Below are 72,089 nucleotides of genomic sequence, written 5' to 3' on the forward strand. Positions count from 1 at the left end.
ATCGCGTGCGGAAATCCACCTGCAGAAGTCACCAGCTGATCGGCGATGTCCTGGCCATCGCCTTACTTTCAGTCATAAGAAAAAAAAACTTGCAGACAGGGTATACAGCGTGTGTATAGCCATGGGATTAAAAGTACGAATCAGTTCATTTCCTATTCCTCTCTGTTCTTAGCGGCAGGGTATTATTTATTGTCACCTAACGATTTAGAGGAATGTGAGCTTCCTATTTATGAAAGACATTACTATGTATTGATCACGCTTCTATCTTTCTTCGTGATCAATTTTTTTGCTCGACCTCGCGGGCAGTTAATTTTCTCAGTTGTTCGTGTCTATAAAAAGAGTTTTGGCTGTCCCTACAGCAGAGACCTTACGGCAGTTGCAAACGGATCGACCATGCAGTAGTAATTTCGAGAGATTACTGTAAAAAAAGAAGTTTTAGTGAGATTTTAAAAATTTTGCAAAGAGTTTTGTTGCAATTCCGGGTCAAGTTCATAGTCTTTTAAGCTGGCATCATTACTTGTTGCGGTCTACTTTCAACAGACGAAGGTGCTGCGACAGGCAGCGAATACTTTAGGAATAACCGCCGGTTAGGGCTCTTCCTAAGGACGCTATTAGGCCGCCAGCGTGTCTCGAGGATTGCCACCAAGACAGAATCTCTCGCCAGGTGTCTGCAGGGTGCATTTACCGCGCTCGCCCGGTCGTTGCCGCGTGGGACAAGCGGGGAGCAGGGTTCTGCGAAAATCCCTTTAAGGAGTCGCTGTCACCGGCCGCGAAGTGGTTCCGGCTGTCTTCCGATTTTCCCCGACGTCTCCCCCGACCCGACTACTCCTGGCTTCACGGGCACAGCACCAGCGTGGGAACGGATCACCACAGTGGCTCACCTGCGGGCTTCGCCGGCCATCGCTAATGGCAGAACCACGGGGGAATTTCTCCCGACGGGACGCTCCGGCTTTGCCCTTCGGCTTCTTCGAAGTTCACCGACCGGCGGAGAGCGGACCGAACACATGACGTCTCCTGCCAGCCCGCTGGGGTCCTGTCCGCATACCCTTTCCCCTCGGACTCAACTTATGACAGGGACGTGTCCATGTGTGCGGAGGTGTCTGTTTGTGTGTGATAGTGAAAGTTTTGTCCCCACACACCACGGCAAGGGCGTCCCCTACCTGGGGAATCTAGGGAAGACGCAGTGTATAAAACTGGACTGCAAATGCAGTTGCAGCAGCTCCTTTCTGAACTCAAAAGCTTGTAAATATATGTAAAATAAACCAAGTCTTCTTTCTCCACTAACGAACCCTTCACTCAGCGGCACTCCTGTCCGGGACGGAGCGGGCGTCGTCTTGACCGAGGTTGTGTCGAGAAGCGACATTGCCGACAATTAAGCAGCTGCCGCAGTGGCTCAGTGGTTAGGGCGCTCGTCTACTCAGCCGGAGTACCCGGGTTCGAACCGGACAGAGGCGGCCGCGTTTCGATGGAGGCGAAACGCAAAAAGGCACCCGTGTGCTGTGCGATGTTAAGAGATCTACAGGTGGTCGAAACTATCCTAAGCCCTCCACTTCGGCACCTCTCTTTTTCCTTTCTTCTTTCACTCCCTCCTTTATTCCTTCCCTTACGGCGCGGTTCGGGTGTCCACCGAGATACGTGAGAAGATTACTGCGCCATTTCCCTTCCTGAGGTCGGCTGGGAACACGTGAGCTAGAGTGAATTTATGTTGTAAACATAGGCCACAGAGACCAAAGTTTATCAAATATCATATATGCTGAAGCGTGTTGTTCACAGGGCTGGGAATAACTTTTCCGCCCCGTATTATCTTTAGCCTTTCGCAAGAAAGGTGAACCTTCCTGGTTGCGCCACAGAGATATGAAATACGTTTTGTTCCCTGCCGTTTGAAATTTTTTTTACTTGCGAGATCATGTTTTTCAGACGGAGCGACACTTTAATGACTGCATCGGAGAAAACGCTCCGAGTCTATGATCCGGCTCTCCAGGCAGCTGCCTCCAAGAGCAACCCGGCCCTTCGCTTCAAAACCTCTTAGAAGCATTACCGATTTTTTAGACCGAAAGCTCTTCTACTCGAGGCGCAACTCAGTTTCGCCTCACTTTAGGCGTTTGACCTACCTTAAAGCCCCACCAAAGTCAAACCAAGCACCCCCCCCCCCCCCCCAAGACTAACAATGTATGACTACGTATCTTGTTGCGCATAGCCAAAATATGCCTGTATGTTATGATCATAGCTAATGACCAGCAGCCACGTGAGCGATTACTAATGGTCCTTTGACATTGACCTTTAGAGCTGCGATTCGCATCGGCTGATGTATATACATGTAACCATGCATAACCATGTGTAGCTATGTAAAACCATGCAAAACCAAGCTTTCGCTCGTCTACTACGTTCAGCCGGCTTGAGCCTCAGCCAATTTTTTTATCGATGCGCTATCCTTAAGTGTAACCCCGATTTGTAGACTAGGAAAACCATTGACGCTTTCTTATATCGCGCCGAGAGGCACCATGATTTAGCCAACCGTCTCCTTCCCTGTTGCACCGCAAGATGGCTTATTTTACTTTATGAATGACGTGCCTTAGTATATTTACTTTGGCGTATCCTTTCTTTTTGTTTGTTCAGTTGCCTTTTCACGTGCATTTACTGCGCTCGCGCCACTAATGTAAGCAACTGTTAGAGCTGGCGTGCGTCTTTTCTACTTTTTTTGCGCTGTTTCCTTCACATTGGTCAGTCACGTACCAGCTCTCCCAGACTCGGGCGAGCTGATCCATTCGAAGCCTGAACACAACAATGTACTATCAGCAACGAATGAAACACGAGCAATGGATGTAAATGCTAACGCATAAATGCAAACATATCAGTCCTTTGAGAGGAAATACAACTATAGTTAACAGTTCTGAAGAGCAGTCTTCGGGCTTTCGAATGGAATTTTACCTGCGCTTGTATTGAGCCTCCTCAGTAAAAAATGTTCACATATTTCTGTTCGTGTCAGATTTGTTTTGTTCGCGTTTCAACCTTTGCTGATAGCAGTACGGCCACGCTACTCGGAGCGCTACTGCTTGCCTCCCGGTGCCGCATCAAATGACCGCTCTAGGCGACAGGTCACGGACCTCAAAAGCGAGCACCACCAATTCTTTTGAACAAACAATGGGACAATGGCGAATGCATGAACAGAAGTTTCAATGAACTGTTTCTCTCGAAAAAAAATGACAGTGGTTCAACTCAGTTACATCGAATGATTGAGGAATAGCTATACTTGCTTCTACTATGATTTTGTTGTGTGCCATGGAAAGTGAGAGTAGCGCAAAACGGGACTAAGGGACAGAGAAAGACAGACACAACACAGGCGCTCTTAGCTCCTTAGCTCCTGGCTTGAATTGTTAAATCCGAGAAGGTCAAATTTCGAGGGTAGGGTGGGCCAAATTTCGGAAGCGGCCTGGTTCAAATTTGGAGGTCACCACCACATTGGATGTATTCAAATTAGGTTCGACATCGATTTTGGTCTAAATCCGAGGTCAGATTTCGGGGTGGGAGTGAGCCAGATTTGGGGACATCATCGCACTTAGTCGAAGTATTTCGGCATCTGACTTAAGGCTGTTGCTATGAAATCGCTAAGTACAAAAGTCACCTCAATTTCAGCATTACATACAGACTGAAGCATTGAATGGAGCTATCACTCTAAATTTTTTTCCTCGTGTGAGCTCTCTTCGATGTTCAACATAATTTGGATGAGGTTTTTTTTAATATCAAATGGGAAGCAGAGTAAAATGCTAATTTAGAATATTTCACTTGCGTTGTTCTTTCATGAGACTTCATTATTGAAACCATGCAAGAATTTCCTGCGTTTTCTTGACTGAATAAGCAAGAAATCTGGCGTCTCAGGAATTTTTTTACATAAACGTTTTTAACATTTCAGCCACAATAACTTTTTTGCTTTCACTTGTTGGGGTTGTATTTGCTAAAGATGTTTTAATGCTGTTATACACCGTATACTAAAACATCTTCCTAGCCGAAAGTAAAATGAAGAAATAGACATGGGTGGTGCCTTAATACAGAGAGGAGACGACCGTTTCTTCTCTGTGGCAAAAGAGAGGATGTGAAACTGCGGCGAATGAGCGCATGCCTGGGAAACAAGATTAGATAGGCTGCTCCGATAGGACGGGCTGCGACAGGCTCAAAACAAGTCAGAGTGGAAGTCTGTGGAATAAACCATTATATCAGCACTCTAATATGGGATAGTTGGTTTCTTGCTACAACAGCGTCTGTATAGCCTATGAACCCACGGATCAAAAGACGTTTTCTTGTTTTTTTGTTGATTGCTTTATAAAGGGGGTCCAGTCATTGAAGCCGGTCTTTCGGGCTTCTATTGGCCAACCGTATCACGTGGTCCACTACCTGTGGTACGCATCATGCCTGTTTATGAAACAATAACGAATTGGCAGTCAGCGCCCGTCCCGTGTTGTGTATTTTCATCGTGTCCCCGTTTCTTCGTACAAAATTAATCCCTTTAGCAACCGCTTATGTTAATGCGGACCAACCGGGTTCGTGCTCATTACTGAGGCCCGGGCTCAGCTCATAGGTCTGAACGTAGCTAAACGGCCGAGTACACAGAGCCCTCGCAGGCAACTTTTTGCGGCCTCTTCATCATAGCTCACAGACCTCCAAGCAACCACATACGGTTTCTGTCGTCCTATTAAGGTTGACTATTTTCATTTGCAATCGGAGTGGAGAAAACGGGGGGGGGGGGGGGGGCGCAGTCACAAGGCAAGAAGGCCGCCGCATTTCTTTACGCTATCTACGCAACTAATATTTAGACGCTGGTCTAAAGATTTCTACGAGCAAAAATTAAAATTTCCTAGTGATTAACTGGCTCCGTGATGTTTCTGGAAGTCGTATACTGACTGTGGGGTAGTAGGCATTAATGAGAACAGAGAAAATTTTGGCGTCGTACCTTTCATAGAAGTCTCTGTAGGTGTCGAAGTACCTGCGATATAACGTACCTGAAGTGACCCTCATTCTCTGCTCTTGCGTTTGAAATAAGCTATTACATACGCTGTATTTAGTGTTCACTGTTCTTATTCCTCTTAAATGTGCGATAACAGGTTTCGAAGCATAAGTGAAGAAAGAAGAAATTTCTGAGTCTCACCTTCCAGCGTAGTCTCTGTAGGTGTCGAATTACCTGAAATAAATCGGTACCTCAGGTGAAGCTGATTCGGTGCACTCGCCTGGGCAAATGCACATCGGAATTGGGAAAACAGAAGGACAAGCGGATCGGAAAACTTCCGGTCAACCTCTTACCTTTCATCAAAACAAGTTTTTCTATTTAGTACTTATAAGACATGTCATCGTCATTTAAGTGACGTTTCCAACAATTTGGTATAGAACCTACAAAAGATACATTTCATCACTAGTGTGCCCTCGCGGCAGTAACTTAACCCTTCGGCTGCACGTTCATATCATCTGTTGGAGAATAAAAACTTGTATGTTAAGGATCGTAGTAGTTAGTACACCGCGCAAGACTTAGTGAAGTTAAAGTACAACGTTACTCTAACTTTCCTGGTACACTTGAAAAGATTAAATGCTCGTCAGAAGAATATCGATGAAATTCACATTTCTTTCATGCTCATTGCTATTCGTACTTAATTCCGCTTCTATGCTGAAAATTATAGGTTGAAGTCGTCGCATTATTTGAGGAAGGCCACCGGGCACTTGCTTGAATGACGGTTCGAGACAGGACGTAGTCCACAAAAGAAAAAAGCAGGCCAACAAAGATGGATCCGCAGAGCGCAGAAGGTAGCACTAATAAATCAAATCAAATCTTTATTCAGCATTCTTTCGCGTAATACGAAAGGAATTCTGGGACATGAGCAAAAAAGCTGCTACAAACGAACTGCTTTACGAGGCCCTTGCCCCTGTTTGATTGGCAGCGCGAAGGTTTTATACTCACGGTAAATACATATTACATGGCAAATACATGGCATGGTACATGATAAATACATGGCAGACTGCAAGAATTCACTTTTAGAATTCACCGTATTCGGAAGTCCCTGCAGGCTTTTACGAGGTTTCGCAGCCAACCGCACAGCCAGTCTCCCTCTGGGGTGTTTGCAAATACACACACCAAACAAGCGGTTAACCTTCTTGATTACGAGATGCAGCTGCAGGCGTCGACGATTGTGCGAACTCGCTGGGGATTTCTTTTCCTGGTCACTTCACAGCATGTACGCTTTCACCGCCACTATGTCGCACCATGCAAATTTTGACCAATATGGAACTCTCTAGGCATCTTAATTGCTCACGAAAACTAAAATTCCTTCCCACTGTCTCCATTGAAGTGTGCCTACCACCGGCCTCACCATGGACGTGCAACAATCCGCGTTTCCTACTATACCACCCGGTACCGACAGTCAGAAGCGAAAGAATTCTTTCTTTAAGGAGCTGTATCTTTGTGGTATTTCTCAATCCTATTGCCTCTGACTGTATAAGAGAACGACGCAATTGCACTGCACTCACACGGCACCCCACCTGTGCGTGATACCAAGCCTACCTTGAAGCCAAGCCTCCGGGTCACTGTCATGCTTCAGCGGCGCCGAGAACGCTGCAAAGGAAGGAGCTGCTGGTTTATGGGCAACCTCTGTGGCGTTAGGTTCCAGAGGGCTGGGAAGATGAAGCAGATGGGACACTCAAGCACCGTATGTGCAAAGCTATGCTTTAAAAGCCCTCTACATCTATGCGTCTCTGCCACCAACGCAATTAGTCGGCAATAGCTTACGCAAGGCACGCGATAGTTGCCACAGTGCTGTTGAATTGAAGCCGTTGCTATGATATATTGGGAGCACTCGCGCAGCACGCCTGGTTACAAGACAGCAGATTCCACAATGGAGCCACATTTGTTTTCAGTGCTTGGAACGTACGGCAAACTATTGTTGTCGCTCACGTAAACCATTTTTCTCATAACTGCTACGTGCAAACAGGAGCGTTCTCACTCATAAAACTCATTTTCCTCAACAATATTTCACGACATTTGTAAGGAAAACGGTATCGATATAACTATAGGTTTCCGTTCCGCTAAAAAGTAGACTCCTTAAAAACCAGACAACCACGTTGAGACAATCGGCATACACAGGGGTATGGATTTTCTTGAGGCGTAGTTGACGCCAAAGGTAATCGTGGAGGCTAATTGCCTTGGAATCCACACCCGGAAAGTTTGGTTTGTAAGAGACGAAATAAGTTTCGATTCAGTTCTGCAGGGTGACGGAGCCTTGGGAAGCTACGGCGAAGAGTTTAATTTCGTCATTTTTTTGTACTTAGGAACACAAAAACGGCACAATTCATGACCCACAGCCCTGGTGGCCCGTCCTCTCTTTGGCCAAGTGCCATGAGGAAATAGTGTAAGTATACGTACTGGTGCTGCCCCAAATATAGAGGAAGAAGAATAATCCCAGCATCGAGACGCAGCATATGGCAACTATAAGGTTTGCGGTGGCCGATTCCGACCTGCGGAACAAAAAGAGAAAAACTCGCAGTCTTGTTGCGCGGTACTTTTCTTTAAGAATGAAGTACTGGCTTAGTTGTTGAAACTTTTGAAGTAACTTGAGCAATGTGTTATGACAATTAATGAGAGGCGGGTTTTCTTAACGAAGATATATAAAGACATAACGGTCGAATCAATGATAACATAATGTATCGGGAGACAAAACCCCTGTAGCGCAGTAGCTGAAAACGAACAGATTGACTGAAATGTATAGCATAAGCGCTTCTGCGTTACAGGTTGGAAATGCTTGTCCTCTGCACGTCTCTTACTCTGTCTTGTGTTGTTCATTCCGCTAGCGTGTTTTATGAGTCCCGCATCAACATGTCTATCAATGACGCTACTGAATCGGGAAACACTAATTCCAGCGGTCTCATCACCGTAGGCACGTATGATCTTGTGCAGTTGTGTAGCAAATCGAGATACGAGCGATGCTCCTCGGGTGTTACCCGACCTTACCCGAGTTACTAACCAAGCTTACCGTAACTCGTGTCAAGTCAGATCAGGTTAGAGCAACATGGGTCCGACAATTACTACCGGTGGCTGCGATAGAAACAGCTACCAGAAAGTGCAGTGGCGCATCGCCTCCTCAGTCACTACCAGCACTGAGCTGGTAATGGCATGAGGATTCGCCGTCATCTATGAATACTGAGTACAGAATGACCAATTCGGCACATGTGGACTTTAAATCCCCAAAAGATATCGCGTCATACCCTTAAGTCGGACATCAAGTGTCACCCACAATTGACGAATAGATACCTGCTTTCGCACGTCTATTCGGTTTAAATACGTTAAACCCTAATTTTGAATCTCCGCCTACCTATCCAAACAGTTGCTTGAGAGGTGCATTATAGTTTAATGCTAATTCCCCTTCTCCGAAATGGAAGAATGTGACAAACTTCTTCCCTACCGTGACCCACCGCGGTCGACGATGACCCGAACCTTAAAACTTGAAGGGGCATAATATGAGGGCGCGGACTGAGTGTGATGCAACCATTAGTTCTTATTCAGGTCTATACGGCTCCTATCATGCACCGCGTTGAGTAGCCATTCTCCACAACGGCTGATATGTGGCGCTGTTCGGCCGAATAAGCTGAAACAGTAAAAATTGGAGTGCGATAGAAATCATTCTCAAGTTCTGGCAAAGAATACTTACATGTGTGCAGTAGGTGCTATCATAAAGAAATGAATTCGAAAGTGAGCTTATTTTCTCATGCAAAGCTGGCCATTATGCAAGCGAGTCTCTGTTTAACAAACAAGAGGTATCTTTAAACAATGTGCTATCTACCTTACTCTGATTAGAGGATACGCAGTATTTGAGGATGGCCGCAAACCTAAACGCTTTTGAATGCAACGATTTTAAGCTTGCTGAAACATACGTTGGCCAAAGGGCTTTCCTGAATAAAAATAAACTATTAGCCGCCCCTGCCATAAAAACAAACGATAATTGTGGGCCGGGTTGCATTATCCGGCTGCATTTGTTCACGCAAATAACATGCGTGGGTGCCATTCTCGTTCACTTTAATTTCTAGAAGGAGGAATGACAAAGTAGCAGGACTCAATATTCACCTTTGTCCGTAGGGTCGTATTCACCTTTTTCTTCCTCTGAAAAGTATATTAGCAAAGAAACTTACCAAAATAATTATTTCACGCACACTGAGCAAGAACTCTGTGTTAAACTGAACGAAAGAAACTTACCAAAAGAACCATTTCACGCACACTGAGCAAGGACTCTGTGTTAAATTGAACGAAGGGGTTCAATGCGACGCCCTCACTCGGAGCCGCACTCGGCTACGATTACTGAAGATGAACATGTCTATTTTCTTTATTAAACGAGAAAACTCAAGTAATTTTGTTTGAATCTAAGGCGATTTAACGTACTGACGTTTCGCGTTATCGCGCGGCACTCACAGTAACTAAATAAAACTGCTATTTCAACCAACACGAGGTTCCTATTTCATCTCTGTTGCGCTGGCGGCAGCAATTACAAGCATCGTTCGAGCCAAGAATGTGTTACTTGTCTCTAACTTTGCAGCAGTGACCAAGGCTTCGAGCAAAAACACACAGCCGAAATGAGTTAAGTGGTGAAAGATGGTATCATGAACATGGTCGTTCGGTCTGCTTTGCGTTAGAAAGTCAAGAGCCACAGTGGTGACTTCGCCGGGCAGTTATCGTAGAAGCAATGTTCATACGTTGCTAGGGCACTGCTGAACTTGTCCAATTGATGTACAGCAGGGTATGGACAAGCTGTCGCCCCTCCTGCGCCTCACTGTGCGAAGCATGACGCGATTGTCGCGGCTAAGAAATTAAACTACGTGGCCCAATGCATCATGACCGCACATCCTGATGAGCGACTCCGACAGCTGGTGGCCGCGCACACCGATAAGCAGATCACTACGCCCGGCATTAAGTACCACGCAGGAAGTGCTTCTGAGCGCTTTGTAGCAGTAAAGCTGACCTCGAAGACAGCTGTGTCTAGCGTGTTCGAGAAGGATTTCGCGAGACGCCTGAAAGAACATCAGTGCGATGCACGAAAGGAAAAAGTGACAACGAACGCAATCGCGGAGCATGCGCAAGAGACTGGACATGAAATTAACTGGGATGAAGCAGATATATTGACAACGAAAAAGAATGTATTAGCCCGCCGAAATCTCGAATCACTATCATCCAGACTACGCCCAACACAATAAATAAGAATGATGGCACATTGCACCCTATCTACGCGAAATGTCTAAGAACGATACTAACCGCTACAAAAGCCCGGGACGTCCATCTGGTTGCTCATTTTGAACAAGGGGGCTGTAGCGATCCCGAAACGTCATTATTTGTGTTTGACCTTGGTCAGTGACCAGTGAATCTCATCGAGAAGGATTCCAGTCACGATTAGCAACGTTCGCAAAAGCGTACGCAGCTTATCCTTCAAACACCATTGTTGAGGCTTAAACCAATGATAGTCGTGTGGCACCGTTATTCTGGATACCAGGACCGCCATTTCAATGTATCGCAAAAGCTACCGCCGAGTTTGTAAAAAGCCGACAGCGGCTGCAAACAGTTCGCGCTCGAAGCCTCCGTTTTCCTCTGTGCTGTCTGCTCATCCTCACGGCTATTACAGTAATCCCTACCAAACTATTACATTCCAAATGTCTGCTTCAGGCTCTAAGGGTTGTCGGGGAGCTGGAAGGCTGAACACGGCGGCTGTGAAGATAGTGCCGAAACGTACCAGTCAACGCTAAAGGCACACTTCTCAAATGCATTTGGTTGGGGACCAGGTAGCGTTCAGCTAACTCTCAGGATACTACACGTGCGCGCCTTCCAAGCTGCCCTTCTTTATTATGGAAGCATATCTGCGTGGTAGCTGGAAGCTAAAGGATCAAAAGAAAATCGACTCTCAGTTATCAACGTGCTATAGCGCGCCAACGAATCTGCATTGCCTGAAACGCTACTGTTCCCAAATAGGTCCGCAGTGGTGGACCCTCACAAACATCGTGGTAACAACGCTTCCTCGGGAGCTTTTCCCTTATAGAAGAGCGCCAAATAAGTGCCCCACCTTTGTTGTTCCATATTTTCAATGGCACGCCCAGTTTCCAATTCTATTAGAAATTTGGAGCTAGTATCGGCTTCAGTGGCAAAAGAACTGCAGCGTACAGCAGTCACGCCATAAGCTTTCGAATGCTGCATGTTTTATGCTAAGTTATGCTAAGTTAAGGGTGCTAAGTTTTATAATGTCACTCAGCAGAGAGATAATACAGTCCGGTAGATTCATAAGAGCATGCCACGCCTCCAAAAATATCGGTGTCGACGCTTGAGCTCTATGCTCAATTTCACCACGGCAAATAAACAAATATGCGCGTGGTGCTCTTGTCAAAGCAAGAAATCAGACACTCTTCGGACGCTGCCAAGAGTGCTACTTCACCACTGCATTCATTCTAACTTCTTAGGCTGTTTTGAAATGAGTGTCATGTTTCTTTATAAAGCACAGAAAGACATCCGTGTACGCGTGGCTCCAAAATTCCATCGAGAATTCTTTCCAATTCTCAGCCGGGCCCAAGCCATTACTCGGCTTAAGAAGCGCGTACTCATGCATCAAATGCAATCCAGAGCAGCTCGAACCATGTTCTGGCATTGCTGTTTTCTCACAGGTGGTGCTAACTATGAAGGCGTGCTGTGTTCTCTTGTCAGGTTCAGGACAAATTTATGGAGCGCAAGTACTAAACTTGTAGACTTGAAACACCCTGGACGCCAGCTTTTTAACATAAAAAGGACTGTTTCTGGACGCTAGAAAACAGACAAGCTGTTCAGCCCCTATGGAACATCCAAATAGCTAGATGTACAGGTGCGTGATATGAAAATCAACAGTTCTGTATAGCCGAAAGAACTGATACTACTCACCCATGGTTCTGTGCTACGTGTCGTCCCCAGAGGACCCCGATGCCTGTTGCTGTCTGGCCTTTCGACTGCGAGCGGTGCGCTTCTACTTCCTCGGCTTCTATAGCTAGGCTGCAGCGTCCTTGTTGTTCTCGTTGACCTGTGTAGTCATGACAAATGCCTACGCGGGGGGGGGAAGGCTGACCAGCATTTGGTGGTGAGTAGCAAGGAAAATCACATAGGCGATTAAGAGTAAAAGAGAGACGTTAGGCGCAAACGTAAAGTAGTGAAATGATAAAATGCCAGAAAAGAATAATTAAAGAAAAAAGACAACAAACTTGAAGAACAAAGAGAACAAAAAATACAGAATTCTGAGACGCCTGGAAGAGTTCTAAATGCAACTAATAAAGGAAACTTACTCTGGCAATTAAGTAGTGAAGATATCCATAAACCCTACATAACACGAACCCCTTGCCGCTCTCACCGAACGAAAGAATTGCAATTGACACAGGGAGCCCTAAGCTCGAGAGAGGGACCTCCACATAAGTTTTTCTCTGAATTGCGTACCACCGGCAGGAGAGCATAATTTGTGCTAATTATTAAACTTCCCCGCACGAGTCACAACGCATTATCGCTGTGAAATCGCATGTCAACAAATACATTTTTTTTGGGGGGGGGTGGGGGGGGTGGAAGGATTAGAACCACAAAATCATCATTGACATCTAGCACAGCCTTGATTTACATGACCGGACATTTGAATACTACTTTAAACGCTGGAAGTCTGAAATTTTGAGCAAGGAATCACGGAATCTGGCTAAGATCAGTTGGAGCCGCTGAATACAGCTAATCTCCCAAAGGATGAAATGAGAGAGGGGATATATAACAGAGGCCCTACGAGGCGACCTTGACATGAGATCACCCACAATAAGTAGACATCAGAAGGGGGATGTGCGCCGACAAAACGGGCTTCTTTCACAGTGCGTTGAGAAAAAAGCCTAACCGAACGACTGAGAACACCTGTCGCAGAAGTTCCGAAAGAGACTAAAACAGAGAGACAATCAGCAAGGATAATAACCTGTGGTGCATACCTGGGAATTCCTTGAAAGTGAAATTGGCGTCCAGGCAGTGCAGACGCTGTTACTGAAAAGACATAACCCAACTGTCATTCCACAAAAGCTGCGTTTCACTGACGCAGTCTCTCCACAATGTTACTTTCGCGGGTCTTCGTAAGGATAAACAGGAATCTTAAAATTTTAAATGCTTTTCACTCTCGTTTTACCTCTGTACCGTATAATATTATAAATAAACATGTTCTGTTTTCGAGAAAAGATATGTCTAAAACAAAACGCATGATTTTACTCTTCCTTATCTTTTGTGCACTTCGTACTCTCGAGTTAATTGAAAACATTGATTACATTGGGAATTTGGTACAAGTGGGTGATGTTAATGAAGTGTCTGAAAAAATTACTTAAGCTTGTACAGTCTTGAAGCGTTCTTGAAGCTTTGTGTATAAATAGAAATAAGGTACTCACCAAACATTCGCGAAAATTCGGTTAAAGTTATGGACAATTCATGATCGTTAAGTTGAAAAGTAGCCCATGCCCTGAGTGTACAGGCCTGCCAGCTTGTCTGTCGGTTAGCGATTAAACATCGCCTTTAACAGGAACAAGCGTGCTGGACCCAGTACAGGAATTAATTGAAGGGAGAATGGAGATGAATTTGCCCTGAAGTGGATGTAGTTAGACTGCTGATGAAAAAAAACCCACTTGCTGAACTGTAACGAACCAAAATTAGCACCGAAATGCGACTGAGGCGCGCTAGCACGTTTGCCCTGATTTGCTTTGTGTATCTTTCTTTAGCTTTTCATAAGCTTTAAAATTCAAACTCGAGTTGCACCCAAGTGTTCTCCCAGTCGTTCCTCGACTTTCTTCTTGCGATAAGCTCCTGAGCTGCTCGTTGCGATTCGAGTCGCTGTTCCCCCTGTTCGACCATCTCTGAAGCCACTAGTACACGCCTCTCGACTGCACGCTGTGCCGACGACTTGATCATTTCCCTCTTCTTTCTCACTCTTCATGAGTTTCCGCATCCAGTTTAGCAATGCTATACTCTCCTCGCCGTTCTTCTTCGACTTGCCGCCTCGTTACATCCACTCAATCGCTTGTTGTTGTTGTTGTTGTTGTTGTTGTTGTTGTTGTTGTTGTTGTTGTTGTTGTTGTTGTTGTTGTTGTTGTTGTTGTTGTTGTTGTTGTTGTTGTTGTTGTTGTTGTTGTTGTTGTTGTTGTTGTTGTTGTTGTTGTTGTTGTTGTTGTTGTTGTTGTTGTTGTTGTTGTTGTTAGTCTATCAAAAGATGGCACATACCTACATTGGGGATCGGCCAAGAATCAATGGTTGATTCATGCTTGCGCTTTCTTCTTTTTCGTTGCTGTTCAGCCCGGCGTGCACCTCGCTTCGGAATCTTACGACGGACCGGCTTCATCCATGATTTTCGATTTTCTGCACTGCACGTTACACCGGCGACTTCATCCTTCGCCTCTTTTTTCAGGCATCAGCACGAGCAAGCAACCGCGTTTCTCGATCTCCTCCTCAACCTTTCCCCGCTCACCTCCAGCTGGCGTGGTGGCCTCTTCACGTTTTCTGCAGCTGACGTGACGCTCCTCCGAGGTCATCCGAGCTTACTGTTATTGGCTGCAGCTGCCGTGATGCTCCTTCGAACTTAACCGAGTTACTCCGAGCTCTACCTGGACGTAAGGGCCTTTCCGCCTTAGCGCTAGCGCACTAAGAATTGACAGACGATTACGGTAGTTGGTAATGCTAAATTCGAGCGCAGCTCTTCCTACGCCACCTTCCACAGCTGCCAGGTGGCGTGTTACGCTGTCAACCACCCTCCGGCATCTTCCCGTGGCAGGCACCTTCCAAGTTGTCCACACAAGAAACTTTGCCCGGAGGACTCCTACCACCTTAAACGCACCCAAACACTTGCTTTCCCCACTCTTCACCACCTACACCGCATTTACCCAACATTATACGCAGATACATGTCCTTGGTGTGGCGAAATTTCCACATTCACGCACATTACATGGTCATATGCTCCGCTAAACCGAACCACTTATGGCCGCACAACGCGGCGCTGGAGCAGTGAGAGGTGACGCTGGCCAGCGGCACTGCAAGACCGGGAGGCGCTAGCCGCCATCGTCAAAGCGTCGGCGGAAGCCACTGGAGTCCTGGACTGAGGACCGCACCCATAATCCGCTTCGGTCTTCTTTTTACACTAAATGTTTATTCTCTCTCTCTCTGCTCTCTCCATGGCAGATGGCGTGTTATGGTTGTCAGGTGACAACCTGTCACGGTTTCCAGGTGGCGTGTTACGCCCACTACGCCCACGCCGACGACCATGACGCGGAATACAGGAACGGGCTCCTAAGAGCTGCGCTCAAAAAAAGGCGCTCTTTCCGGAGCTGGCCAAGTGCGCCAAAAGGAGCCCACTGGCATCATGCCACGCAAAATGTTTTTGCATTTTTTTTCAACATTAAGGATGACATCACGCCGAAAAGGAAAAGAGAATTAACGATGAGCAAGAACACACAACTTCAAGTTTGTTTTTCTTTTGTGTGTGTGTATGTGGGGGGGGGGGGGTGTTGCGACCATCCTTAGAGCCTATTTTAATTGGTCATATCTGAAGCAGCATGACACTTCGGCGCCGATTCCGAACTAACTCGAAATTCATCCCATTTGGAATGCTGCCACGGCATCATAACCCGTTTTAATGCGAGAAGTTCGTCTCTTCAAGGAAACACTCAATGCGCTCTTGTGTCTGCCCTGTTCTGTACGCCTGTAGAACTTTAGCTCCCTTCTTCGTTTCAAGCTGTGGGCAAAGCCATGCAAGCGTTAAAAATGTGGAATGTATACGGTTTCTTGATATGTTTTCGGCACCTGATTTATGTAGCTACAATTAGGGTGTATGAGCCAGTGTGTACAGTTACCCGGCTTTGGCTTGTCCCAATGCTAAAGGTAACTCAACTCGCGTTGTCAAGCGAAAGAAGTTAGTCATTCTTTCTGGTAGTGGAGGATTAAAATGCCATTTTTTCAACGCGAAATTCTTGAGCTTTAGCTGTTTCGAATTCGCTGTTTGCACCCTGGCTTTATGTGCACCAATTTTTGATCTCCGGCTTTTTTTTCTTCGTACAGTAATCGCGGCCGATTATTCGTATAAATTCAAAACTATTGGTAAAGTAGAAAAATATTAACCATAAAAGAAGAAGTGCCTGTTTTTGGTTTGCCAGTTGGAGCATTTGTGCATATGCCTTCTTCCGGTGCTTTTATCTGCGATAAAGAAGAAGTGGTCACATTCTCTTCCAGCTTTCCGACGTTCACCGACTCTTGCAATGTGTAAGCTTTTGTTCCACTCCTCTATTTGCGCACGAAATAGCAGAGTGTTATCTTTTCATGCGATTAAAATCACTCTGAAGTTCCGCCTTATACAGAAAGTCGCCAGTATGTTTACAGCCATGCTTAAAGTCTTGTGCCCATTACGTCTTCTCTCTTCTTTCCTGGAAACCGAAGCTGAAGAGAGCGCTGTGTCGTCGCTTGATCGATCAAGCAGCGGTAAGTGCGACTAAAATGCTGTAAGGACAAATTACCACGCCTGCAAGGCACTGGTACATTCAATATTTTAATCGGTTAATGTCAAACCCACACACGCGGCACTTGCCTAAACAGCGTAATGATTAGGCAGGACACCTCCTTAACGTTGCTCATAACTTGGCCATCTGCACACATTTGCTACTATTTCTTATGAAGCCACTCAATATCATCTGCGTGAAAACCCATGACCAATAGAAAAGAATCCCCCTTCCAATATTTAACTCTGGATGAAAAAACTGTGTTGTACATTGCACCCTGAGGCTCAAATTTAATGCCAAATTTACCATTTAGGGAGCTTCTGTGCAGCGATACGAAAAGAGGTGGGAGGCGACCTTTTATTGCTGCTCATGCGTTCAGAGCTATAAAAAGGATTCCAAAATGCAGCATGTAGATGCATTCACAAACATTCGCACACCTTTAGTACCCTATAAGCCGCAGTGAAACCCTAGATTTGCTCTTCGTTACGTTGGTACACGTTCCTCACGCGTCCGCCATTTTGTCCTTAACATCATTTTGTCGTAATTATTTCCACACCTTTTAATGTGCCATGGAGGAAGAAGAAAGCCACAGACGATAGCTCTAGTTCTTACCACATACCTTTTATTTCAGGCTAAGAAGCCAGGTAACTGTATAGTGCATAAGCATTACATCAGCACGTAACGGGGCCCTCAAAACCTAACAGCCGTATCCAGCAGCAAAATTAACACGCGTACTAACAAATTAACATGCGTACTAGCTGGTTCTGAAATACAAGCAGAAAGTAGATAGCGCATCGACAAGTCACGGATGATTTCGCTAAATCCACACCGAGCAAAGCCAGGGTTATGTTTTGTTGATGGTGTTAGCACCGCGCGGCATGTTTTACAGCTGTAGCTGCCACGGGGACATTGCGTGACATGCTTCAACGGTTAGGTCCCGTACAGTTCACCGAGAGCACGCCTCTAAGTCTATGTCCGCTCTCTGCTGGACACAGGGCAGCTGAGACTGAACTCCAGCAAAAATAGTTTTCTGATAGAGAGAGTTTCCCCACGTGTTTACTACGTTAGTGACACGAAAGGCAAAAACGAAGTGCCAAAAACGGAGTGGTCTGTCTGCGCATTGTCACAAGCAATTTTCAACTGCACTGACATCGCTTGTCTCCACACTGTGCAGAAACGAGCCTAGCGTACTCACCGCAAGGCAAGTACGCCCGAAACTGCGCTGATTTTTTGGCAGTATGCCATGAAATTGTTCACCAGGCATCGTTAAGGATAAGTGTCTTAAAAGGCTCTGTGCACCTACAATCATCGTTTACAGAGACTTTGATTCTTCGGCAACCCAGTTGCGCCAGAAACCACAAGTACAGTAACTAACCCTAACTGATTCTACATAGGCTTTTTTATTCATGTTGCGTTATTAATAAGAATACAAGTAGAAATATTTCCATGAAGTACCTGCTGTGTGAAAGAACTATCTACCCCTGACGAACAGTATCAGCTTTTTCAGCGAATCATCCAAATTTATCGAAACAGATTCAAAGCTTAGTATTTATAGCACGAGCAAAAGTATGTCCACAAGATGCGAATCACCATTGAAAGCCGTGGATATCCTGGAAGGAGCAAGAGCTGAGAACTTCACTTAATGTTTTGAATTTTTTTTTCCATTTACTGTAAATGTCGTCATTAGCACGTTTCTCTTGTACAAAAGAAGCGTTTTTATCTATACACATAAATTATTCAGGAAATAGATGCCTTCTCTTGCATATCGTGCTCGTCATAGCCACCATCATAGCAAGAATCATTATGATAATCAGTGCATTTTTATTGTTACTGATTAGCTACCGCCACGCCACATGCTGTGGCCTGTACATTCAAACCTTTCCATAATTTTCTAACACTCGTCGTTACCTCATAAAGAACTGAAGCTCATACACCCGCACTAACTCGTAAATTGTTTGTACGAACACCCCAATATTTTAAACTTTCTTGGCTACCTGCTTAGAGTAAATTACTCCCCTAACCAGAAAAGCATTTGGCCACTCTAATGTAGCGCTTGACCATCCCGTCCTATACGCATGCACCAATTACCTTTAGTCCTCAACGGCTTTCAAGGAATTGAACAAGGCAGCATTCAAACCTGTGACACATTGTAGGGTTCTATGAACCTCTCCATCCGAACAGGCCGCAGTTGGAAACTTGACCTGGCAGCATTTAACGCTAAAACCTCATCTAGGAATGCCAGTCTAGCGATGCTCCTCGAGGACCTAGCGGGTATTCAATCGGATGGCATACGACTCAATGCGGTTAAGTGGTCAGATGAAGCATATACAGCGCTAAAGGGCGGACAAGTACTGTGCTATCGTAATTAAGCGTACAGACTGGAATTAGGTACGGGATTCCTAATGAATAATGATGTAGTTGTGCACGTAGAGGAATTCTGTAGTGTTAGCGAGAGGGTGGTAGCTACCGCAATTAAGCTTTGCGATGGGCAAAAATTGAAGGTGCTACAGGCCAGTGCGCCTGCATCCAGCCTTGACGACCAGATAGGTGAATGACTCTGCGAATACACGAAATTGGCAGTTACCAAAGTAAAAAACAGTATACTGTAGTGATGGGCGTCTCCGAAGACAAGGTAGGCAAGAAACATTCTGGAGACCAGGCAGTTGGTGACCAGGGCATAGGTTCTAGGATAACAGTGTGGCAGGGTCAGAGTTGTTAGTACATTCTGCAGAATGAAGCAATTTTCAGATCATGAATATCGTCCGCAAAAGAGAGAACAGGAAATGGACGTAGAAGAGCCCTATGAGGAGACAAAAAGTGAGAGCCTTGATACGCTTTGCTGTCACCAATGCTTAATTGTTGCGAGTGCTCCCAGAAACATTGTGCGGTAGCGGTTTCGGGCTCTCAGGAGATGCCCTCGACTCAGCGTGGCAAGGTCAGCAAGAAACCAGCAGCCGAGTAACTAACGGGGCCAAAGTAGAAGACTGGGCGAGTTGGTATGTACTCATACTGAAAAACAGCGCACACACTACAGGGACGAAGAAGAGAAACGACAACACAAGCGCTTGTGTTGTCGTCTCTTTTCTTCGTCCCTGTATTGTGTGCGCTGTTTTTCAGTATGTGAACAAATGGGAGTGGCCGTTTCGAGCCCAGCTTTCGCCGGTCTCATGCCAGAGAATGGGCCGGAGTCAAAGGTTCACAAAGACAAACTTTATAAACTTAAGTAATCATAAAGCGGAATTTCTATAATCACTAATTTCTTATCACCGGCTGGATAAACGATGGTCGCAAAGGGTTACGGACTGGATTCCAAGAAAAGGCAAGCTTTGCATGGGGCGGCAGAAAGTTAGGTGGACGGAGCAAATTACGAAGTTTGCGGGAATAAGGGGGTTACCACTGGCATGACCGAGTTAACTGGAAAGATATCGAGAGGTCTTTTCCCTGCAGTAGGTCTAATCAGGCCGATGATGATTATTATGTTTATATTGATACTTTGCAACCATGAAAAATGTATTCGTTATCAAGGCGCATGCAATATCAAAGTCGCCTCTTCTGCGTTGGTATTTTTGTCTGCGCCGACATGTCTTCAATTTTTACGAATGCTTTTGCTGAATGTGCACGCAAACACTCATGGACATTGAGAACATAATTGCAGGGAAGTTTTCACGCACTTCATGCTTCGTCTTGTACTCACAAAAATGGCCTAATTTCACAGTGATTCACGCTACAGAGGTCTGTCAATGACGCGCATTTTTTTCCCAGCAACATTAAGGAGGGCAGTTCTGTATATGTGCCACCAAAGTGTTGGCGACCGTCTTCGGACAAGAAGCATGCATTGTATCTTTCAGACTCATCATCATTCAATCTTATTCCGGTTTGCTGACCTCAATGCGATTTGCCAATTTAATTCCCCTCTTCGTTCGAATTGGCTGAACGAAAACCGACGAGATTTTCTAGCTTTTCTATGCAACGCTCCTGGCCTGGTCTAACGTCCATGAGAGGTTTTTTTTTCAGAATGGACAAACTGTGAGGACATATGGCTGCTTTACATGTCTTTGTTTAGGGTGCAAGTTAAAAAAATGTGAACTTTTTTTTCAGTTTTCTCCCGATTTACCTGCAGTCTGAATGACATCTTTTAACAAGAAGTGCTAATTATTAGGTGAATGGTTTTAGTGCACAGAGGTCAACCTGATTCCACGATAAGTTGCTTGAAAGCTTTTGACAGCATTGCGCTATAAGATATATTTTTTTTCATATTTAGACTAGAATCAGTTGTTCGCGGAATAATCATGCGCTTTCTCTTATAGCGCCTGATACTGAAGGGTAAGTCTTCCGCCGCCTTCCAAAAATTGTTTTTCAACACTGCTTTCACACTGCGTGGCAATGTCTTAACTACAGTCTCCTTGTCACCTCTACGCTACTTGATCCTCAGCTAACAGCATATTTTTTCTACCTTTAGCTATATATATTTACCGTGTTGAAAAATGCGCAGAAGGACCGGAACCACATTGCGCAACAAGCACAGAAATGCATTCCCAAGGACTGCTCATTATTGTCACTTTACTTCATTCAGGCTACTGGTTCTTGGTCTACCACCTCCTCCTCTCATGCAAGCGAATTCGCTTGCATGAAATTGAATTCAGTTTCAAATATTTCGTCCAATTCTTAATTGGGCCAATAACAGGAAATATATAATGAACTTATCGATGGTAGTTGGGATGCAGTAGAATACCACAGTCAAATAGAATGCATTTCAGTTATACCAAGCTGTTTCCTGAGAGGGAGTGTGGTCGTTTCCTGGAATGGCAGTTCTTCCCAGAATTCCGAGTGATTGTTGGAGGATGTAGACGAGGGAGCCAGCTCCGGTCGATGACGGCGCGTTGCAACTCATATTGAGCGCGATAGTACATTTTTGACAAAGGCTGCAGGTTCAGTGCGCGCAATAATGGTTTACTGAGTTGAGGAGGAAGTAAAAGTTCCTCCTCTGTCTCTATCCGCAGGCAGAAGTCCTCCAATAGACCCGTTGTGCTGCTCGCACTGAGCTGCGCGGCACTCCTGGCTCTTCTGTTACTCCTTCTGCTGCTTACCAACGCTACCGGAGGTAAGTACATGTTGAATGGTGCCCGACTGTAGATTCTTTGCAGCGTTCACAAAAAAAAACGCTGTCGGTTTTTCAGTGCAAGTCTTCGCCGCTGAAAGCGAGAAAGGTCGCATATTGTACTTGACTGTTTACACAAACTTCTTCAATACTTTGCGTAAACTTTCTGAGTATCACGAAGATGCACTGTTTTGGTTAAGCATTCATACAAACAGAATTTACGAAGTAAGCAAAGCCACCTTTGCCAACATCTGAAAAAAATCTTACGAGAGCTGTCTTAGGAGAGCTGTCAGCATCGGGGTAGCATATAGAGTGCTAGAATGATGGGAAGTATGTCGCGCGCGGTCCGCAGAAATTAGAGGGAGGTGGTTGCACGTATGATAAAAAGTGTTGAAAGCGTTGGCATCAAGAAGTGTGCGCCTGTGGTCTCTCCTTGCGGATAGAGCACGGGCGTCGTGCACCTCTGTATCACCATCATCATCAGCCTGACTACGCCCACTGCAAGGCAAATGCCTTTCCCAAGTCTCATCCAACTAATACCTGTGCTACACGGGTACGTTGAAATGACATTTGTGTCGAACGGCATTCGAAACTTCGAATGGCATTCGGACTGGACGGACCCGCACGGTGCTACACGACTATTCCAAAAGCATTCGAAAGCTTCAGTATTCTGCCGCAAAGCTACAGGGGCGCTGCTGCCGTCAAGTTTTGTTTTAAACAAATATAGCAGCAACAATTAATTTCTATAGTTACAGTCCGCTATAAAATTGCTACTTTCAAAAGTAATATGTTATTTCTAATAAATTTTACTATGTATTCATTACTAAACGCTTCTGTTCTAACAGAGACCCAAGCCCATAGCCCTGCTATTTTTTGTGTGCGGTCTGTTGGCTACATTGGGCTCTATCTCCTGCGTGTGTCGAAAAAAACGAAAAAGTGCATAAACTTCAATGAATAAAAAAAAGCTCACTTAAAATGTACACACAGACGCACACAAAATAAAAAGACAAAACACAGCAAAAGCAACAGCACAAAGCGAAAAAACTGGCACCGGGTCAAAATGGCTGCCTTTCTTTCCTACGATTGGTTCCAGAGTATGCGGTAAATATTTGCTTGCTAACAACACTCCTGGAAAAGATCCGTGTAGTGCATATAAACAGTATTTAGAGTTTCATCGTTTAGCGAACGTATTTGCTCTTCAAAACTTATGCTGTCACCTATGGCGCGAAGACGCTGCGGTAGAGAGTAGTCGCGCTTGCGCCTCGAAGGCATTCCGAAATCTCGAATGTCTCCGCGGAGATCCGTCGACTCGAATGTCATGTGAACCGAATGCCGTTCAAAAACGTCGTGTAGCAGCGCAGGTTTGGCGGTCGAGTCGAATGACATTCGTTTGGAAGGCATTCCAAACGCCCGTGTAGCACAGGTATAACCCTGTCCTTTGCCAGCTCCGCCCAACCTATGCCTGCAAACTTCTTAATCTCATTCGCCCACCTGACTTTCGCGCTGGTTGAAGCTTACCGCGGCTATTCGGGCGGGACGGGAACAATGAACTTCTCCTGGTGGGATGTGCACTTTCTTCGCGATATAAATGACGGTGCATGAAGGATAAATCTAGTGGTCATCTATTACAGTGTATTACGTTGGGCGTTTTTCAACATGCAAACAGTGCTAGGTGACTTTAACCCGTGTAGGTTAAGCGTAAAGGGATCAGCTTCAAATCGCATTAGACTGCACTACCTCGTTTTCTGCGGCTGCTTCTGCCGAGTCGCCCTGTCTTACTACCGTGCCATGGCGCAGTGGGAACTCAACGTAATGGCGGACAGGCGAAAGAGACAAGCGAGATTAGATGTTTGTTGTAGTGACTACTATTCGAAAGAAGCGCGAACTTTGTTCTTCGCTGCGGTGGAAACCAGTCGACGTAAATCGTGGTCGTTGTGCTTCAAAGAGAAAGCTTACTTTTTTTCCGTTATTGTGAGACATTTTATTGGCGATAAATATCGATCTATACCACCCCAAGCTTTAGTAACTGCTAATGCTTAGACAGCATTTTAGAACAAAGCACAGCCTGCGAGAGAGAGGGGGGGGACTATAGCCCTCATGTTTTCACTTCACTGCTTACCCATGTCAGACACCCAACCCAGCCAGCATCACCCAGATGAATTCATTTAGAGAAAACCTAGCTCAAAAGCATGCAACCACAAAGACAGAACAGACGAGACACTTGTGTCTCGTCTGTTCTGTCTTTGTGGTTGCATGCTTTTGAGCTAGGTTTTCTCTAAATCACGTATGCACCAACTAGCCCAAAAAGAGGTGTTAATCCAGATGAATTCAATCGTGACGAGAGAAAGGTTGATGATGCTGTACCTATTTTCACTATTCCTTCTCTTGGAAGAGCTCACGGCTAGTAAAACGGTCCGCACAGCTTCATGCATCTACACTCATATATGGGATAAGGTATTTGGCTCAGAAAATCAAAAATAGAGAGGGGCGTTAGATTGGCCCTGCCACATTGGACCAACACTCGAACAACGAAGTCATGAGCTGCCACGGCAGGGGTTCAATATTGACTATATCTGATTTCTTTACTCATCGTATCAAATTTTTAAGGACGTTGGAGCAATCAGTCACGACAATTTTACACGGAACCTCCTGACCGACCCGCTGCGATCATTGCCGTAGCCCACGTTACAAAAAAATCTTATGTCTCAGACTACGGTTGGTCTTAGTCATTCGCAAAAGACAGAAGCGCAGTGACGGCGTACGCTCAGTTTTTTCGTTAGGCACTAGAGCCCAAACACTTCGGTCTTTCAACTGAAAAAAAAAATTCACGCGACTTGCTTGCAGACCTGGGTGGGGCTTTTGCGAGGTGTCGTTCAGAGACCAGCATAGGGCAGCGCCCTCGAACATGAAGTTTCATGCCATTTAACTGCATTCACGCTATACTGTTGAATTTTTTAATCAAGTAAAGAGTCAAGACAGAAAGGATCACTGCCCCAAAGATATGGAGGCGTAATCAATAATTGTGGTCATACAAGGCAGTATATTTGCTTTCATGTTCGCTTCCATTTAGAATCAAGATGTCAACTGGGTACGTCAATGATTTTTCTCTGGTGTTACCCTTGTCTATTTTATCAGGTTTTGCGCGTGTTTCATTATGTAACCAGTGTTTCTTTCTGTACTTCATTCCTTATGCATTTATTCACTTGATGTGTTTGTAATAATTCACTTATGACATCAACGTTCCGCGCACATTCGTTCGAATTAAAAGCAGTAGAAATGCACGCGTACCCTACGTGAAACATCACACTACTGATGCGCTATACTGTGACGGTGACCACAGCTACGTTTACAGTCCTTGTTGGCTATACTTTTCTAACATACGAGAAATGCAGCGCCAAAAATGCGTTCCGAACAATGCTGGACATTAGGCGCCAGCTCATTCGCATTCGATATCGTGACTGGGCGGGCTGGAGCACAGCCCTTGTGCGCACGACATTCTTTGGCCACTTCGGCCACTATCGTCTTTCATGGCATCTTCACTGTGCTAACCATTTCGCGAACCAACTCGCGCGTGGCAATCATCATTGCATCTTGACAATCAATGGAAACTTCAGTTTCAAGCGCCTAATGCGGGCACAACGTGGAAATGGAAGTTCGAACTTGATAAAGAATGTCCTCTTGAAAAACTTGAAACGGAAAGTACAAAGTGCCCAACCCTGAGCTAAAACAGATGGTGTACAAAACTTGCAGAAAACGATTTGAAAAAACGTCGGTTTTCTAGAAGGAAAACCATGCCTGTCAAATACTTAGGTGCATGTTTAGTCACCTGTCCATCGAAGTTTATTGCCTGCAATACGCGGCCACTGCGCAAGTATTTGTTCCCTCAGCTGCAGTGAAGAATAAATGCTATAGCCGGAAGCTATCCGTGAAGAGGGTCTTCTAATTATGAATATTGTTGGCAGCAAAGACTGTAACCTGTCTCAACAAGCAATGACTAAAAGCATTCGCGGAAGTCAAAGGCATCTATGCTGTATTGTAATTACTAGGATAAAAGCCCTGCATATTGTTACCGAACAAATAGTAAATGTTAATAAAACCTTCGCGATATTTGGCGCCAGTGCTGCTGCCTAAACCTTTATTTTTTACGCGCATTTTGAATGTCACACTCCGTGTTTCCCGACAGACTCAGAGTCGGGACGCGTGTCCGGCGGATCGGAGCCACCCACCGACCGGTCGCAATATATCTCTCGCAGTCCCCCGTCATCGAGTGGTGGCGGAACCCGGAGACCCGGCAGCCGCAGGACAGCATCACATCGGCCCACGAGTGAGCGTACAGTACGCGCCTTCGGCAACCCCACGCTTTTAGTGGGAAAGTACTGGTGTCAGGGGGAAGTGAATCCTCATGCAGAGAGTAACGCACAAAGCCTGGAGCGAAATAGCGAGTGGTGAGGTCAGTAAACATGTGACTGTACTGAGCACCTAACAGACCACGCGGCCGCCTAATTCCTTTATGTGTTGGCAATGCGATAGGATTCGAAAACTGTTGATTCCGTTGCCAGAAGTGACTGGTGACACCATCTGCCACATTTGGCAAGTGGAGCCTTCGCGCAGATGGACCAGGTCTAGTGACGCCACTTCCTTCCAGTCAATGGGCACTCTACGGTCTGCTGACATCACTGCCGGGTGGTGACGTCACCAGCACGGTTTAGCGGGAAGCAGCTCTCAAGATGGACCGTCACCTGCAGCCTATTGGCACTCTGCCCTATTCAGAACATTTGAAGATGGGACGAGATGAAGGGAAGATGGAAGCAAGGAACAAAGAAATACGCCAAAGTATCGAGTTATTAGTGGCAGCTAGTATGTATTGGGATAACGGCGGATAGTTGTGCCTAGAGTCACTAAATAAAGACTTAGAGTACCGTCACTGCAGCACGGCGGTAAGCAGGGGCGGCCATTTTGTTGTTTATCATTGTTGCCAGATTGCCGCTTCGGCGACCTCGCCGCTAACTTTGGCCCGGCCATTTTGTAAACAACGCTGTTAGCCACCCTGCGCGGCGGCGGGGATCGTAGCCGTACGGCATGGAGCCGCTCAGATGCAAACGGTACAGCTGTTGCCTTCAGTTTATGCTTTCGTCGTGCGGAGCTGAAATGCTGCGAGGCGCGGAATCCCTGGTCACTGAGTCGGTCACCGGCAGCACTCGCAGCACTAGGACTACCACAGTTGCCCGACTGAAAACGCATAAGCCACAAAATGGCAGCCCCCATGAACCGTCGCAGTGTAAACAATTATCACGTGATGCAAACTGACCAATGATCGTGGCGGCGGCACAGAACAATAGGAGAAAAGAGTGCCGGTATTCTAAGTCTTTATTTAGTGACTCTAGTTGTGCCTACAGGCGACTCAACTATCGCTTTATGGCTTGGTGCCATTGGCCCCACCAACCGTCTCGCATGTTAAAACATATGAAAACACAAATTGCGATGTTATCTTTCTCCGCATGTACAAAAACTTTAAATCAGTAATACATGATCCTCCTTGTACCTAACATGACCTTTCAGCCCTGGTCACAGCAGTGATATAAGCATCAAATGTAAGAAGTACCAACCGCAATCGCATCATTCGTGTACCCGTCGGTCGCATTTGATTTCGTGTATATTACTGCACGAGATTTAACGTCTCTGAGAGGTTTGAACGTACCAGATACATTTCATAGAACACTAATCCCTCATTTCAACATTTTCTTTCAGCGACTACAATAAGTGATGAACGTAAGTTCTATGCCTACGAAGGTTCTAGTCGATTGTTTCGAGCAGCGTCAATAAAACCTCCTCATCGGGTTGGTAAGATGTCCTGTCATAGTAATATATTCATTTCAACGCTGTTATTTCAGCACCAGTTACAACAGATGAAGAAAGCGGTCATCGTCATGATACTACAAAAGAAATGTCTTCGAGTAAGATCGGTCATCACACCTTCAGCGCGCATTCGCATGTGATGTGTCTCTTTTTCTTCTTCTTTTAAAGACACATCAAAATCAACTTTACACACGTATTCATTCTATGGGCTTTTGTTTTACGGAACAATTCTGCAGGAGTGAAACTAGGCCCGTTGAAAATTGTTCACTTTTTGGTGGCAATTTCCGCCTGGCGTAATACTACTTTCAGCACGCAAAAAGTGATTTCTCCAGTTAAGCGGAAAGTTGAGTTAGTTTGGGAAAGACAAGCGCTAATAACAACTGAAAGTTTATCAGAAAAGGCATGGATAATATAAAATCGAAGTCTACAACCAGCAGCGCATGCGCTTTACCGAAATTATACAGAACGTGTTACTGATAGGAATGCAGATGCACAATTTCAGTCATATATAAGAACAGAAGGAATTCTCACGAACGGGTAGTAGTTCTTGTCAATGTGATGTGTTTCACATCTCTTCACAACCGATGGTTGTACCTATATAGAACCTCAGTTATATTAAAAAGAGGAATGCATGCATTTTTATTCGAAGAAGGGAATTGTTAAGATCACAATAGCTGCAATCCAAAGCCAGGCTGGAAGAAGCAGCATTTTTGCTCGATTTCCTTTATATAGTTCTTGCCGCAAGTAAACGGGACTGTCGTAGACCACACCCTCTACGCATGGCTAAAACTGCAACTGCTTGTTTTGATATGACACATTTATTTAATTTATCTTGTTTTTGTGTTTCTTTTCTGGCTCTTCTGTCAACGATAGTGCAAATTTCTCGTAGTTTATTACGAACCGAAAACCAAACTTCCCTTCCATATGTACTGCCCACTCGCCTACCCGGTGGGACTTTTGATGAATGTACAATATTACCGCATACTTTTTTTCCCTCTATATAATTTGGAATCGCGGCTTTTAGAACATATCAACTCACTTAAGCTTTTTCAGGATTTTATTGCAAGCATGTGTTATTACAACATTCGTGAAACCCGCTGATCATATCCTCTGGTCATGCTGTTTTAAACCGTTATCTATAGCACGCATTACTTAGAAATTGCTGATCCCAAACCCAATCCAGCTATTCCACATTCTCTGAATGCTTTGAATGCTAACTATGCAAGAGTTTTTCCGACCGCTGTAGAAAAGACCAAGAAACATGATCCTGTTTCATGTCCATTTTTATATCCAAGAATTGAAGCTGATTTCTGCTCTGGTTTTCAGGCAAAATTTTCAGTTCACAACCACTAACATCAGGAATCTTTAAATATCATCTTGCCTCTTGAAGTCTTGAAGGGGTTCGAACCCGACCGCGGCAGCCGCGTTTCGATGAAGGCAAAACGCTAAGTCACCCGTGTGTTGTGGGGTGTCAGGGCTGCTGTGCGGTGTCAGTGCACGTTAAAGATCTGCAGGTGGTCGAAATTATTCCGGAGCCCTTCACTACGGCACCCCCTCTCTTCCTTTCTTCTTCCACTCCCTCCTTTATTCCTTTCCTTACGGCACGGTTCAGGTGTCCAACGATATATGAGACCGACACTGCGCCATTTCCTTTCCTCAAAAACCAATTATTAGTATTATTATTATAAAAAGAAATATTCTCCTCTTTTTTATGTATTTAATTGAATTGGTTTTTAGGGAAAAAAATGGCGCCGTATCTGTCTCATATATCATTGGACACCTGAACCGCGCCGTAAGGGCAGGAATAAGGGAGGGAGTGAAAGAAGAAAGGAAGACGAAGGTGCCGTAGTGGAGGGCTCCGGAATAATTTCGACCACCTGGGGATCTTTAATGTGCACTGACATCGCACAGCACACTCCTCTTTTTCGCAAAACTAAGGTTCTGTATAGGCATAATGATCGGTTGCCAAGAGAAATATGTGAGGCATATCATATTCGCCGGAACTGCGGCAGATGCATAAACACAACTTCCGTTCTCGTCCATGACTGTGAAATTATGTATCTCGATTCCCGTCAGTAGCGTGTTCAGTATCTTTTTGAGGAAGCGCATGCGCACCTGATTCTAGATTCAGAGTGTATATTATCGATGTATTTCCGAATAAGCTTTCAGTTCTTAGTGGCACTTACGCTTCTTTTTTCATCCCGTCACAACGCTGTTTTGGTAATGAAATCTATTTCTAGAAACCATTCCCCACCGCTATTGGTTAGCCACTTCAATATGAGCAACTATGTTCTTTTTAGCTCATTGTTTTTCATAATCGACAATATTCCTGTTCTTCAGTGCATTACAAATAACATGCATTTAAGTATCATTCACCCAGCGAAGCGAATAAAAGGCAAGTAATTTGTGCTACTTATTGCGATGTCGCTGTTCGGGCAGAGCCGGTTGCATTTAAGTCGACGCGCAACATAGAGACAACCAGTAGTGATCTATCTTGTACGTCTCATGCAGAAAGCTCCATTCAGACTTCTCCACAACAGCCATGCACGACCACTTCTACGACCTTGGCACGAACAACGCCAACAGGTGATGTTTGTAATATGATCGTCTGCCTTGTCCTTTCTGTCCAGGGCTCACTGCTTAGTGCCTAGAGTGTGCGCATTATGTAGCGTGCTTTAGCGCTGCTTCAAATGTTTTTCTTTGCAACTCCCAGCAAACACAAAGCTCAGGAGCTTAACACACTCTTTCATACATCATAATTAGTGAGGTAGCACTGAACGTGTATATATATATATATATATATATATATATATATATATATATATATATATATATATATATATATATATATATATATATATATATATATATATATATATATATATATATATATTAATATATATATTCGAAGCAGCACACTCACACAGATAGAGAGTTGGCGCAACGAGAAAAATGTAATGGAAGAAAGAGAGTTGGTCTCGAAATAACCGCGTCCCGACGGCAAAGAGGATACTGTCCCTCAAAATCGGGCTTACATAGGCTATATGATGTAAAACATTAAAACAATTAAATACAGGTGTCGTTACCTTTGGTCGTTTCCTCAAACAATTTCCAAGGACCTCAAAACAGTTTTTGCGCGTATGCCTGAGGCTAGGCTGCAACTTTATAATCTTCAAACAGAGAACACAGAGCCCTTGACGGTCCTGATACCATGAGTTCGAATATCCGGTGCCTGGAAAAGAATGCTGCTTTACTAAATCTCCTTTTCTCGACAAGCCATCGGAATTTCGCGGTGCACACAAACGAATCGGAAGAGGCTCTTGTTACCTTTGCGACTGTCCTAACCCCCCCCCCCCCCCCTATGGACCTCTATTCAGCATTTTCGCACCAAGAAGGACTGTACTTTCAAAGGAACAAATTTAGAACTGATCGACTGCTTCGAGAAGCTTCATCACATGAAAAAAACAAGAAAAACGTGGAACTGTAGCCCTTACACTACGCGCTATTCAAGAAGAACGTGATTTCAACTATATCGTAGCAATGCCGATCAATTCTACCTTTCTTTTCTTCATGCAGTCGAAGTTGCGTAACTCACGTTATAGTGTGTCCTGGTTTTCTTTATCAGTAGTCAGAGATAAAGCTGGAAAAAATAAATCTGGAATAATTTTCTGCATTTCACTATCCGTAAAGCGAACAGAAAAGGATTAAATGGGCTCGGGCAGGGAAAGTAATGTGAAAGCATAATAACCGCTGGTCCTTAAGGGTAACGGAGTGGAATCCAAGAGAAGGAAAGCGCAGCAGGGTGTGGCAGGAGGTTAGGTGGGAGGATGAAATTAAGAAGTTTGCGGGGATATGGTGAGTGCAGCTGGCAAAGGACAGGGCTAATAGGAGAAACATGGGAGAGCCCTTTGTCCTGCATTGCGCGTAGTAAGACTGATGATGATGATGATGATGGTGAAAGCAAACAGGCGTGGAACTCAGTTACAAAAAGGCATGCAATTAGGACAGAATCCCCAAGTTCTACAGAACGCGTAGAGTCACCTGTTAATTACGCTATATTTGTCGATGTGAACATGTTATAATTTTTCTCTTTCCAGAGGCTAAGATTACGCCGACGACAACAGGTATGTTCGCACATCTAGAAATGCTTACCTTTCGCTTGCCTAAATTTCTTTTTCTGGGTTCTGGTTCCTGAGTACTTGGTTCTTAAAGAAGCAAATGGAATGGGGATGGCAGACAACCTTGAGCATCGTTCATTGAAAGCGCCGAGAACATGTTATTTCAAGTGTCTTAATGAAAATTTTTTCACGGCGCTTATAGATTTTTCACGAGCAATATGTGTGAATTATAACCAGTACTTGGGCCAGAAACTGATTTAGAAATGTTTAGAGGGCCTTAGTAAACCTGTCAGTTCTGGCCTACGATTTATTTTTCGATTATTTTCTCCGACTTCCTAGAAAAGCAAGACAAGTATGAAAAATACAACCCAACTACGCGCTTGCCGTCACCCGACGACCGTCGGCAGACGAGTAGCGGGCGTTGTGTCGCGTCAACAGAAACCACGCGCCGACAACGCGCAACTGGAAGAACTCTGTGCGCATGCGCGTACTCTCGGTCCTGCATGGGACACCCAAGGGCCGTCTTGACAACGCTGTCGTTGTCAGAGCGCTTACATCTCCGCAGTTGAGAAGGAAGGAATAAACATTTATTGAGACGGAAAAAGAGGGTGCTTGAAGGAAAGCGGGTGGAGTCCAAGACCCCAGTGGCTCTGGCCGATGCCATGAAGGTGGCGATCAGCGCCTCCTGGTCTTCCAGGGTGTCGCTGGTGAGGCGCACCTCCCACTGCTGCAAGGCCGTATTGGGCGGCTTTGCGTGGTGCGGTTCGTGGATGCATGCCCGTGTGCTATGAAAAACAAAGGGGCACCGCCGCACTATGGCATGCATTCATATGCTGTGGTTGGTGGACGCTGTGTAGATGGTGGAGGCTGGGGAAGTAGTAGTAGTAAGTGGTTTAATAAAATAATAGTAAATAGGAAGTAAAAGATTTTTGCTAGCCCCGGCATCTGCCATCGATACTGAAGCGCCTGAGCTGAGCAGCGGGAATAAAGGATAGCAGGCAGAACGGAGACATGAAATGAAAGAGGTGAGGGGACAGGAAGAGAGGATAGAGAAAGAGGTAATATGCAAGAGTCTAGATTCGGCGGAGCATGTAGGCATCTTGGAAAGAAAGGTGTTTGTGAGGAGAGAGATAGATGCGTCCATTGAGTCGTAAGGTTCCAACATGCTAAAGTAGTGGGTCCAAAGGAGGTACATGTCTAAGCTGTGTGCCTCTGCTCGGTTGACGTAATCACGATATAGCGTGTCATCCTTAAAATCACCTTCTAGGCCTTCGTGCCGGGTGGCCTAGGTGATAACAAGATCTTGATAGAGGGTGGCGCCCAAAATGCGGAGGGCAAATTTAGAACTCAGCTGCTGGTTTGGAACTCGGCTACGCAGCCTGCGAGTCGGTGATAATGTAGGAGCTCTGCATTTCTTTGTCCTGGAATTTTCTGGTGAGTTCGATGGCAATAGACTCCGCCGCTTCTGGGTAAGAAGTCTCAAAGGATGCTGCAAGCTAGGGGCAGAGGTATGGTCGACCACCGCGAAAGCATATTTTGAGAGCTGTGGGTAGGAGACAAATAAAATAAACATTTTTATGCAAAAGGATACCGGAGCGGATTGCGGGTGGGGTCCTCAGTCCAGGACCCCAGTAGATGCCTACGATGCTTTGGCGATCGCGAATAGCGCCCCTTGGTCTTTCATGGTGCCGCTGGACAGCGTCGTCTCCTGCTGTTCCAGCGCCGCGTTGTGCATGTCTATGCAATGTTTCTGAATTTAGGAATATGACCACACCAGGAACATGTATCTACGTATATTGTTGGGCGAATGCCGTGTAGGTGGTGGAGATTGGGTAAAGTGAGTGTTTCGATGCGTCTTACGCGGTAAGAGTCCGCCGCGGAAAATTACTTACGTGGCAGTGGGTAGAGACGCCGGTTTAGGCGGAGGTTCTCTACGCGCGTGGAAAAAATTGAAAGAGACATTTAAACTCCGCTTTAAAAATATGTCGCGGTGGCGTAAAGGGGTAACTCCCATATGTGGGTGGGCTTTGTGCGGGCCAGGTTGCTATTCTCGAGCGTCGAACCATTCATTTAACTGCCACCCACCAAGCGCCGCAATTTGCTCACTATCCTGCGGGCAGGTTGTGATGACGCTGCAAGGTCACATGGCCCAGGTCGCTGACCTGAATCCTAGGCTGTTCTCTTTGGACCGCCTGCGAGAGCCATGCCCGTGATTTTTCTCTCACAAAGCAGACGCCAGCAACGCCGACGCAGGATTTTCGGCGTAGCGATGCTTTTAACTCTATCGCCTTAAAATCTGTTTAGATGGGTAGAGGATATAGTCAGTGTACGCCGCTCGGTAGGTATAATCTCGAACTGGGGCATCGGCCCTAACATTGCCATCTAGAGCTGCATTTCCTGCGACGCAGATGACGTCATCATGTTGGAGATGTTCGTCCAGAGCGCAGAGAGTCGTGAGAGGGGCACGAGCACTTGTATAGGCACTGCAGGTGGCTTGGGAGTCTGTAAAACTGTGGGTGCCGTGGTGTTGGGTGTCGCTCATTTCGATGATGATGGCTGTAGCGATGGCTTCTGCGGCCACCGGGTCCGGGGCTGTGAAGGACGCTCCAAGATATGGGGTGTTGGCGTGATTGACAGCAGCGCAGGCATATCTATGGCCATGTGCGTACGAAGCCACATCCACATACATTGCCGTGGTGTCTTGGCCGTATTTCCTACGGAGGCTTCAAAGACGGGCCTGACGGCGGTGACTTTTGACTCGTGCTTCATATCGCGAGGGACAAGGTCCATGTGGAAGCAGGAGTCAGATGGATATAAAACTCCACTTCAAAAAGAGACTAGTCCCAGTAGCCACTTTCCTGATGCTCGCGAATGGCTGCGCCATACTGAAGCAGTCAATAACGGTGGGTGCCACATGGCAGATTTGTCTTATAATATGCGTTTCTTTTGTCGTACTTATTTACCTCTATTTACCTCTAAATCTATTTCTCGGATCGTTGTATATATATTTTTATAATGCATGCGTTTAACCGATTTTGCTTCCAGGCAGTTTTCCGTTTATCAGCAATCTCAAAATTTGCAATTTTAACATAGTTTAAAAGCTAGGGACCGCGAGTGGCGCGACAATTACCGAACACCTCACTTATTGGCCACCTCTGCACCTTCAGTGTCGCAACTGGGTGTGATAATAAAAAATTTGGGGCTGTATTTGTGACATCTCTGTTGATGTTTCCTCATTAGGCTGTTGATTCGCGACCCTCTGAGAGTCGTGGTTTGCAGAGCTGTGACAGGAGCAGCGTTCTCCCCAAAGCTTTGTAGGATGTTCTTCATACTTTTCTAGTCAAGGCTTTAAAAGCCTGCAAATATTCCTTGGGAACAAGCAGCCGTCTGTTTTTCGGTGGCCTTCATAGAATGTGATTAGACGGAAATAAAAATGGCATCCAGAGCAATATGAAACGCCAAATATGAATAGACACCACACATTTTTTTTGTGCGAAACAAGCAGGAAATACGTATAGATTCGCCTAGTTAGACTAAAACATCTAGTGTCAGCTGTATTAGCCCTTTTCATTTTTCAACATTGCACTGCTGTAAGTCTCTCCTGCCCAAGCCCAAGATTACAATTACGGCAGGTACAGCACCCGTTAAAAGTTTACACCCGAAAGGGGTTCGCTTCTAAGGTGTTCAGCAGGGATCCCTAGAACATCTACCAATCCAAAGCTTGGAGAAGATTGAGCACTCGAAGCCATTTATAGTTCGAGAGGTTACGGCCGCTGAATATGCATAAGTAGGCATGCTGAAGGCCTCGCAAGCAAACGCCTTGGGCTGTATACATTTGACGAGGGGTGAAGCTCCACACGCCTAGAGATGCTAGAAACGGAACTTTCACTTGGCAATATTTTTTTTCATGAATTTTCTGCTTACTCAGCTACTATTTAAAAAGGCGAAAGGAGGAGGTGCAGGAGTGTTGCCATGAGAATCGCACTTTGATGCCGGCGACATTCCGCTGCTCGCATTGTTATAAAACGATTAAAGCTGGGTTTTTTTATATTGCTGGTACAATATTTGTTCGCAATATGCGCGAATTACAAACTATTCATTTAGGGAAAGGCTGTGATTAAATATCTTCTACACCAAAAAACTGAATCCTGTCAGTTTTGTGGACAAATTGCCTTTTAATGACATCTTTTTCGGCTGTCAGAGAAACGAGACAAATATAAAATACCACCTGGCTACGCGCTTACCAGCTTGGATCGTTTCTCGACTAAAGAAACCTCGAGTTCTGATCGAAATCAAGACATCGTCTTCTGCTTCCAGTGCCATTCTAATGGCTCCCTTCATGAACGACGTTCGGAAGAAAGAGGGCTTGCGCCAGTTCACCGTTAAGTCCATTCAACGCAAGACTAGAATTAAGCGAGAAATTTTTCACACGAAATTCGCTCTGAAACCCGTTTTCTTGATGAAAATAGTGCATAGTCATACTGGCGCAGTCCCCCCCTCCCCTCTACCCCTAACCACCATTCCAAGAGTGACCGATAACTAACACCGTTAGTTTCGTCATTTTGTCATCTGTATTTAATCGCAGAACGAGGCTACAGCGAATTCCGTACCGAAGTTAGTAGAACAAAGTATAGCGCTTGCTCCAGGAGTGGTCACATTGGCGTTTCGGCTATGATTTACTATCTTTAACTTTTGGGTGCTAATATTTCGTAATTTCTCTTACATTTATTAACAGAAATACATGTTTATGCTCTCTGCACTGCAAATACGTGATTACTGAAGGAGAAAGGTGCTTGCTGCTTTCATAAATGCCGAAATAGCACCCGTGGTCACTATAGCTGCGTATTTATCTGTGCACTGTTTAACGCCGTTTCCTTTCCTTCCTGATCACTGCGTTACTCCGAGGAGGCACAAGCTGTTTTCCGGTCTATAGCCCCTACATTACGTATTTTGTCAGCAGTACATATCACACCATCTTCACCTTGTGCGTCATGGTTTGCATTTCTTCTGCACTCCCGGCCTAGAAATTATTTCAGTGCGAAAAACACTCACCGCTTAAAATCTGACTCGCAGCTCCGCCTCCCTGCCCCCCTTCCTCCACTCCACTGCCCGAGCGACTGAAGCCGCCGCATACGCTAACCTGCATGCTGGGCCCCGACATGAAGGAAGACACAGTGCTTCCCTGCGACGGCATCTGCAGCCACATCCTCCTGGACTGGCTGCCCGTCGACAAAACCGCCGACCTGGCCGGCCCTTACCCGGCCAACGTGACGAGATTCCTGCAGGGAGCGCGTTCCTACCGCGGCACAGAGTTCGGCGTTTCCTTCAACAGCCAGTGAGTGTGAATTACTGCCTACAGTGCATTTTTCGACCTCACACTGTTCGTAAAGATGAGCCTTAGGGTATAGTAAATAAATTTCTATTCATCGATTCTTGCAGCTGTTGAAAGCCACTTAGCCATCGTTTTCTTTTTTGTTTTTCATTCTGCAATGAATTTCTGCGTGCGCGGGAAACTTCTGACGACCTGCAATCGGCCGCTGTATTCTGGAATCTGAATTGACATCATGAGATTCGATATCTTTGTTCAAACACTTTTTTTTAGTCTCAACGCAATTTATCGCGGATATTTTAGATTATAGCCTATAAAGGGCAATGTCCCTCGTACAGACACTGTTTTTCTAAAATAGCAAATGTGTCCAGGAAATATGTTTCATTACAGTTCGATTGTCTGTCATGTTAAGAACATGGCTTCACAAATCTGCTCCTGAGAGTTTTTTGTCTGCATTCGAATACTGTTTTAATGTGCATACATGTTGAGCATATATGTTCTTGGTAATGAATATGTTTGCATGCAGAGCCTTGTTCTTTATGGACAGGGGCATGAAAATCGCAGAGGCTTGCAAACACACATTTCGAAAACCTCACTTAAACAACCACACCCGCTGCGTGGCAGCCGTTAAGATGGATGTTTATTATTTAAAAGCAGATAAAAGAAGCACTGGCACTCAATATGCATCCACTCCTAAAAAAAATATGCTCATCTCCAAATGGGTGGTTTTCACTGAAAAATAAATGCTACGCTTCATGCCAGAATAGCGAATAGCATATGATTGTCATTGCTGCATTACTCTGAAAACGTTGTTGACTCAACTTTCAAGCTAAGCTCATACCGTGAGACCCTGTTCGTAGTTTGGAGGGTCTGACCATATGGTTTGACTGCAGTCAGCTGCCTTATCAAACATCATGCTCATGCGCGCTTCTCTGCATGCTCAGAAATTAGTCCAGTAGTTTTCTCGGAACAGCAAGAGTGTTTCATGAGCTATATCAATAGATGCGAAGTTAGAACATGCCGACGCATCGTTGGCAGTTGAGGAAGCCCTCGTCTCAGCAAATCGAAGAAGCAAATATGAGAATGGCAGTTTCAGGGCCCGCGCTAAATATGAGTTGCAGGAAAGTCCGAATCAAAGTCATGTAAATAATAGAATATCGTAGAATAATTGCCTTGATTACAAGAGAAGGCAAGCATAGCAGGGGGCGGCTAAAGATTAGGTGAGCGGATGAGATCAAGAAGGGAGGGATAAGGTACCACAGCTGGCACAGGACAGGGTTAATTGGAAAAGCATGGGAGAGGCATTTATCCTCCAGTAGTCGTAGTTAGGTTGAAGGTTATATACTAAAACACGTGCCCTATTCGTCAAGTCTTCGGACTCATAACTTAGGAGGGTAGATGTGTAGGCCAGTTGGTGAGACATGAAGGAGCTAGACACCGCAGCGGACACGGGACAGAGAAAGAAGACGACACAGGGCGGTACTTGCAACTAAAATTTTATTTGAAACTTCATGCCTTTATAAAGACAGAGGCACGTGTGATCCTACAATCAAGTAAAAAAAAGGGGGGGGGGGAATGAAAAGCAACAGATAACTAGACCTAACTGACAACAATGCACATGAAAGATATGCGAGTCACAATCTACAGAAATCAGACTTTAAAACGTTATGCAATGCTCATCATGCGAGTCACAATCTACAGATATCAGAAGTGTTAAAAAACCGTCGACCGCATGTGGAAGCATGAAAACCACAAGACAAAGGAAGAAAAGAACGTCAAAAGGAAGCAGCCCAACCTGTTACCTGACAAGGAAACCCAGTTTTTTTTTGGAGGATGGAAACCGAAGGCGAACTAACGCATTCATCCGGTTGTGAGCGCAAGATGGCTATGGCCTCCATAATATCTCTTTCAAGCTGCCCCTTCCTTCTTCCAACAATCTGGGTCTGGCGTAACTGAGGCCAACAACAATCTGTCTGTTCATTGCCGCAAGTGTCGGGGTTGTTGGCCTCAGTTTTTAAGAGGCTGTTTTAAGAGGCTGCTTAATCTTTATTGTTTTATGCTGAGGTTTTGAAACCATCTCTTTCTTTTCTGAGAGCCCAGCGACAACCTCTCGCGTTCCCCAGAAATGCAGATTAGGTTAAGCAGCTCTCTTTTCGGTAAGCTTGAGCTGGCTCGATAAGTGCACTTTTGACTGCGTCTACCTTATTCTGCAAAGGCGGTGCAGGCAGACCTCTCTTATTTTCATTGCTTTTTTCTCGCACTCTGTAACAAATACCAACTGCGCCCGTGAACGTCATGCAGTTTATGCATCCGAGGAACTCTGTGAACATTGAAACAGTCTCACACGGTGCAAAAAAAAAGTTCAGTTTCTATTTTCTTTGAACTATACTCATTTCGATTCGAAAGGGGCAGGGGCATGTGTGTCCCGTATTATGTAAATAGAAAGGAGTAAAACAGTAAGTATGCTGTCCACTAGCGCACACCCTTTCTATAAAAGGGAGTGCTCTAGAAGGCAGCGCACTCCCCTTTTACTCCCATATAGGTGTATTTGTGTTTAGAGTGTAATAAGCGGCGTCCTCGGGCCCTAGCTTCAGTAATACGTATGAGCTTTCTGTCTGGACTGCTAATGTGTCGTGTTGTCAATAGCACAAAATATTATAACTGTCTAGGAGAGAGTGATTTGCGATGTTCTTTTCATGTTTAACCTTAATCAGGCATGTAATATTGCAAGTGTATCTGCCCGCAAGTTGCGCTAATCTGGCTTAAATTTATTGCTGTTAATATTCTGCCGCCTATAGTAGTAGCAAAAGCGAGTTAGACACCCATGTCACATGGGCGTGGCGTTGCCGCCTTACGGCGCGTTAGTAAAGGTGGCCACAAAAGTTTGTTGAGACATGAAATCTATGGGAAATCTGATTATAGTGGTAGTGTATACATGCATTCACGAAATGATGGAGGTGATCCGCACTTCCTTGCACCACCTGCGCAATGCATCAGCCTATAAGGCCGCACCTCCAGGCGGCGAGGAAATTGATCATTTATAGGCTCTGCGTTCCAAAAACCATGGGGAGCGCCTATGGCAACTAGCAATTGGATGTTGCTGTAGCATACTGCAGTGTTTAACTGCGAGTGGTGAATATTATTCGCCATAAAAGCTCCTGCTTCGGTGATCCCTATGGTCCCATTCTTGAAGGATGCCCGGTTGGGAGTCGCTCCTGTGTCCAGAAAATCCTTTCAACGAGTATCTTGCGTTTTGAACCAGAACTGTTGAGAGCTTTCCTATTATTTGAATTCATGCTCGTCATCTTATTGCGTTAGCACGGTTGCTCCGTCAGTTCCGCTGAACGGAAGCCTGATTTCACTGTGACATGATTCCGAGGCGATCACTTTTGGCTGTCTCAAGTTCTTACAGTTTTCTACTTCAGTTTATCTTTCCAAGAAGGGTAAAAGAGAAACGGGATTAGCTAAGTGCTTGGATTCCTCTTTACGGCACTGTCATATTTTTATGAATGTAAGTGTGTATCACACCAGGACAAACTTTACTGCTCATGTTCGAACTAAAAACCAACAAATGGCATTAGACTTAACCCCAGACTATTTCCGTGCCGAAATCGAGAGTGAACCTTTTCATTCGAGCCTCAAGATGCACCTGCAGCGCAGCAAGTTCAACGATGATACAGGCGAAGCGTGGCGGCTCAATAAGCATATTCCAGCGGCTTTCAACTGATCATCGTGGCTTAAAACGATCCTGACACGCTAATCGTATTCACCCTAGGCCTTTTTAAAAGGGCACAGTTTCTTTAATGAACTATCCAAAACTATCGGTGACCAAATATGTATTCAGTGCGAAAATGTCAGGCTTTCTTGACTCTTGTGCTGCCTACAATCCTGGACAGCTTTCACGAAGCATAGATAACTGCAATGTTATGTGGGCTGAGGTACAGTCTAACATTGCTCACTCTGACTGAGATAAACATGTCAGTATTGTAATGACGGTTTCAATAACGCAAACAAAATACTGTAGCTTGCTAGCCTTGAGTTGAGAGCACTCGTATCGTCTGCCTTCCTTGCCATCTCCATGGCGCCGTTTCTCAAGATGTACTAACCTTTGTTGCTATAGTAATGGCTTGCCTTGTGTGGATTTCTTGTGTGTCTCGTTTTTCTGCGCTGCAGTATCCGTCATGAACCATGATCAACATGCCCAACATTGCGCCCTTGTTTAGCAGTATTAGCAAAGCCATAACAAGGCCAGCAGAAAAATGTCCTGCGATGTTAATGTGAAGCACAATTTCTTCGGTAAGTGTCAATGGCATTGCCACAGCCCTAGATATCGACGTTCTAGTATGCCTTCTTGAAAACATCTGCATTCACTTACTGTCTAAAGGCAACGACGCCTAATCGGGCTATCGCCCAATGGGCTGGAGCATCGGTAGGATCGGTGCTATCAAGTTTCTATCTTGTGTTCACATTTCGCGGTTGTTCAAAGGTCACGTGTTCGTATGCTCAAATAGGTACAGGGTCATGTAGAGAGTGGTGTAAGTAAAACGATACCTCTTGCATTCTGGCTGAGCCGGCAAAACTGGGGTTTTCCTGCTTAATTTGTTGCATTTTATTTCGTCTGAGTGTTAAATGACACGTCGGGAAACGTTGCGTGCTGGATGCGGTAAAGAAAGCCGCACTAGACGTCTAGCGTGTTCTATTCATTCTCTACTATCGGCTTATCGACTGTGTACCGCTGCAAGAAGATTCTGTTGTTTCAATTGGTCCTTGAAGGAGTAAAATTGTAACCCCGCCATCTGAATGTTTTAAATTATCGATACACGGCATTCGATAGCGGGTTTGATTATAAATGTACAGTTTTTACGGTGTACATAGTATTGCGTACAGATTATTCGTGTACAGTTTTTCATTCGCTAATTATCGGCAATGAAAATGTCAGTTTCTCATAATTGGATACAGCACTTTATTATTCTATTAATGTTTCTTACCTTGTACCTCTCCAATGTCCGCACTTTCTTCCAGCGCCAGGATCAAGATGAAGGAGGCCTTGGCGGATCCTTCTTCAAGGAAGCACCTGAACAGCCTGATTGAGAAAAGGGTTACTTACTTTGGCTACATCAACACCGACACCTATATGTTCAATGCCTCTGAGATGACGGAGTTATTGAGGGTACTCAAGGTAAGCAAAATCACTGTAAAAATATCAGGATTATTTTCGGTCTTCTTTAAACCTCTTTACCAGACCGCTGGCAATGAAGATGATTTAACTAGTCGGATATGACTCTCACATCATTATTATTGCGAATAAAACTGAATAAAATTGTCTTTCACGTGTAGCAAGGCGGAACGTTCTTCCTACATTTTCACGAGCTCTGACTGAATTCACAAGCCAGTCATGATATCCTTGTTTCATATGCGGCCTGTTTTTTTTTTAATCATGCTTTCATTTACCTATATGAAGAAATAAACCTGCGTTACAGTTATTTCGCACATCTGCTCTAATATAGTGCTATAAAAAGTATAGACTGAACGCGCTTGAGAGAGAAAGAAACACTTTTCATTAGTTCAAACAAGACATATGTTCCTTCTATCAAAATAACGATAATCAAAAGCCTTCATGCGACCTCCTGTGACAATGTGCTATCATAATTTGTTCTTATGCTGTCATCATAAATTTGCCTTTATAGAGTAGTTTGGTTTTCGTGCCTTATCCAACCTCCACTTGAGACGACGTAAGCTTGTGTCTGAGACTAGAGACCACTTAAACAAAATTTATTAATCTTCCTACCACACGTCTGTGTTTGAATCGCAATTGTTTCCTTAAACCATAAATCTCTACAACCGGCTTTTTAAGTGTTTCTTGATCCCTTGACGAACCGTACACAGTAGCTCTGATTTAGCACCCTGGCCACGTAACGTAATCAATGTGCTTCATTTTAATTCTCCGCCGCTTCATTGCCGATAGAGACTATTTCACCCTTCAGCATTCTTCCACGATTCCTATTCCTAAGCCCTGTGTGCTTTCACCATATAGATCAATCCACATTTTTCACGTTGTCGTTAAATTTATGCCCAGCTTGAACTGAGATCTTTAAGGGACAATGACAACAGCTGCAAGTAAATTTTTATTCCGAGCAAAAATTGATTGCATCGTCCTTTTTGCCTATGCAGATTTTTGACAGCAAAGGCCGATTGTTTCATTTCTTAGAAGATTTGGTCTAAAGATAGCCTTTTTTTCTCCGCCATCCGATTCAAGCCTACCGCTTCAAGGCTTCGAAAGGCTCACCGTGGTCTCCGTTTCGATTTCAATAATGGTGTTGCCAAACGTCAGGGATCCGCAATCTAAAAACTTGTTTTAACCCGCCGCGGTGGCTCAGTGGTTAGGGCACTCGACTACCGATCAGGAGTTCCCGGGTGCGAACCCGACCGCGGCGGCTGCGTTTTTATGGAGGAAAAACGCTAAGGCGCCCGTGTGCTGTGCGATGTCAGTGCACGTTAAAGATCCCCAGGTGGTCGAAATTATTCCGGAGCCCTCCCCTACGTCACCTCTTTCTCTCCCCCTTTCTTTTACTCCCACCTTTACCCTTGCCTTACTGTGCGGTTCAGGTGTCCAACGATTAATGAGACAGATACTGCGCCATTTCCTTTCCCTAAAAAAACAATCTTCTGTTTTCCAATTTTCGCTCGCACTTGAAGTATACGTACGAAGTTTCTTCGCTGAGAAGAGATTTTCATCGCAATGGGCAGTTTGCAGAAAACAAGATGTTAGGAATTATTAGCTTCTTTCACAGCCTCCTTTACCCCTCCCTTTACGGCGCGGTTCAGGTGTCCACCCATATATCGGAGACAGTCACTGCGTCATTTCCTTTTCTGAAAACCATTTTTTTTTTCATTATTAGCGAAAGAAAAAGAAAAAAGACCGTGCTCCACTTCTTTTCTAAAAGACGCGATATACAGGTGGCGGGCCCCATGAACGAGGAGGAGGGGGGTGGCTTCCTGGCCTTTCGGGGCTGGGATCTAGGGGCTCTTGCACATGTGGCGAGGGCTCCTTGTCACCGAGGGTGTCTGCTGCTAAACTGTCGTCGTCGCTTCAATCTTCTCATATCTTTCAACTCTCCTACTGTCCGCACGTGGCTGCGATTGTGGCTCTGCTTCAGCCAGTGGGCAGGCCCGTGCACTTTCCTTTTCATTCCTCCTGCAGTCACAACAACAACAACGCGTGCTCTTATCACTTTCGACTGGCCGCGCAGAACACGACGGGCGCATGGCTCAGAGACAGCGCGAGCAGCTAAAAGGGACCACTCGCTCCCAAACGCGGAATAAGCAGCGTTTCACGCAAAACGAGCGACCGGCGAGACGAGCAGACGAATATGGCGCACGCATACACATAGTCATCGCCCAGCGCTGCCTTTGGGATATATATCCTTGGGGATAATCAGCATTCAAATAGGTGTATAACATGTGTGCTCTTTTATTCCGCTTCTTTTCAGACGCTTAAGCTGATCGTAAGGGAGAACAAGCCAGCTGAAAAAAGTGCACACACCTTCCTGGCCTCCGCTTGGCGATCCGTAACTGACAGAGTGTCGGCTGAGGACGTGGTGTCGGCATTTAAGTAACTGTCTTCTCAGTTAGTCATTGCGGTCACTCGCACTGATAGCTTGTTCACCACTGCATGCTGTTTCAGAGTACGATACAGTGGATTCGACATCGGTATCGGCAGCCAAATTTCTCCAGAGACCAAGAAAAACAAAAATAAGCGCACATGTGTCAGGCTTCCGTTGTCGTTACTGAACACTTGGGGACCAAGGATTAAACCAGAGCTCTCCCTCGCGGCGTCCTTAGGAAGCTGCAATTGAGATTTTAAACTTAAAAGATGCGGAGCTCAAATTTTGTGCTCAGCTTCTCATCTGAAGTGAAGTTCGTAGACAGAAATAAACTCCGCGTTTTAAACCCCCTTTTAAAGCCACTCAAGCGTAGTTAGATCGTTATGAAGTTTAAATGTGTGCTGTTCTAGCCTCTAGCGCCGTCAACATTACTATTATTGAAAGAAAAGGGCGCCCTGAGCAGGCGTCCTCGGAATAATGCTAAAAAAAATTACGTCGCCTTTATTCTCTCCTCGCCGCTAGAAATAGCAATTGCCTGCATCACGAGAATGCGACCTGTAAATTGTAAGTAGAGGTGGTGAAGTTGGTTTACTAACTGTGACATACATTTGAGATAGTAGCGTGCAGCGTGTGCGTTTTATCGTGCAAATCTATGGCGCCACCAGACAAGCGCTCAGGCCTTGTTATTTTGCCGACGTTCAGTTCACAATAGCTTCACAGGACTGCAGATCTGCAAGAAGGGTCAGTGTGGTCTTGCGGAGCGCGTTTCCACATTAAGCACTCGCTGCTTGCTTTTCTTCTGCCTCTGTCTTTATGCGGCTGCCTTGTTGCTTAAAAGACGGTGAATAGTTGTTTTCCTGTGCTTCTCTTTGTAAACCAGATCCGTCCTTATGCCGGACTTGTTCATCTCCAAAGGCCATCTCACAGAGCCCGACATCGCCCTTTATAACTGCAGAATTCTGCCGTCGACTTTCTTGAAAGGGCCGAAGATGCCCGAAGGCTTGGAATACGTGTACCAAGTCACCCTGGTGAGGACGGACCCTTAAGTGGGGCAACTTCATTTTTTTTTTTGCTTCGGTTCTGCGATTGATTCGTGCCGCTTAGGCGATGATATTATTAGCTATTAGACGCGGTTACGTAACACTTTCCGCTGCCCGATATCAACCGGACAAAACCTAAACCTAATGTTTTCGCGTTCCTAGTTCATTTTGCACACCCTCGTCGAGCGTCACTCCTTATGCAATCCAACGCTTGTAGGATGGAGTTGAGATAACGAAAAAACGTTCACTAGTTCACGCAGCACGTTGGTCTGTGCAGGATGTGTAGAACGATAACCACCTTTCTTTAAGTCTTTATTGATTAGTTACGATATTGTATTGACAACACGCTGATTTCACTGCGGCGGAGGTTTTTCTAAGCTAGAATCTGCGAAAAAAAAAATGAAATGCAGCGCCACCTGAACATTTCGCAAGAAAACTGCGGCGACGTCACGACAATTTTTTTCCAGGGTCCTTTATGCTAAGCAACATTGCCATTCACTTCCAAACGGGGATCACAGGGTCATTTTTGGTACTCACGCAAGTTTGAGTCAAGAGGCGAGAAAATTTTTAGATGCCATTTTCGCAGCAATAAATGTTTCTCTTGGCGCCCAACATATATCTACAAATTATGAAAGATCCGTAGAGTGTGTTTATATAAACAAAGCTTCAGGCTGCCCTTAGCGTCCCCTTAATAACGAAGTCTAATTCCGACAGACAGCAGGAGCACGGATGCTCGAGCATTTGTAACTCTAAGTAACACAATATATTTCGATCAGATATTTTAGAAAATATGTAAAATATTGATAAAGATGACGCACTTCCTCCGGGTGCCTGTTTTAAATCTCTTGAGTCCGAAATTTTTTTTAAATGACCCAGAGCTGCGTTCGAGTTAACTGCAAAAGTGTTTGTCGCCTGAACTATAATATAGTCATCCTTCAGGTTGTGTTCGAGCTCACATAAGCCCAATGGTGTCTCTAAAACAAGTACATGTTTCAAAAAAAATACCCGAAAAGCGTTAGTGGTTGCCTACACCAGGCAAGCTTATTTTTTTCTAATTTTTGTAAAAAAAAAAGATAAAGCAGCCTTTCTTTCGTATTTCCCAAAAAATAAATGTTCAATTACTGTAAGCTACAGACTTACAATATTAATTCTCATTTCTTATGCAAAATTTCTGGGTTATCCAGGGAAGCAATAAATGACACAATAACAGCCTCATTAGCTTTACTGTGCAGGCACTACTTCTAGTCCGAAAAAATACACGAAACATGCGGTACATGTTTCCGACATGTTAGGTTCCTCACATTTGTCAGAGCTTCCACATAAACTGCTCCCATGGTTACACCTGAGTATATGTAGCCGTAATAGCTCTACGCATACGCGCAAGTGCGAAATCTTTAGGTTGGCTTCCTTCAGAGATATCGTTTCAGAAAACACGCATCTGAGGTTCCAATTCACACCTTTCCGCCATCTAGGTTGAACTTTGCGTGAAGGTGCAACTGCCCAGCACCGATTTCTTTTCTGCAATAATGCGACGAGCTGAGCGTGTTTGGCTGGCGAATGACTGGCATCGTTTTAGATCGGAAAAAACGGAAACGATGTCTTGATTTGGCGCCGCAGCAGGCGAATCGATGGCATCTATCTGTAGAGGGGCAGGATCTTCAGTGACGGAGTATGTAAGGGCGCGATCGACTGATTCGGCATATGCGAGGCATTCGCCATGGAGAAGCGTTGATGGCCAAGAAAATGGGTTCTTGGCGTAAATTGCGCTGAGGTCATTGCAGATAGACACAAGAGCGAACGGAAGGAGGAAACAGTGCCGACGGGCAGCAGCGTCAGTCGGAGTGAAGCGAACAGTCGAACCAGAAAGGCAGGAGCAAGTGAGGGGACCAGGGCTGTAGAGAAGGCAGCGATATCAGTAACTTCAGTGACCAGCATTTTACCGGCGCGGGGAGAGGTGTCGCACTGCAGAGCGGGACAGAGCGGAGACATTTAAATGCTGACACTGGCGCAGTCGATGATCGCATGATGAAGGGTGTGAAAGTCACAGTTCAGAGCGACATCGAGAGAACGGCGGATAGCACGAAAAACTCGGCGATGTACACAACGTTCTGGATAATAATGCTAGCTGTGCACGCCGTCAGAGGTGGAGTGCGGTGCGAGCTTGTATTGTGGAAGCAAAAATTCGAAACAGGCGTCGTCGCTTTACGTAGTCTTCGGCAAAGGGCGGCAAAAATAAATGATACAGTAGCGCCCGAGTTCGCAAGGGTGAGAACGGCGATGCTGTCGACAAACAATTCGACAACATTAGCAGAGGAAGACGGGGGACTTGGACGGTTCGATAGAAACGCAGTTCTTGCCTCCGGAACTGTGTCTGTTAGTTTTTGTCCGGGCGGGAAGGAGAGCGGTGGCGCATGGGAGAGAGAGACAAGCGACTAGGATAAAGCGACCGGCGTGAAGAGTACGAAGAGCGGTGAAGATGGAAGGAGTAGGCAGAGGCGCCAGAGGAAGTGGGTAGCGAAGGCGGCGGAGGGTCATAGCGGAATGGGCGTGCCCCATCCCGGAAACTATGCCCATGTTGACGGAAACGCCTTGTGACATGGCCCGGCAAGCCACAGGCATAACACATGGGGTGGTTGTCCTGGGTGTGACATGGGTTCATGGCAGCGCAGCGAGGAGGCGGGTTACGACGAATAGGTGTCGGCGGAGGTGGCAGCGGCGTGACAGATGTGTGGGAGACGTAGACGTCGTGGCGTCGGGTTCTGGCGGCAACCTCAGCGTATGTGAAAGGGGCAGTCACAGGCGGAAGCTGAGTGAGATGGCAAAACGTCGGCGACCTGCTCCTGGATGATGCGTCGATGCATGGGATCAAGGGATGGCGCAAGATCGCCAGACACAGGCAGGAAACGACGGTTGGTGGGCCACCTCTTCCCATATAAAGGCTTTGATCTCGTGGAGCAGTGAGACCGGGCCAGGAAACAGACTGCAAACTGCCGGCGCAGGAAATACTCATCGAGCATGCCGGAGCGGCGAATAGAAGCCCTCAGCTTGTTGAGGACGTCATAGCCTTGGAAACGCTGGATAACATATGTTTGTGGATTCTTGGCTAGCAACATGTGGAACGCTTCGTTGGAGATACCCTTCAAGGTGTTATTACTTTTATCGGCCTCAGGCATTGATGGGTTGATGCGCTTGCACAGGTCGAAACATCTTCTATATAACTCGTGAAAGCTTTGTTGGGCGCTGAGCATGAGCGTGGAGACGTTGTTCGGCGTGCTGTTTGCGCACAGCTGGGCGGACGAATACCTCTGAGAAGCTGCTCTTGAAGCAAAACCAGGTAGACAAGTCTGCCTCACGATTTCGGAACCACAAGTTGGCTACGTCGGTAAGATATAGCAGGACGTTACTGAGCTTGGCGGAGTCGTCGCACTTGTAGGCGCTGACGCGCTCGTACGACGACAACCACTCGTTGGCATCGTGGTCGCCGGCGCCGCTGAAGCCGCTGAGAACGCACAGCTGGAGCCCGCCGGAACAGACAGTGGATAGTAGGTGAAGGGATAAGAGCTGTCTGGCTGGTGACTTCGGGCATATACAGTAGAACGTCGGAGCTAAGGTGCGGCTACAGAGCTCCAGGATGAGAGGGGGAACGACCAGCAGCTTCCAGAAAATCCAAGAAGGGGTTCTGGCCGACTAGAGCCTAAGTCACTTTGCAACGCCCAACAAAGGTTCAGGCCAAGTGATTGGGCTGCAAGCGAGCTTCACACTTCCGGATCGTCGTGTTCTTTCACGCACGAAGTTCACCACACTGAGCGAGCGTGGCTGTTACACTACAGCGCGAACATATCAATAGACTCCGCATTACTTCTTAAAGTAGAAACACGGAATATATGGCCTCGGTAAGTGGAATGCATTTTTCATCGCAAAAATACACAGGACCTAGGGAGGAGACACGCGTCGGGCATTGGTTAAATTCAAGTGATGGTGGACTGACATGAACCGGAATTATACCTATACGAACAAGAAAGAAAGCCAATACCACCAGTGCAGAAGCACTTGCTCCATGCTGCAAGTTACGTAAAGAGAAAACTATGGATAGGACGCTGAAACGCTGCCTTAAGGGTATGACACGATAGAGGTAATGAATTACTGCACATATATACAGAACTTACTGTTATCTACTTTACGTTCATAGATCCCTGCGAGTCCTCATGCCACACCTAGCTGCAGCAGTGGATCAGCGGTTAAGCGCTGCGCCAACGCCCTGCGAAGATCTCTTTTTGGTTACCGGCGCGAAAACAGACACAACACAAGGTAGAAAGACGGGACGGAGCGCCTTGTGTTGTGTCTGTTTTCGCGCCTGTAACCAAAAAGATATACAGTTACCAACTTGCCCAGCAAGACGTTCTTTTAAGCCCTGCGATGACCGATGCTGCCACTGGTTGGACTTGTGCGACCAAGGTTATTCTTTGCAAGCAGCCTCTCGCCACCACTCATTAAATTAACGGCCACCTGCCAAGATGGGCAGTTCTCTCGCATTCCCGTGGGCAGGTTGATATCATGGCGCGAGGTCGTGTTACCTAGGCTGCTTCTCTCGGAATTTTTCGCAGATTTTTCGACTCCTGTGAATGACGCCGACGACGAAGCTGCATTTTCTGCGGCAGGGTGTCCAGAGGCTATCGAGTCAAAATGTTGAGGAAACCAGCCTACCAGTGCCTACTTGTGCAGGGCCTGTTGGCTCCGGTCGAATATTGCTGAGTTCTTTCTCCACTGCGCGGCCATGTCACCGTATCTGCACCGGCACGCTTTGTTCCATCCCTGATCAGTAGGAGCGATAACGTTAGCGATAGATTTCATTGAACAACCACGCCTTCTTTATTTCGAGAAATCTGTAGTATTATCCATTTACGGCGTCATGGAGTTAATATAACTTTATCTTTCATTCACATTGTAAATTTTAACGGCAAACTTTTCATTCAGAACACGGGTGTGTCTATGGTTCCTACATAGCATACGTTTTAAAAAGACTCCTCTTATCTCAATATGGCAAAAGTGTTAATGCGTACATTTGCACAGCTAAATGACTTAAGAAATCTGGATACCAGAATAGCTAAGCAGTTGTCAAGTGAGTTCAAGTACTGCTCGAAAGGGCTTCGATTCACCTCTGAGCTACCAGAGGACCACATCCTGCAGTTTCTAGATGTCTGTTTACATTTCCAGGAGACATGTGTTAGAACTTCAGGCCGTGACCAAAAAAAACGTTTTCACGCGACAGTATTGAGTGTCCCATTCAGCGGAAAGCCGGGTGTCGGCGTTGACGAGCCGACAAAAGCAGTTTACCTACCTGCCACTTAGATCACGTCACCTTGTGACGTCATCCCAACCTGCTCACAGTGGCTTGTGGCAACCTGCCCACGAGATTGCCAGAAATTTGCCAACCACGCCAGGCGGCAGTTAGATTAATGATTGGTCGCGAGAGGCTTCTCGGGAAAGCGCCGTGGTTCTCACAAGCTCCACTGGGGCTGCGTTTGAAAGAGCCACCTTCAGGTGCAGTGGCGCATCGCTTAGCCATGGCATCACTGCGCCAGTAGCGGCATAAGAAGTTTCCGCGATTTATCCGTATAAAACAACCGATTCCGCATATACGGGCAGGTAGGCACAGCTAAACCAAACAGAAGCAGTACTTGCTCAGGAGCGATCTCTTATGCTATCGTATTGTACTCTTAAGTGTACGTTATGCGTTACGTGATGGCGAAAGAAAGAACAGTGTCCGTGTTTCCGAAGTAGTAGCCAAAGAGGACACCAGGCCGCTTAAGGAACCAATTTCGCTGCCCCGTCATACCCTTAAAACGGAGCTTCAGTATCTCCTCATGGCATTGAGGCACTATTAGGCCCACTTGAAGCGCTTAAAAAAGGAGAATCGCTGTTAACTGCCTATGTAATGTGCACGGTTTGTGGCCACCAGTGTGCAGCGTAAGCTCGAGTTTCTATGGACAGCCAGCTAGCCGAACAAACTGCTGGCGTCGGTAGCAGCCAAGACAAACTACGGCCGGAAATAGAGAATGGGATCACCCGCCGCGGTGGCTCAGTGGTTAGGGCGCTCGACTACTGATCCGGAGTTCCCGGGTTCGAACCCGACCGCGGCGGCTGCGTTTTTATGGAGGAAAAACGCTAAGGCGCCCGTGTGCTGTGCGATGTCAGTGCACGTTAAAGATCCCCAGGTGGTCGAAATTATTCCGGAGCCCTCCACTACGGCACCTCTTCTTCCTTTCTTCTTTCACTCCCTCCTTTATCCCTTCCCTTACGGCGCGGTTCAGGTGTCCAACGATATATGAGACTGATGCTGCGCCATTTAATTTTCCCAAAAACCAATTATTATTATTATTATTTAAACGAGGGCGCCAGGAGCTAACCATAAGCCAGGAAGCAATGTCTATGGCCGTTTCCTACATCCGCAGGTTCTTCCACCACGTTATATGTAAAAATTGGCAGTGGCCTAACTTGGCTCAAACTGGATTTCAGCGGAAAGCAAGCACGCTTGCCAAGCGACTGAGGCTCGTCCAGGGCAGCTCCGCTACACGCTCGCGACAGTCTTTCTATATATACCCACACGACCACGTGGCTGTGACGTGGTATCACATAGTCTCACGACGCCCACATCGGATGTCATCACCCCGTCGGATGTTCTTCAGGTCAAAGGTCAACCCAAAGGTCACCAAATATCAAAGGTGAACTAAAGGTCAGGGGTCAAGGGTTCGTCACCATAACTGTACCACATATGGTCTTACACGGCTAACGTGGTTGGGCTGCCTACCCGAAGACTGCTTTACCTAGCGTAGGGAAGCTTTCTGCTTCAGTAAAGTTGCAGAAAAGTGCGGCTTTCTTTGTGTTCCGTCCCCCGAAGAATTGGCGCGGCTTTTGCATAAAGTCAACGGCCGAAAAAGTGGCAAGAACGCCGGCAGGAAAAAAATGTGAAACCTGCTTCCTCCTCTGCAGAGTGGAGGTCGTCTATAAGGTACAGGCTTTTTCACAATTAGCGGGAACTGGGAGCGCGTGGCCGCCGCGCTTCGTTAAGCGCTACCGCCGACAGCCGTGGAAAATCGGCGGTAAAGGGGCATGGATAATAAGCACAGTCGGCTGCACTTTCTGCGCATGTGCAGAAACTAGGAGCGCGTGGCCGCCGCGTTACCAATTGCCCGCTATGTGTGTATCTCCGCTGTGTGGAAAAAGACGTATTGGACAGACCGGAGGATGTCTCAGCGACCGATTGCGAAAGCACGGCAACGCAGTCTGGCCGATGTCCTAGCCATATAGTAGACCATAGCGCACTCCTGTGTTCCGGAACGCACGTTTACTGCGCAGCATCTACCACCAGAAAAGTATGAACATTTTTGAGGCCTTCTAATATGTAATGAATGAGAAAAATGTGCTTGCACGGCCTCTATATTCCATCATCCAAAGAAAACTGTTTCCTTAAGAACAGCATGAGAGATGCGCTCTGGTAATTCAGATGTTCTTCTTAGTGTTTTTTTTTAAAGGGAAGCGAAGTAGTGGGCCAATTGCTTGTGATCTTGCTGTATCAATCCTCTCGTCTGTGTATGTGTATTTCTGGTTCTAGTGAATAAACCATTGCCTGCAGTTCGGCGTTTGTCATCGGAGTTTCTCTTTCCTACGTCCTGTACATTTTCCGCTGAAAAAATCTCCACTGATAAAACCGATAGGCACTCCACGATTTAGCTCGAATCGAATCGATTTCGTTTTTGTGCGAATAAAGAAACGCGAAACGTTTTCACCTGCTCTTCGAAATTTATTCAGGGTGAGCCCAAGGCAGTCTACGCCATTATGCGACTTGCCCACTGGTGTGCGTCCCGTTGACCCCGGACGAATACTGCTATATTTTAAGGCGAAAGCCTTTCTTGGCTCATGAGTGGCGCGGACTGAAGTTGTAAACAGAAGTTTCAGACGGAAGTTGTACGTGGAAGTTGTCCGCATGAACTGTCAATCAAAAGTTGTGTGTTTAACAAAACAAAAATCTTAAAGTTGATAACAGTTCTGAGGCAACGTATATGTAAAGAAATAAACCAGAAATTAAAAATAAAAACAAAACGTAAAAATCACGTATTAAAAAAATGAATAGACAGATAAATAGAAAAAGAAACAATGACAAAAAATAACAGAAAATGAAAAATGAGAGAATGACGACAGGGAAAGGCTTTCGCATTTGCGCTTTTAAGCAGGCTTTTATTATTCAGGGGGGGGGGGGGGGGGGGGGGATTTTATTTATGTTTCTTTCAAAATACAAAACAGTTGCTGGACCCATAGCCATTGCCTAGTAAAAGGTCCAGTGATGAAATACGGTACAAATACTAACACAGCAGAGCAGGAACGTAATTAACAAATACAAAATTTATTCTTGACGCACACATCATAGGCGATGCAATAATATTGTGTCACAATTTGATTTAAACATTACAATAGGTTTCAAAAATGTATTTCTTAGAACAGTTCTGAAGTTATTGGCTTGCTTGATGTGTACTGGCAAAGAATTCCAGATCAAGACCCCGTTAAATGTTATCAGCCTTTTCCCGTGCACTTCATGAGATGGGGGCAGGTTAAAGTTATGATTAGTTGCAGCTCCTGTATATTATTATTATTATTTATTATTATTATATTATTATTATTATTATTATTAATATTATTATTATTATTATTATTATTATTATTATTATTATTATTATTATTATTATTATTATTATTATTATTATTATTATTATTATTATTATTATTATTATTAAGTGCAATCCTGTATTTTTTGTCTCTAATAAGTGGGGCCCATCAAAACGGGCCCGACACCGTCTGCGGGCATCATTACGTTTGTCTTAGCAGCGCAGAACGCGTCTCTTTTTCACGCAAACTGATTGTTCGCTGATGCGCGTTGCAGATAACTGCGCTTGATCACCTCCACGAAGTACGGAAGCTGTTGCCCGGAGATGAACCTGCGCTCTCTGTGTCCGTGGGACTCGCCGGTCGCGTCTACGTTACCCAGCCGCACCCGAAATCTACCCACATTTTCACCCCCGGAGAGCCGTGCCGTCCGGTAGGAGATATACAGCAGCTCTTTTCCGTCTCCAAGGTGAGTCATTCTTGTAGCGATAGCTACATGACGGCAGCATTTCGAGCTTACAGCGTGGCGCCGCGCGACCCTGTGGCGGCGCCGCCACGCTGTCATGTGGTCGGTCACGTGGTGCGGAGCAGCTGCCGGCGGCGCGGAGCCGTAGCTGATCACGTGGTACGTCACGTGGTCGGTCACGCGAGCAAGTTCCACTCAGGCAGCTGTAGCTATCGCGTCACTCCAGTTTTAACCAGAGCTATATCACCGCCATTTTTTTTTCTGGAGTTCACTGTACTTTTAAACGAAAAACACAGCGCGAACACAGACGACGGACGAATAAAAGGTGCACAACGTCAGCGCTTGTGCTGTGCACCTCTTCTTCGTTCGTCGTCTCTGTTCGCGCTGTATTTTTCCTTTAGAATGAACGTAACCCAACTAGCCCAACTTTCCATCCTACTACAGCAAAGTTCACTGCACTGTTACTTGTCCACATATCTCCCCAATGTGTGGTCGTCATCGTTTTTATGACCAGCAGCAAATGTCTGCATGAACACCGGAAGAAGACGGCGTCAGAGGCGTGCAAGGTCGGCTCGCCAATAATGGGAACGGTTGAGCTCGATGTTGTGCACCTCACGCAGCGCAGCAACTCTGTACGCACTACATAGAAATATTATTTCTGAATTCCGGATTGCCAACAAACTACACTCTTTGCGGTTCCCTTCGCTAATACCCGACCTTTTAACGAATGTCCCAAAATAGCAAACTTATTAAGTAATGGAATCTCACAAAATTTAAGAAGTAAGTGAAGGAACGACTTATTTCTGAGCATACGACCCATTGTTTTTTTTTTAATACGTAGCCATTTTCTTTGCTTTTTTTCTCTTGTGCGTGTGCGTTGTGTCGAATTTTCTACTTATTTGGGTTCAAGAATTTCTTCTTTTTCTTGCCATATTTATTTGTTTCTGTAAGTGTGGTTTGTTGCTGCGACAGTTTACCACCTTATCTTCTTTCTGCATGGCGCAGTGCCAGAAAATGTATGAGCAGAACTGCTTTCATTGTCATTACAACATTCTTACATATGGTGTTGATGTTTACGCTTTGTCTAAATGGTATAAGAAATGGTGCTTCCAAAGTTAAAGAGCCGCATCAGGGTCTTCTTCCGCGTTTTGCTACGGCTGCTGTGTCAAATTTGTATAACACTGTAACTAAGCATGAACGCACCATGTAGATGTGCGCAGTTTCTTATGCAAATCTGCTGAAAACAGTGGTAGGTAAGAACGTTTATTTCCTAGTTCCCCGGGAACTTTATTGAATAGGAATTGCCAGACTTAACACTCTCTCAGGAGAAAAAAAGTGTGATAACCTGATGTGACCGCCCACATTTAATCCTTCACAAGCGGTGTTGCGTGGCTGTTTAATCACTGTTTATTTATCCTATATCCACAGAACATTTTCGCACATACAGTGAGGGTTCCATACAAAAATATAATGTGCACATTTTAAACCAACTGATAAGCATATAACATTACACAACACTCAGAAGTAAAAGATGCCGCTAACCAAAAACCACGTAAACGACTATAAGACGACATGAACACTGCAGCACGCATCATCACTTCCGCGTCATTACACTATCATGGCAGCAGAACGAATAATAAAACGCGAGATCTACTTTTTTTCGCACACGTGCCATAAAGGCGTAACTTAGGTTCGCTGTATACTATAGGAAACCATATAGGGTGTTTTGGCGCCTACGAACCGGAATTGCAGTGCAAAGCTAGAACACAAGTTTACTGCAATACCCCTCTTTAACCACATGCCGTTCGTCGTCATAACACATGTTTTTCTTCATTAGGACACTTTCTCAAGTGGTTCTCCTCCCCACCCTGCCTGCGCGATTGCTTCCTGGAGAAGACTACGAACGCGTCTCTGCTTCAGGGGGCTACAATCGCGTATGCAGCTCAGTTGTCACGTACATATTTGTCGTAATGAAATCAGCTTGAAATCGTCTATATTCAACAATTATCAGTGTACTAACGCAATGGCGAGAGTGCCATTGTTTATCCATGAACAGGTATCTATACAACTACGCATGTAACAGGTTCGCAGAGCGATAACTCGCCTACGTGTTATCTCTGCGTATGCATCGGTCATAGGTATGATTTTGTGCCTCTTATCTACTACTAATGGGTACTCTATATTTCAAATGTCCTGAATTGCAGATATGCCGAAATGACGCGGCGCAAGAGAGCAAGGAATTCAACTGCTTATACTACGCAGATGGAAATACCAGCAAGGCCTACACGGGTGAAAGTCGAAAAACGCTAAGCTACAAGGTACGCATTCTTTTCCCTGCTACACCATCTGGCTGAGGGCTTAGCTATCAGTCTTATGTTTCAATACAACACGTAGAAGAGTCTACAGGACGTTCTTGGAAGTTTTCAAGTGAAATACTAGTTTATCTGTAACCCTGGTGTAAGATGCAATGCTCAAGCTATGGTATAAGCCAGCACTTCATTATTTCTTGCTCCACTTGTCCCGAGATGATCACTCCTATATTGGCGTGTTACGGTTAGTTTATCGCTACACCTCAAAAATTAAGAGCGCCATGTTCGCTTGTGCGGTGACCATAACAAACAGCGCTTGGTAAGACATCGCTCTATGATGCGCGGTTTTAAAGGATCCCCGCAACCGCAAGTGGGGATAGGGGGCGTGAACAGCGCTAAAGGGTGACTATCAATTGTTTTTTAAAGCAGGGGCAATAGTCGAAGCAAGAATACAGACTGAATTAGAATAACGTAAGCCAATGTGAAAGATTACAAGTGTTTCTTCCATTCCCGGGTGCGCCATCTAAGTTTTGATACGAGTGAAGCACTGGGCCTGCGGTGTATTGAAGAAGCGGCCGACTCTAAGGAGTAGGATTTTATCTTCAGTCATCCGCTTAATTAAGCCTTTTAGGAACAGTCTATTGCGAGAGAGCTAGCCGGCGCCAACTACGTAACCTTCGTATCCGCCACAAAGCTTGCCGGGGCCGTTGGAACAAGGGAAAAAGAGTTCTTATTTGTGCTTATGCAAAATGAGTGCTTAAACACTGAATAAAGTCACGCCATAGAAAAAATTCGCCGCGAGCGCTCACTTTTTGCGTGTCTGCATTCCAGCTAGTTTAACTTACAATATCGCGGTAGAGAAAAAAAAATATTCAGTAGAAGCGTACGGAAACTCGTTCACTTATAGCACCGTCTTTGAGGTTAGAGATTGGCTTCTTCAAAAACAGCTTGATTAATAACTGTCGATGCTTATATGGTATACAAGCATTTTGTAAATAGTGAAAAGGTGCAGCTTGCATTTGAACACCTTTGAAAGAGGCCATATTTAGCTCACACAGTGTGATTAATTGAAGTCCTGAAATGTTTGATGCAATTCATATCATGCTGACGAGGGTGCAAGACCATAATAAAAAGTAAGTAGCACTCTGAGGCCCGTCACAGTACACCCGGACAAAATGATTTCCTTGGTTGACGCATAAACACAAACGGGCCCGGTCCTGAAAGCTTGTTAGCGCCCCCTATGATAAGTACGTAACAGGGTCAAGAAGAGAAACCAACCTTTGATAGACAGTTAAGAGGGCTCTGAAACTTTGCGTTGGCATCACAGGTATAATAAAGAGCAGCTTTGCATAGTGAAAACAATAAGAACACACTGTAGTGCAGTTGATGGCAACACACTATTTGCAAACAGCAGCTTGCTGATATCCCTCAAAACAAATCGCATAGTACCTGCATACTGCTAGCTTCTGGAGCCTGGCAAAAAAGCTTCAAACTTGTTTGAAGACTGTGCAGCAATCAACGGAAAAGAAAATTGAAACCAATATAATAATAAGGTATGAAAAACGAGGAACTCGGCAGTATATTTGACAAAAGACAGCGTTGTGACGCAGCGCTAGATAGAGGCAGCGCTGTATTTAAGTTTCTTCTCGTCACTGCTCAGTTTTCAGAGCGCTGTTTTCGCTGTGATCATGTACCAACTGGTCCGGCTCCTTTCGGTTAATGGACTGAAAGCAAAGAAGATGGAATTCCTGACAGCACAAAATGAACCAAACGCAGACGGTAGGACGACAAATGACCGCTGACTGAAGCTTCGAGGAGTGGACTTGTCCCAGTACAAGACGTTTGGAACTCTGTTTAGCGGACTCAGATTCTCCTCCAACACGCGAATTGCATATTTTGCGCTGTCGGGATATACTGGAGCACAATAAACATTCAGTGCTGGCCACTGGGAAAGTTTTCGCAGTGACTCGATCCGTGCTTGGTCTAGATGCGTTCTACGCAGGCATGTGGTTCACGTTGACTTTTCACTGGGTGTTCTTGCTTTTTGGGAGAGAGGGTGACGACAAGTACTACAGGCAGTGCCGCATCTTCTTATCCGCGGGAGAGGGCGGAAACCCTGAGACGTTTTTTTTTTTTAAAGCCATCTCATGAAGCTCACCAAATCGCGTTCAGAACTTATCGGAGTGTTCGGTAGGCCCCTCCATATGCAATGATTTATCGCGTGCTCATCCAGTCGCCCCACATGAAGACATTGACAGTGTATTCAACCGAGGGCATACGTTAAAACTGTTGGGCACTATGTCGCGGCGATAACAGTTCCACACTCGAAAGGCTAATGCGCTTAGATTTCGCAGTTGGAGGCCTTAAGGCGATCCTGATCGCTCTACTAAAGCCCTGCTTGGTATTGTTTTTTATGAAAATCCGGAGCTCGCCACGTTTATGCCCATGTACACCGAAACTGTGATCAGAGCTGCTCAGCTGTCGTCGCAGATTTGAGGCTACAAAGCGTGGGCGCTCGCAGAGATGTACAGCCAGTCTTGACCGCAGAATCGCGTTGGTAGTTCTTCCTGCAATCACAACACTTGCGCGAGGCATGTCGTATATAAATTCGCCACGTTCAGACACATAACTACATTAATAGTGTGACAATTAGTGATCTAAATATTGCTATTCAAGCCTTTTAATGTGAAAGCATTATGCGACTCATCGCAACGAAACCCGGCATCAGCATTTGCCGGCAGCAGTCGTCTCAAAAATCCCAGACGGCACCACCGTGGTACCAAAGCAACATAAAATGTGCTCCAAAAGCGCAGGGAATTGAACCCAGTACATTCAGACTGCGATGCCAGCACGCAACCTATTGGCCACAAAACCACGTTGTTCGTTGTCTTACGATGGTATGCTAATGAGCAGGTATGTCATTAGAAAGGAAGATAAAAAATGAAAAATAGAAAGAAGATAAATGACAATGTTTTCACAATCAAAGCTCGTAAGCAGACTTAAGCGCCCTTCGTAATTTTCCGTGAGCTATTCAAAACGATGAGAGAGGATACGTAAAATAGGCTTCATTAACGGCAATCCTGTAGAGTGATTCCTGTGCTATGCTCGAAAACTCCAAGCGCCCAATTCCATTGAAGGGGCACATAGCACAAATCGCAGTTGGCCTGTACCGAGAGCTTACCGCGATTACAGCACTTTAATGCCGAATATGTGCTGTTTTCCCAAACAAGCTGCTGCGATGGAAAGGCAGTTCTTGCGCACAAATCTCTGAGGTTAGGCTAGAGCGCCGTTAACCTCCAAGCGGTAATGACAGTTTCTTTCTCTCTTGGCGTCACGAGTTTAGAATTGAGTGTCGGAAAGTATGTTTCATTTTTTAATCCAATTTTCTTTTCAACATATGAGTACTTTGCAGTGGAACAAACATCTGTACAGCCGGATAGAGCCATGCAATCAGTTTTACTTCTAACAAGAACTGGATGGTGCTGTGCTTTGTGTCCCTTCAAATTTCTGGCTTCGACACTTTTCCCAGTTTGAGTGAGCAGTGAGTTGAAGCGGTACAGCTCCTCCCGTATGCATGCCAATATTAAAGCACCGTCGCAGTCTGAAAGTTCACAAGATAAACAAATCAAACTTTGAGAGAAATGCAGTATGCTCCATTGGAGAAATACGAAAGCGTTTGGGTTTCAACGTCAGCAACTTTTTTGCAACTCATCTTGTCACGTGACACTTATCATGTAGTGCTTGAATGACGTCAGCAACTTTTTTGCAAGTCATTGTTGTCTAACATCAGTACACATCCCGAACACAGTTTACCATCGTACGCACCACAACGCGTTCCCTTCGTGCCCCTCTAACACGCTTGAACCAACGACCCTTCGTGGCATTGCGCCTGGCACGCAGAGGGCTTGGGTTCGAACCCCAATGCCGGCGGATTTCGTTCTTCGGATGAGGTCACGTGAGAGGTACCCGTACCTGTGGACACATTCTACGGACACATTTTGCAGGCAACTTCCCGTGACAGCTTTTCCCGTGACAGCATTAAAAATGCGCCGAGCTCTGCAAGACCCTTCACAGGCCTCTTATCCGTTAACGCTTTGCGGATATCGTCGCAGACATTGTGATGTAATACCTTGGTGTTACCGGCTGACTTTTCTCCCAGGTCTGCGCCGGTAAAAAGAACGTGACGTCTGTGCATTACGGGATAGCGGTTGGCAACGTCGAGTATGCTGACGTCAGTGGCACCTGTGGTGAAGCAAGTTTCGCTTTGCTTCGGGCGCTCAGACGGATCATCACGTTCTTCAGGGATCATTACAAGTCCGCTGCAGACTTCGAGAAGTGTCTCGAAGCGGGAGATAAACCAGTGAAATAAATGGCAGGACCACTCCACTGTGTGGCGAAAGTCGCATCACTGCCTTCTCAATACCAGTTTTTCGAAGGCACTTTTTATGTGTGCAGCTGGCCGTAACGTTTTCATGAAGCGCTAATTTTCGGCACAATGCGTGACGGAAAACAAATCTGTCAACTCAGCCAACCTTGAGCAGAGGCAGGCCGAATACTCGGCTTTACATACTTGCCCTCTTATTTATCCGTCTGCGGTGTGGAGCACCCATTCGACCACTCTTATTGGAGGACACGGGACCAATAATAATGCATCATTGTACGCATCAGCTATTCCACGCATTTGTTTGGAAGCGACTAAACAACGAACAGATTCCGGGTGTTCATTCCGCCTCTGGTGCTCTCCCAAGAGTAACGGCTGTCACCGTCCACTCTCTCGGCTCCCGAACTGAGGAGAGATCAATGTCACGAGCACTCTTGGAAGTTTGTAGAGGACACTGGCATTATGAAACAGGGCAAATAAATATTGTAGTAGAGACCGGCATGTATAAGCACACGGCATATGCGCATACTGGCCGTAGAGCCGCAATCATCTAAAACAGTTACTGAGGCGGAGGAATTGTCTAATCCCGCCTGTACATTTCATACCACCGCCACCACCACCCACCCACCGCGGGCCGTCCATGAAAAAAAAAAATGATGGTGGAGGAAAGGAAGTGGCCGAGGGTAAATGCGTCTCTGTACCAGCGGCGGAAGTGCTTCGTGGTGTGACTTTTCTTGGCATGATCTGCATTGCATGGCAATAATGTGATCGCGTGATGCTAATTGTTTCAAGTTTACAACAGCTCCCACATCAAGGGAGAGTCCAATAAGCAGGGCAATTGTTTCGCAGGCGGATTCCCGGAAAATTCATTCTTTAGGTATTTTTCACTTGGGTACTTTTTCTCTAGTGGGCGCTACCTTAGGAGACTTTTTTTTTCGGGGACGTATCTTCCGGGGACATTTCTGCCAATTAAATTTTATTCCTACCCCCATCGTGCGCATTAATTGGCCAATAAGCTTCTGATATCAGATGGCCACAACCTCAAGAACTGAATGCAATCTTAGAGTCCCACTCAAAGAGAAAGATGAAACATATGTTCATCTTCCTCTTTGCATGAGTTTTTTCTCTCCTCCACTGTCGTTACGTTGGCCGGCCCTAACCATTGTACACATGTGCTATTAACGAATTAGTGCGATATCTAATGAAAAACAAAGAAGTATTCGTTCCTCTTTAATTTTAATACACGGTCAGTCTGCTATAATTAGCACCCAGTGGATGACTGATTTCAGCCCAGCTGTGCAAATAATACACGGTTCAGCACTATCTCCAGGCTTGGCACTGCTGTAAAAGTCAAAATACAATGGCTGACGTACTAGAATATTTACTGAATAGTACGGCGTTATCTGAGAGGCTATATCCCAGTGCCCATACACTTAAGACAACCTCTCAAGAAGACGCTCTCCACTCTTAAACAAAATGGGCACCTGTTAATCCTGAAACGAAATTAGGAGGTTGTTTTAGTTTTTTTTTACATTGGTGCTTAGGGTGATTGCTTTATTGCCGAGCGATTTCGCACCGCTGGTTTTGGCGCCACAACCTTGAATTCAATAAATAATGTGTCCTCGCTATTTTCCTCCTTGGTTTTTTTTGCGCTGCTTTTCAAAAGATTAAAATTAATTCGTCCAGCTTCCTGTTCTGCTCCAAGCCACTTTCTTAAATTTGGGCTCCCCGTGCACGAACTAATAACGGTTAACAAAGGTAGCGAACAAGCTACATAGTTAAAGTTAGCAGATATTCTCTTATCAGAAAAGTTTAAAGACTATTACAAAATCCCTAAATATTTCAAGTGGCCTAGTTGCGTCGACGAATGTCATTGTCACTGTAAACAACTTGCACGCTGATGTCAAATACCAAAAAAAAATTACTAACAGATAAGAGTTTCTTCCGCTGCTAAATGATTTGATAAGGCCGTTTCTAACGCGCTGGCCCATTGTTTGGCTCCAATAAAGCTATAATGCAGACTGGCTCACGGAAACTACACGTAACAATAGGCATTTATTCTTGTCCTTGTTCAGGCTATGCAGAAACATGCAGACCATAGCTATCGCTGGCACGGCGCCTTCAGATTATACCAAACCGCGTTAGGATTAGTGGAAATATCGGCAGTAATTCAGGCATTCCCTGATAATGGGGTGGAGTAAGTGCGTGTAAAAGTCATGAATATGTATGCAGGACTAATGCAGCGACCACAGACTGCTCGCAGTCGGAAAATAGGGGTCCCGGAAAGTGTAAAATATAGAGAAGAGAAATTTATGCGCTTTTGTGGCTTTTATTCGTTGCCTATTTACAGGGAGTAGAGAAAGGATTCAATTGGGGAGAATTAGAGACTACGGAAGAGCGGCCTCGGTGTCCTGCGATGTCTAAATTTAATTCCCGTGCTGTGTAACTCAGCTGAAGAACCGCAGCGCATGATCGCGATAATACGCTCGTATTATAAGTTGTCAGCGTTTCAAAAACACTTCGTAATAGAAGGTAAGAAAGGGGGCAATTCAATCGAGTCTCTTTAATCAGTTCCTCATGGTACGTTTCCTACTTGGGGACAGCTAATACTGATCCAAGTGAAAGGCGCTGTGTGGCATTTAAAAATGCTATGTACGTTTGTTGTTTTGTTTCTTTCATATCAGGTCCAACTTTCTGGACAGAAATTTTAAAAATTGGAAAACTGTAAGGTATTGGTACAAAAATATTGAAGGTAATGGCCAATTCTTCCGATATGTAGCAATATTTTTTTTACAGTGTTCCCATCGCTCGTATCGATCAGTGAAGACTGCCATACAAAACCAATGCGGAACGCGTTTGACGATTAGCGGAAACGTGAATAGAAAAAAAAATGCTAGCCTGCCAACGGGAGGTCTGCGGATGTGTTGATTGGTATAGTGAAGTCTTACAATATATGAAAAAAATTGCGCTCATGAACTCTTTTTTGTTCAAAACGATTTTTGTCCAGAATTGTTCGGTATGAGTGGCCAAGAAGTTTTTTAACCGGTCGCTTTGACGAAGCCGACTCGGCCTTTCGGTTTAGCTGCGAAGTGGAAAAAAATGAGGATCAACTTAAAGAACAGTGGGCCTACTTCTGGGTAATTTATATTTGACATCTTTCTGTGTCAACAGTATGTTTGTACAAATCAGGGAAGTGCTTGACATAGGACTCCTAGCAGAAATTGCCGCTCCCTTATTCTACTCGCCACCAAGACGCTGTCCTTGTTCATTCTTTGACGTTCATACGAAAGAAACCGAGTACGGTTAGCATGATAGCAGACCACACATGGCGCCTCCAGCGGAGCACTATTTATGCAAATTAGAAACATTTAAATAGCCTAAATACTTGTTTACAAAAAGACTAAAAATCGCCAGCGCATTCCCCTTTCAGTTTCTCACTGTGCCTGCCACATGTATGCAAACTCTTTCCAGATTCTCATGTTAAGGGAAAACATTGATGCATAAATGAAGTTTGTTTACAAAAAGGCTCAATTTTTTGTTGCTTGATGTAATAAAATAAATCTTGAGAAAATTTTGTTGTGGTACGAGTTCAGAAAGCGTGGAATCAATATTTATTTCAGCGTTGGTGATGGACGCGTTTAGCCTCAGGTCCGGGAAGACGAGCGATGAACAAATTTTAAAAGCGCAGGACCTAAATCCACGATTTGTATTATAGTGTTCATTAATGTTTTTAAGAGCGTGAGCTCTTAGTCATCACGTTTCTGGATTTTTTGCGGTCTGCTACCACCTCCCTTCTGCGTGAAATTTTCCGAGTCCGAGGAATTTAAGATGGCGGCTACTCAAATGGTGATTGATTGGTGGCGTCATTAGCATATCGAATTGGTGATCGGTTGGTGACGCCACTGATATATCCAATTGGGGATTGGTGACGTAACTTATAAATCGAAGATGGCGACCAATATTGCTAATTAATAGATGACGACATTAATAAATCCAAGATGGCGGCCGACTTAGGGGTGTACCTCACTTTATTCGCATTCATATAAATTCTTGAAAAACAAACAGCTGACGCCCGTTACTTCAAAATCTTCCAGATAGTGACGGCATCTTTTTTCTCTCTCGTTTTGTTTGTATCCCTGTCCTTATTAATAATAATAATAATTAATTTTGGGGGGAAAGGAAATGGCGCAGTATCTGTCTCATATATCGTTGGACACCTGAACCGCGCCGTAAGGGAAGGGATAAAGGAGGGAGTGAAAGCAGAAAGGAAGAAGAGGTGCCGTAGTGGAGGGCTCCGGAATAATTTCGACCACCTGGGGATCTTTAACGTGCACTGACATCGCACAGCACACGGGCGCCTTAGCGTTTTTCCTCCATAAAAACGCAGCCGCCGAGGTCGGGTTCGAACCCGGGAACTCCTCCCTGTCCTTAGACATTTAAATTTTTCTACCATGTTATCGCTAGCCTGTCGATTGTACCTTTTTCGTGTTCTTCTTGTTTGTTGCATTGCAATGTACATTAAACCTCCGCCCCCTATGTAATGCCCTCAATGAGGGCTTTTAGGGGTATCTTCAAATAAATAAACAAACTGTGGTTTGGGGGCTCCTATATGAACGGTCGTTCTTATTACTCTCTGAGCTTACGTTGTCTTTTCGACAACAGTGTGGATAGACGCGTGCGGTATCAAACAGGGCTTTAGAAACAGCCTGGTCTTATCGGTAAGGAAAACTAAACTCGTGCTAGGATTGGTGAAAACGCGCGCACGTGACCCAGCCTTTTTTTTTCCCGCCACCACGTTAGTTCGCCACTCTCCTTGTTCCTGACTTGCAATAACTTTGCTAGTTCTACAGTGTCATTTTTTATTCTGAAAGGGCTCTCAACGAAAAAGAAGGCCCTCGGTAAACTGAAAACGGAATCGCTTGTCTAAGTCATGATCGCCTCTCTTTCGCCAAGCAAAAAAAACAACATGCATCCTTACCGACGTGTGGCGTGCCCTAAACGTAGAATCTCAAACAGCTTGCCGTGGTGAATTCCAGCTTGGAGAAAGCGGCACCGGTGATAATCGCTGAATCATGGCGTGCAGTCTCATGCAGCGAGAAGAGTTTAAACAGTTGCAGCTCTATCTGTTTTGGTATTGATCTTGGCTTAAGGGCATAAAAGAAATGTTAAAACACCAGGATGATGGACCTCATGGCTCGCACACAGCAAGCAGCATCTGGAGGACATCTCCCGAACATGAACTCTACACTCGTCAAAATCAGCCAAGAAGAAGCCGAAGCTGGATGGTGTCGCTGCTCGTGAAAAGCTCCGTGTGCGAATGAGGTTCTAATATAGGTTCCTGGGGCTTCTTTGGAACTATGGCGCCCTGCAAATAAACAAGGACATTTTTAAAATTTTTTATCTAGTTTTCTCATTCTTTTCCTTAGAATCTGTACTTCTCAATTATGACTAGAGCGCCGTACTAAAACGGGAAAGACCAGCAAAGAACATAAACACAACCGTGTCACTGCTGCGCTGTAGTCAAGGATGCACAACCAACTAGCCAGCCATCGCATATTAAGAAATTTGTGCTCGTGGCAAAACTCTTTTGTTCATATCGAAAAGCAGAAAACTTCCAGTAGAGCAAGCCTTCTGCGGACCTATAACGGTGCGAAATTTTATCAGGAAGAGGGCTCTGGGCATCAGTTTTTATATTTGTAATCCTTGGCAGTGCAATTTTTTAAATTTCCGGTGCCTATTCTGCGCAACACAAAGCGTCGTTGATAATCCTACGATGCTCTTGTCGCAAAAAAAAAAAACTGCAAAGATTGGAAAAGCAACAGCACAGGTCCCTGCTCTGTGCACGTCTAATACCATAGAAGACAAAACAAGTAGAGGTTTAGCATTCACTGCAAAACGATAGCTTTCCTAAGCTAAGTAGGAACTTCTATATTTCAAAGTAGATAACTTTTAACATAAAAATTTTAATGGCGATAAAATTTGATAATATTCTTCAAGAAGTGAAGTAATTGCACACTCGAATAAAGTTTCACCAAAATTGACCAATTGGTACAAAAGGTGTCGCTCTTCAGCCGTGTTCATCTGAGGCGTTCCCATATCTTTTTTATATATTGATTGACCAGAGACGCAAAGCAAACTTAGCAATAAAAAGCGTGCGTACGGCCGTGGTTTGCATTACCCTAAAATTTTGTTCCGCTTCGTTATTATTGTAATAACAAAAGCCTAATGATTAAAACGTATAATTACGTCACTTAGTTTTTTGTTCGAGCATACCCACTAATGCGGTAGATTTGGGATTCGAACCCGAGTGCAGCAGTCCTTGACCTTACAGGTAGTGCAATTTAAATCACATTAGTCAAGACGCTCGAGCTTGGTGCATGAAGGCCTTAGTTGCCTATGGGCCATAAAACCCAACACAACACAAAATCAGTGCGGTAAATGGCCGAGGATCACTTACGTTGTTAACCTGAGGCCACCTTCATAAATCTTTTTTTTTCTTGTTCGCAACGTGATTTCTGTTGAACTGAATTTGTCCCTTGAATTCAACTTTGTCTCTTAAATAATCTTATGTTTTAACTTGTTATTACGCGCAAAAAGGCCAGGTAATTCACCTTTTATGGTCCGCCCTCAAGGTGTACATATATCGGTCCCGTTCCAACACTTTTCAGTCCTTAAAATTACCGGCTCTTATTTCCATTAACCTCGCTATTGGTTCAAGCCCCTCTGTGTTATGTTTTCTTTTTTCTCTCAATGCACAATAACCACACGATTAAGCTTATCATTTTCGTTTACTTTACCAACAAGTTGCGCTACTTATAGCCAACAATTATGGTCAAAGCATTTTTGAGCCGGAAACCGTTTATAAACGCAATTTTTTCATATTACGTAATATTTCACTTTAACAATTAATATATCCCCAGATAACCCTGAAGGCAGTCTTGTATTTTCTTTCCATTAATGTTTTTGCTATCGTCGAAAGCGTTCCCTATTGGTTTTCTATGGCAGTCTTAACTGTTCAATGCGATCTATGGAAACACCTTAAAAGAAATATATTGCTACATATCAGAACAATGGACCATTTGTTCAATATTTCCTCAATAGGGTCTTGCAATTTTCCATTTTTCGAAAATTTTGTCCGAGAATGTTGAACATGCGTGCAAATCGCTGCCTCTCGAGTAGTGACAAAGAAGAAGAATCAGTCACGTAGCTCGTTCACTCGGCGGCGCTTTCCAAGTCAGCGAGAGGCTTTCACACCATGGATTCATTTTCGCAGCGTTCCCAGCGCCAAAGACACAGAGGCGAGGAGTCGCCGAAGCGGAGGACCTTCCTCGGGAGGTCCGTTCCCAGCAACGTCCCGACCAGGCGGCGCTCATCCTCAAAGACCGGCTTGCCCATTGGTGCTGGCGCGGAGTCTCCGGAACACAGCCGCCAACCCGACCAGGTGCTTATTCCACTCAGCAGCGCTTCATGCTTCACGAAATTAAGCGCCTTCTGCTCTCGAGTTTCTCTCCAATCTCACAGAGTTCTTAGAATTAGCCAACGTTCTCCATTACTCGTGGTTCTCTTTCGGTTAAAAAACGTTGCCTCGAAAGGTCCGAGAATAACTGAAACCACGAAACGCAACACTTCATCACTCCATTTTTCCTAAAGCAGCTTTGCCAGGTACCTTCCTATGACTTTCTATAGTGGTGCCCTCTGCCGGCTTTGCCTACACACCGTTAATGCTCACCTGACTGCAGGTGATACCGGGGTCCCGGCCAGCAGCCATGCGGGGCGAAGTGGCCGATAGCTGAAGACTTTCAGTAATTTGCCACCTGTATTAATGTTCGCCAAGTCATCATCATCATCAGCATGACCACCGCCCACTGCAGGGCAAATGGTTTTCCTATGTCTCTCCAATCCACCCTGTCCTATGCCAGCTGCGGCCACCGTATCCCCGCAAACTTCTTAATCTCATCCGCTCAGCTGACTTTCTGTTGCCCCCCTGCTACGCTTGCCTTCTCTTGGAATCCACTCCGTTACCCTTAAGGACCAGCGGTTATCTTGCCGTTGTATTACATGCCCTGCCCAAAAACCAATTTCTTCTTTCGATTTCAACTAGGATGTCATTAACCCGTGTTTGCTCCTTCACCCACTCTGCCCGCTTCCGGTCTCTTAACGTTACACCTCTCAATATTTTTTCCATAGCTCGCTGCATTGTCCTTAAGTTTAACCCTCTTCGTTAGCCTCCACTTTTCTGCCCCATAGGTGCGCTCTCGGTAAGATACAACTGTTCTATACTCTTCTCTTGGATAGTCATTCATGATCTGGCCTTACCTGCCATATGCGCCCCGTCCTATACTTATCCTTCCAGTTATTTCTCTCTCATGATCAGGATCAGCAGTCACTATCTGCCCCAAGTAAACGTACTCCCTTCCCACATCCAGTACTCTGCTACCAATTGTAAACTGCTGTTCCCTTGCGAGACTGTTGAACATTGCTTTGGCTTTCAGCATGTTAATTCTTCAACTCACCGCTCTGGTCTGTCTTTCTAACTCATTGATCATGCAGCTCATCTCCTAAGTGATTTACCAAGGCAGTGTCATCAGTGAATCGCAAATTTCTTAGATATTCCCTATTAATTCTTACCCCCAACTGTTCCCAATTCAGGCCTCGGAATACCTCCTGTAAACGGGCGGTGAATAGCATTGGTGAGATCGTGTCTCCCTTCCTGACATCCTTATTGGAATTTATGGAGAGAAATGGTAGTTGTGCAGTCGTTATAGGTATCTTCTAGTATTTTTACATCAGTCGCGGGTTCGATCCCGACCGCGGCGGTCGAATTTCGATGGAGGCGAAATTCTAGAGGCCCGTGTACTGTGCGATGTCAGTGCACGTTAAAGAACCCCAGGAGGTCGAAATCTCCGGAGGCCTTCACTACGGCGTCTCTCATAGCCTGAGTCGCTTTGGGACGTTAAACCCCCACAAAACAAACCAAGCATTTTACATCAGTCTCTTCTACACCCTTATTAAGCAATGCCCACATGACTGTTGAAGTTTCCGCTTAGTCAAATGCTTTCTCGTAATCAATGAAGGCTATATATAGGGGCTGGTTATATTCTGCGCATTTCTCTCACGTGACTGAGACGGTCAGTACGGTCTATTGTTGAGTGTCCTTTATGGAAGCCTGCCTGACCATTTGGTTGATTGAAGTCTAAGGTTGTCCTGATTTTACTAGCGATTTCCTCAGTAATGAACTTGTAGGCAACGGACAGTAAGCTGATCAGTCTTGGAGTTTTCAAGTCGTTGAAGTCCTTTCTTATGAATTAAGATAATGTTAGCGTTCTTCCAAGCGTCCTGGTATGCTCGGCGTCATAAGGCAATGCGTATACAGGGTGGGTTGTTTTTCTAGCAATACTTCCCCTCCGTCCTTCGACAGATCCGCTGTTACCTGGTCCTTATTGGCTGATTTTCCCCCTTTTCATTACTCTTAAGGCTTTCTTCACGTCCTCTTTTCAGGTTCGCCAAGCTAATATCGCCCTTTACTGAGCACCCCATCTCTCTCTCTCTCTCTCTCTCTCTCTCGCTTAACAACCATAAAGTGGGAGAAAGGGTGCATCACTTAAAGCAACTGAACTGCTCCGCGGCGTGGCGATTCGTCTCGCCTTGTTAAGCCACAGTCTGACAGTGAGCATCGGGCGGATTATGGAAGCAACCATTTTCTTCTGTAATCAAAATTCTCTGCTGTTAAGTATTGCAACCAATCCATAGATTAAAGCTTCCATCGCAAATGCACAGGCGCAGTTCAACATTGCCTTAATTGCCGCAACAGTCGTTTAACCAAGCCTACTTTCAGCCAAGGAAGCTTTTTACAAGCGCAAGCTTTTCTTCAGGGCCACGTTGTTGAAAGTGGGGCCGACTCGTTCTCCGAGAGCTCCAGAAGCCGACACTCTGATGAGGACCAGGACCATTCTTCTAGAGGTTCCAGAGGTTCCAGAGGTTCTAGACGTTCTAGACGTTCGAGACGTTCGAGAGGTTCCAAAGGTTCCAGAGGTTCGCACGGACTCCCCTCGGTTGAGACGAAAGCGGCCTACCCTTCGGGAGGCGCCGTGTCTGCCGACAACCAAGGCCAGACACCTGCAGAACGCAGTAGGTGCAACGCTTCATTTTAAAGCTCGGTGCCATAACGCAAGAGTAGTGGCGAGGACTCGATGCTCTGACACATCGGAGGTGCAATTAAGATGTGGAAACTCACATCGCTTGAAACTTTCTGGCATCGTTCACGTAGAGACTTTTGCATAGGGTACACGCGGATGTCAAAACACCTACTCTTTGGACTACTGCGTAGTGGTGCACAGAACTTACGCTGCCGATTCCGCGTGCTTGCGCCAGCCGCTCAAAGTCGTCCAGCAAGCAGTATTGTGACTCTGCGACACCGGCGGAAAGGTTTATAGTCTGAAAAGGTTTATGAAACTTCTAGCTTGCTTATTAGAATGAATACTCCTGGTGTAGTTTTTAAAGTTTACAGATCTTCATTTTAGAAACTGTGAGAGATACGCCGGTGTAGTTTGTTGACCTGGATTTTACAGCAAGTGTGACATTATGCACGTGCTAGTGCTCATTAATTATACGATTGTTCGTTATAATTAAATAATGAGCTTTTAAAGCGAAAGTTCTACTCCTCCTGTACAAAGTCGGAGGTAATGTGGCTATGAAATTTGACCTTCAGACCAGAAGAAGCG

General features: G+C 45.3%; 1 protein-coding gene and 2 long non-coding RNA genes across 3 annotated transcripts; 2 read left to right on the forward strand and 1 right to left on the reverse strand.

Moving 5' to 3' along the window:
- Window positions 1–4,945: 4,945 nt before the first annotated feature.
- Window positions 4,946–7,484, reverse strand: LOC144107102 (uncharacterized). Its single transcript, XR_013309218.1, has 4 exons — window positions 7,400–7,484; window positions 6,542–6,592; window positions 5,141–5,173; window positions 4,946–4,978 (listed from the first exon to the last, which is right to left on the reverse strand). It is a non-coding gene; the product is annotated as an uncharacterized LOC144107102 (long non-coding RNA).
- Window positions 7,485–27,498: 20,014 nt separating this feature from the next.
- Window positions 27,499–31,587, forward strand: LOC144107591 (uncharacterized). The gene is made up of 3 exons (XR_013309315.1): window positions 27,499–27,561; window positions 29,975–30,049; window positions 31,561–31,587. It is a non-coding gene; the product is annotated as an uncharacterized LOC144107591 (long non-coding RNA).
- Window positions 31,588–36,740: 5,153 nt separating this feature from the next.
- On the forward strand, window positions 36,741–44,526 carry LOC144108341 (uncharacterized). The gene is made up of 3 exons (XM_077641600.1): window positions 36,741–36,916; window positions 41,933–42,089; window positions 44,401–44,526. Exons 1-3 carry the CDS (start codon window positions 36,741–36,743, stop codon window positions 44,524–44,526), a joined length of 459 nt encoding a protein of 152 aa, XP_077497726.1.
- Window positions 44,527–72,089: the final 27,563 nt, after the last annotated feature.

This window comes from Amblyomma americanum, chromosome 10, assembly GCF_052857255.1.
Source record: "Amblyomma americanum isolate KBUSLIRL-KWMA chromosome 10, ASM5285725v1, whole genome shotgun sequence".
NCBI lineage: Eukaryota > Metazoa > Arthropoda > Arachnida > Ixodida > Ixodidae > Amblyomma > Amblyomma americanum.

What these genes read in the sequence shown, in the direction of transcription:
- LOC144108341 (XM_077641600.1), top strand. Translation starts at nt 36,741, where the DNA reads ATGAAGGAAGACACAGTGCTTCCCTGCGACGGCATCTGCAGCCACATC. An exon ending in GGCGTTTCCTTCAACAGCCA is followed by an intron (nt 36,917 to 41,932) that starts GTGAGTGTGAAT and finishes ACTTTCTTCCAG; the next exon opens with CGCCAGGATCAAGATGAAGG. An exon ending in AGTTATTGAGGGTACTCAAG is followed by an intron (nt 42,090 to 44,400) that starts GTAAGCAAAATC and finishes GCTTCTTTTCAG; the next exon opens with ACGCTTAAGCTGATCGTAAG.